Genomic DNA, 72089 nt, shown 5'->3' on the forward strand with positions numbered 1-72089 from the left:
AGCCAAAACCACAACTTTTCTTTTGTATGAAAGGCCAGTCTTAATAAATTGCCCCCTATGTGTGTAAATATTCCTATATGAGGAGCAGTGAAAACGCTGGAGTTTACAATAGAAACTAGTTTATAATGTTTGAACATTTTTTTCTATATAAATAAATGTCCCCAATTCAGAATCATCCTCCTGTGATCACCCAGAATCCTTCTCCCGTTCATCGTCACTGTGAGGCCTCATTTACACGAGCGTATTATACGCGCGTGCGACGCGCGTGCTTTTCACGCGTGTCGTACACACCTATAATAGTCTATGGGGCTGTTTAGACGATGCGTGAATTTTGCGCTGCGTGAGTGCGTTGCGTAAAACTCACGACATGTTCTATAATCGTGCGTTTTTCACGCATCACGCACCCATTGAAGTCAATGGGTGCGTGAAAACCACGCATGCCGCACGGAAGCACTTCCGTGCGAACTGCGTGATTCGCGCAAGAGCTGTCAAAAGGATGAATGTAAACAGAAAAGCACCACGTGCTTTTCTGTTTACAAACATCCAAACGGAGTGTCAAATTAGAGATGAGCGCACCGAACTTCACCGGGTTCGGCCGAACTCGTTTTGACCGAACCCGGCAAAAAATGTTCGGGTACGCGACGTCAGGAGACAGTCACTGCCCACGGTGCTGAAAGACTTAAACTGTTTCAGCACCATGGACAGTGACTTTCGATCACAATATACATATACGTGTAAAAAAAAACAGAAGTTCGGACTTACCGATAAGTCCCGGCTTCTTCCTCCAGTCCGACCTCCCGGGATGACAATTAAGTCCAAGTGACAGCTGCAGCCAATCACAGGCCAAGCACAGGCTGCAGCCAATCACAGGCTGCAGCGGTCTCATGGACTGCCGCGTCATCCTGGGAGGTGGGGCCGGATGACAAGAGAGGGACGCGTCACCAAGGCAACGGCCGGGAGACCGGACTGGAGGAAGCAGGCAGTTCATGGTAAGTTTGAAAGTCTTTTTTGATTCACAGGTTGGTGTATATTGTGATCGGCATTCACTGTCGAGGGTGCTGAAAGAGTTACTGCCGATCAGTTAGCTCTTTCAGCACCTTGGACAGTGACGGGCGTCGACTAGCCTCATCTCTATGATGGCGGCTGCGCGAAAATCACGCAGCCGCGCATCATACACGGATGACACACGGAGCTGTCAATTGCCTTTTGCGCACGCAAAACGCAGCGTTTTTTGCGCGCGCAAAACGCACACGCTCGTGTAAATCAGGCCTGAATCGTGATGAAATGATCTCGTTCTCTCTGGATTTCTTCATTTGCTGATGACAATTCTGCTCATTTTATATTTATCTGTTGTTTGGAGACCTGTGACAAGATAAAACTTATGTTCTAATGTCACCTCATTTATGAGTTTCTTGAGATTTGTTTGCTACCAGATTGTAGCACATTAACAATAAAGCATCTGTTACTAGTGAGGATCACAGTGGCGGCCTCTTGTATGTGTCATTTGGATATGGAAATTTATTTATATGCTTTTTAGAATCCAAAACAGAAATAATGTAACCAAAACATCTAACAACGAAGAAACAGTGAGGTCACACTGAGTCTTTTTACAGGTTTTTTGACGCAGAAACCGCTAAAAAGGCCTCCCATTGCGGGAAAAAGAAGGGACATGCTCTATCTTCAGGCGTTTACGTCTCTGACCTCCCAATTGACATCAATGGGAGGCAGAGAAAGCGTATTTCGCTGCGTTTTATGCCCGCGGCGCTCAATGGCCGTGGACAAAAAATGCTGCGAAAATCGGCGTGCAGGCAGAGCAAAATCTGCCACAAAATTCCAAACTGAATTTTGAGGCAGATTTTCTTCCTGCAAAAAACGGTGTGAACCCAGCCTAATAAAGTCATATCACTATATCCTACACAGAGTATTTCCCAAGCCTCAGAAACCAGATCTGCACCTGAATCCGCAACGACTAATCCGCAGCATTTTACTTCACATTTTAGGCAAAGGCGCAACGGAATCTGCAACGCAGATTATGTGCGGCATTGATGCGGACAGTATCTGCAGAATTCTGCCACGTCTGATCATGCCCTTAGGGCATGTTCACACGTGGCGGAATTGCTGTGGAGTTCCGCTGCGGACAGTCCGCACTTGAAATCCGCAGCAGACAGTCTTTCCACACCTTTTTATTTATCTTCGTGCAGACGTTGCAGACAACTCCGCTGCGGACCATAGGCTGCGGTACAGAATTTTAGTGTCCACAGCATACACTGGCTGTTGCGGACTTGATGCGTACTTGTGCTGTAATTTCTCCATTGACTTCAATAGAGTTGCAAAATTACGCAATGAAATCCACAGATGTTATGTGTTTTGCGTTGCGGATTGCTTTCGCGGACAGGATATTTCATCATTCTGGCTGGACCTATGTTTTTCGAGGTCTATAGCCAGACTGAGATGGAATGTAGAGCAGGATGTACTCTTCACCTGAATCTGCAACGACTAATCCGCAGCATTTTACTTCACATTTTAGGCAAAGGCGCAACGAAAGATAATGCCACAGTGGTTTCTGTAGATAGTGACACACACACACACACTCACACACACACACACACACACACACACACACACACACACACACACACACACACCCTATAGATAGTGCCACACACACACCCCTGTAGAGAGCTCCATTGGGGCTCCCCCTAAGAGTGGAATCCCAAGCCAGAGCGTCGCCAACGCTTAGGCCCAGGATTCCTCTGCTGGAGGAGCCCCTAACATCACTGTCCATAGGCAGTGACGTCAGGGGATCACCCTGGATCGGATTGTGATCTCAGGGGCAACGTTAGAGCCTGAGTCCCAGAGCAAAGCTCTAGTATAGGCTCTGCTCCGGAACTCTGGGGAAGCCCCTGACATTACTGTCCATATATGGACATTGATGTCAGGGGCAACCCCAGAGCCACACTCTGCCTGGTTCTCCAGCTCTGCTCCTGACATCACTGTCCATATATGGACAGTGATGTCATGGGCAACCCCAGACCCGGAGTCCCGGGCAGAGTGCTACTAGCGCTCTGCCTGGGACTTCATCTCTGCTCCTGACATCACCTGTCAGGGGCTTCTCCAGCCAGAGTCCCGGAGCGGAGCCACTTCTGGCACTCTGACTGGGGCTCCAGCTCCGCTCCTGACATCACTGTCCATATATGGACAATGATGTCAGGGGCTTCCTCAGAGCAGGAGTGCCGGAGCAGAGGGCTAGTATAAACTCTGTTTTGTCTCTCTGGCTCGGGGGAAGCCCCTGACATATATGGACAGTGACGCCAGGGGCTTCGTCATTTGCCGGCGCACTCCTCGTTCGACCTGCTCTCTTCTCTCCCAAGGGAGCCTCGGTGCCCCCCGGGCCGCATGTTTGAGACCCCTGGTCTAAGAGCACCCTAACACCAGGATTACACATGCAGTTTTTGTCTCAGTTTTTTTTAGCCAAACACAGTACTGAACACAAAAGAAAGGTAATGCATAAGTCTTTTCTTTATATCTTTACTTCTTTTTAGATTTACATCTGGCTTTGGCTAAATAAAACTGCACCAAAAACTGCATCCAAACTGCATGTGTGATCCTGGCCTAAGGCTAGAATCAAATACTTATTTATGCAGTTTTTGTTGCAGTATTTGGTGCAGTTTTTTTTAGATAAACACAGTGGATACATAAGAAAAAATAAGTACTGTATGTAGTTCTTTACTTTTCCTCCCTTTTGGATCCACTCCTGGCTTTGGCTGAAAAAACGGCACCAAAATCTGCGTGTGTCATTCCAGACTAAGACCAGACATGAAATGACGACAAAAAAAGCCTTTTCTAAAGTTAGTTTAAATTCTATAATAAAATATAAGAGTATCTACATATACATTGCTTTGATCTTTGCCATATTTGTAGCATTTTGGGGATCAGTGGCATTTTTATTACATGCTCTATGTATGGCTTTATTATTTTTATATTTTTCTGGGGGGGGGGGGGGCATTTTTCTTCCTAGGCTTCTTTATAGAACTTTAAGAAATCCAGGAAAAACGCCTGTACAAAATAAAAAACGTCACGTAAAAACGCCATGCAACTGCTGTTTTTACATACGCTTTTTCATGCAGTTAAAAATGTCAGATAACAAGCCTGTGTGAAGGAGGCGTTAGGCTTTCAGTCCGATATTCAAAAATATATTTGGCTAATTCACACCATTTCTGTTGGGTACTGTTGGTGTATATGCCAGGAAAATCTGCCAACGTGACAATCGACGGGTGTCTTTTTGGCATACGTTGCCCATTATATGTTGGGACCCTGCGGCCCAGTTGAATGCACTTTTCAATACAACATTATACAAAAAGAAAAACCGGTCCCGACTAGCTTAATCAATAAACGTGGTGTGCACCTCACCTAATCCAGGTAAAAAACAAGCTGGTTTATAAAGGAATTATTTTTCATGGTTTTTATAGAATTTTTCCCATATTAAAACAATCCATCATGTCATGATGATTTTATTTAATTCCAAAAATGTTTTGCTGAATTATTTTTCGCTTATATAAATTGTGCTGTTTCCGACAGCAGAGAGGCTATTGACCAAAAATAATCTATTGCTGTATCTGTTACTTGAATGAGAAGCGCCGTCTCTTAAGCGTATCAATACAGTCTACCCCAGCTGTTAACAATTCTCTGATTGCAATAAAATCCTGATGCCTCTAAATACTTGATGAAGATTTCATTCTAAATAATATGTGTCATAAAATATGTATGCGACAACAGATTTGAAACTTAGTTACTAAGTGTCCACCAGATGGAACGGGATTTCAGACTTTGTGTAATTAGCTTTGTGTTATTTTTGTAAAATAAAATGTTTGGCTCCTCAGCTGAGTGATATAACAGTTCTGTAAATAAATGGTGTGAACCTGACTCATGATGATGTCCTACTAAACAAAAAGCTAAGAGAAATCGTAAATCACTGGAAGATATCCACTTATGTACTGTATTACCCTCAGTATGATCAATGGGGGGCCACTATACCCCATGTCGAGATTACATCAAGAGACAAATTATTCAATACATTCACAAGAGCCCCTGTAAAAGTAAGTTGAATGTTTTTATCATATCAGAACAATACTAAGTCGTGATGAACTGGATATATTAGAAGAGAATCTTCTTTACAACCATCTTTCTCCCAGTGTCGCATGTACCCTTTATTTATTTTATAATTTTTTGGGGGAAGAGGGTGTTGGGTTTATTGGTTCTGGGCCCACACTGAATTTGAAGAACTTAGTTGTTCAAGAGAGGGACTGGGACTTCTATGCTCCACCAGACATCCGCAAAGAAGTTGCCCTCTAAAGTACTCACATAGCTCAATTTTATTTAAAAAAAACCAAAAACCTCAAGATACCAACTATAGTTTGTTCCAACAAGTTTGTTCTACATCTTATTCACAGAGAAGGGTCGAGGGTGTACTGGAGGTACGGAGAAGATATATGCACAATGTTCTACATCTGGTAATGTCACCTCTCTCTGATACAACTTTCTCAGACGCGCCATTGCCTTGTGGCACTATACACAAGGGGGGGGGGGTTGTGTGGCACTATACACAAAGGGGAGCTGTGTGGCACTATACACAAGGGGGAGCTGTGTGGCACTATACACATGGGGGAACTGTATGGCACTATTTACAAGGGGGAGGCTGTGGCTCTATCTATAGGGCTGAGTGTGGCGCAATCTACAGGCGTCTGTGTGCTGTACTTTCTACTAGGGGGGGGCTGTGAGCACTGTATACAAGGGAGTGGGGCTGTGTGGCACTATATACAGTGGGAGCCGTACAGCGCTATATACAGTGGGGGCTTTATGGCGATATCTACAGGGGGCTGTATGGCACTATCTACAAGGGGGAGGTGGGGGCGCTATCTACAAATGGGGTGTTACACTGTCTATAGGCTGGGCTATATAGCACTGTCTACAGGGGGGCTGTATGGCACATTCTACAGGGGGCACTATTTGTAAGGCGGGCTGCTTGTGGCACCCGGGGGGGGCCCGGTCAAGAGTTTGCTATGGGGCCCAATCTTTCCTAGTTACGCCCCTGGGAGAAATCATTATAAAGTTATATGATAAATATATTCCACTCTATGTGACTGTGATTTTATTCCAGTAATTTACACTGCAGCTGTCCTAAAATGTATCCTAACAACATGGCTGCTGATTAATATTCATGAGGGGCTCCGCTCCTATAATCCAGAATTCTGCAGCTGATTGGTTGATCATGTGACCTCTCATTCTCCACTGAGCTGCAATGAATCTGACTGGTCAGAGCCCTCACTTAAGCTCTAGTCTTTAGACTCATTCAGACACAAGTGGACCATTTAGACTCATTCAAGTCAAAGTGAAAGTTACTGAAAAATAACACAAAGAAACACTAAAAAAAGTAAAAGATATAATTCTCCACAAAGAAATATATCATTAACTAATAATGATTACACCCTGGCCTACACCATTGGTGACAGATACACCTTTTAAACTTTTGCCTTAGCACACTATCCTATACCTCATATTCTAATGATACCATATTAAAAATGAATTTTATAGTAATTACAAACTTATCTACACTAGTAAAATACTCCATTATGTGCAATAAATTATTACAATATAAACAAACTGTAAAGAAAATGCAAAAGATGAAAATGGTATCCAACCCTGTTTGCCTGGTGCTAAATAATCACACCTGTATGGTTTAGTCAGTCTGGATTCCAACCAGGAGCCCCACCAATATTGGACTGGAATCAAAAGAGTACTATATAACCATCTGCAGAGAGGGTCCTAGGACATGTGTAATAATAACAACCACCTTGATTTAAAGAAGGTCAGCCTTAAGTGTAAGCCAGGTGAAAAAGCCTTGATGGCTTAAAGGGATTTCCCACCATATCGCTACAACATGCCATCACTTACTGATCAATGGGAGACCGACTACTGGGACCCCATGACTCTTGGAATGAGTGACAGAGCAACACTCCCGGCCATTCGCTGTGCAGGAGAAAAGGCAAAGGAAACTCAGTCCCTATGTTCTCCAGATCAACAAGGTTTCCAGAGGTGGCACCCCCAGATCTCATAATGTTATGGCATATCCTAGTGATATGGCATAATGTTCTATGATGGGAAAACCTCTTTAATTGTATTTTTCCCTGTGATTTTACATCCCTACACCCCTGTCACTGATGAACATTTACGAGCCCTTGCTAACCCCCATTTATTTTGGAGTCAATTTTACACTGGCCCTTCAGAGTATCAGAGGTTCCTCTAGTTGGTCTGGGCTCTGACACAATAATGAGCCCCAAAGGTTCAACAGAAGACAGACCTATGAGGAGCTGACCATGAAGCCAATCACTTGCCACTAGAATCCATTTCTTATGGGTTGTTTCACAAATAACCTGATGATAACGGATATGTTCTGTATGTACAATGATGACAACAAAGATTACAATGTCAATAAAAGTGGACATGATATTTTTTGTATAGATGAAATGTGCACCATCAGAATCATCTTCTCTGGTGGTCACATGGAGCCCCTATTGAAGTCTTCCAGAGTAACAAGTGATGGTACCCAAAACAGGTACTGAAAAAATACATCGGAAAGCGGAGTTCCATTTTTTCAACAAGGCATGTGGACGGAACAAACAACCGCTCCCTACTTATTGTAGGTGGAGAACCTCCACTGTATGCCAGACCATGAAACTACTTTATAGCCTAAAACAACTAGGGCTCCATAAAATAAAAACACATAACGTGTAAGTAACTACTGAGCTACTTATATGGGCCATTACTAAAGTAGAATAGCAAAATGGTTAGAACATGTATTCACTGTCATTACATCAGTGGTAATGATATCTTCTCTTCAGAATTACTTTTTTTTAACCATAAATCTGAGGATATTAAAAAGCTTTCGGGGCCCCTTTATGGAAAAATAATGAGGCCATAAATCCATGGCTTACGTCATGTCACATGTCAAGAACTGTTGCTACATAGGGTAAGTTGCATGATCAGGGAATTTGTATCTCCTTAGCCGTCATGGATCTGCATGTTATAATGAGATCACCATTCTGGAACTTCGTGCCTCTTGCTCTTGTTTGACTCTAAAGGCCTTAAATGTAACGATTGTAAAAAATCTTCTTAAAGTGTATTTCCACCTTTGCAACCATTGTTTTATTGCCACAATGCATTTGAATAAAAATTGATTCAAAATATCCTACCGTCTTGTGTCTACAGCTATGCAGATCTATGCATCTCCATGGTTACAGTGTACCAACAAACCCTGTGTAGCCTGATCCTGCAGTTATACCCCATTACAACTTTCCCATACTTCTTGCTGGCCAACCAAATGTAAATTAGCAAGAAGTAGAGGACAGATGGAAGGTTTATTGCAGAATCGAACTACACAGGGTTTGTAGTGTGTAACAATGGAAACACATAGGTCTGCATGGGATAGTTGGAGATTTTTAATCAAGGCCATTAAACCCTTGGCGACATGCAACTTAACTGTATGTTACAGTCGCAAAGAGGGAGTATGGAGCAGGCTTATGGCCGGGATCAGAAATAACTCACATTCCGGTTGTTTACCACTTAGATGCCGCGGTCAATAGGGTCTAAGCCATTAGAAAGAGGGGACGACCCACTCAGTGTTCATTGGCCCCCCCTGCGATGTGATTGCGGGGAGTCGATGGTTGTCATGACAGTCTATTAACCATGAATGCCCCCAGGTCTGCTATATTTGTGCTCCTATAAATTTGCTCCTTAACCCCTTCGTGCACCACGACATAATAGCACGTCCTGGTGCGAGGGGTGATGTATGGAGCGGGCTCACGCGCTGAGCTTGCTCCATATGCTGCGGGTGTCAGCTGTGTATTACAGCTGACACACGGAATTAACGGTCAGGAACAGCGGTCGCTCTTTCCTGGCCGTTTAACCCCTTGAAAAGAGCGGGGCAGTCCTCTGACAGCTCATCGGCGCTCAGGGGGTGCCGATGCTTGTCATGGCAGCCCAGGGTCCGAATGGAGGCCCCCAGGACTGCCTTCACTCTGCCTCTGTTAAGCTGCGCCTCTGGTAAGGCTTAACAGAATGGGAACTCAGCACTACAAGGTATTATGCAATAAGTGATATTTTATTTCACATATAGCGAAGAGTAGTAATCCAAAAATAGGTTTAACGTTTCGGTCTCTACATTCGAGCTTCTTCAGACACTACAAAATTAATATACACAGAAATCAAGAACGTAAGATCAAATCCACAAATATATACATATATGCATTCAATATTAGGCTTAGGTGGAGATAAATCGAAGTTCACATACTGGTATACAGTAGTTTATAGCTAGATCTGTTTTACAATGTATGGATCATTTTGAAGAATACAGAGTACAAAATGCGTTTATGGGAGAGGAAGACACGGAGAGAGTAACTGTGATATGACATTGGTACAGAGCACACATTGAAATGGTTACTAGTAATAAAACGATGAGATTTAAGAAAAAAACGGAGTTGTATATCCTACAATATGGTAGTACATTAGCCTGTGTACTGACTGTACACAGGCAGTTGTTAGGGCATACCTCAGTATGCCCGAACAACAGGAAATAAAGTCAGACAGCCCTGGGGTCCTCCAGTGGAATCACGGCATTCTAGGGGTTAACGGCGGAAAGAAGAGTTTTCTCTTCTCACCGCCTATAGAGCGGGGCTGCGGCTGTGTGTTACAGCTGCTGCCCCGCTCATCGTGCCGCGTGGACAATGGCTGTAAAACAGGATGAGAATACTCGTCCTAATGCGCCAAGTACCCGCCGATCAGGACGAGTATTCCCGTCCTATGTCAGCAACTAGTTAAAAACGACAACTCATTCCACAAAAAACAAGCCCTCATATGGCTATGTCAATGGAAAAAAAAAAAAGTTAGAGCTTTTGGAAGGCAGGGAGGAAAACAAAACAAAAAAAGCTACGTCTACAAGGGTTTAGGGTTGCTTTATTGTTTAATACATACACATATATATATATATATATATATATATATATATATATATATATAAAATCACAAATATTATCTTGTATCCCACAACACTATTAACTAAGTTTATACTGTCTCTGATAAAATATCAAAGAAATGGAATAAGCGATGCAGAATGATGGGAACTAAGAAGGAAGGACAGAGATGAGATGATAGGAGGGCAAGTTCCCATGACTTGACTAGTGAGTTTACATAGTGGATGTGTTTACCTTACTCCTGTTAACCAAATTCAGGCCCTTGTTCCTATTTACCATGAATAAGAAGGAGGAAACTCCTGCTGCTACTCTATTGTACTTTTTAAGAAGAAATATCCTTCAGTTTATTTGCATATTGTAATTTGTCTCTAATAAGAGACATATCATGATGGGACATGAGCCCGATGACATAATAAAGTCCATTTATTTATTATCTGAATGTGGATAAACAGCTGATGACTAGCAGAAAGAAACAATGATCTGTCTAAAAGGAAGATCTATACGCTCAGGGCTGTTTATAGGGGATGGCAAGGGGGGCAATTGCCTTTGGCCCCCATTCGCCTAAGGACAGAAACCCCCAGGAACAACATAAGAGTGGAACAGAAAAACAATCGGCTCCACTGTCATTACTAGTAGTCGATAAAAGCCTCATTTACATGTAGCGCTGTGCCAGACAATACAGAGAACTGTATGGTTCTTATATGACAACTTATATGTCTCCTGCCTCGTACCGACCTCTATAATGGCGAGTGAGGGGACAATACTTGCTTGTTGTCCAGGGCCCAATATTCTATAAAACTGGCCCTATATATGCTGGGAATATGATGGAGTACATGTAATGCAGTTTGGAGTTGATCTATTTACAGTTTAGATTTTTTGCATCTTTCTCGGTTAGGGTATGTTCACACGAGGGCGTCCGTTACGGCTGAAATTACTGGGATGTTTCAGCCTGAAAACATCCCCGTAATTTCAGCCGTACCGGCATGTGCAGGCGCTTGAACGCCGCGTCTATTACGGCCGTAATTAGCGCTGCTATTCATTGGAGTCAATGAATAACGGCTCCAATTACGGCCAAAGAAGTGACAGGTCACTTCTTTGACGCGAGCGTCTATTTACGCGCCGTCATTTGACAGCGGCGCGTAAATTTACGCCTCGTGTGAACAGACAAACGTCTGCCCATTGCTTTCAATGGGCAGATGTTTATCAGCGCTATTGAGGCGCTATTTTCAGACGTAATTCGGGGCAAAAACGCCCGAATTACGTCCGTAAATAGGCCGTGTGAACATACCCTTATTCTGGACTCATGGTGGCGGGGAGACATATCTGTGCCTTCGTGCAGTTCCTTACGTCATTTGTAACAGTACCCTGTGCTTTCCTTACATATAGTACATACACTAGTCCTTCTCAATGAATTAGAATATCATCAAAAAGTTTATTTATTTCAGTAATTCCATTCAAAAAGTGAAACTCATATATTCTATAGATTGATTACACACAGAGTGAACTATTTCCAGCAGTTTTTTCTTTTAATGTTGATGATTATAGCTAACAGTTAATGACAACACAAAATTTGGTCTTTCTGAAAATTAGAATATTGGGTAAAAGTGTAAGATTGTAGACTCATGGGGTCACACTCTAATCAACACAAAACACCTGCAACGGTTTCCTAAGCCTTTAAAAGGACTGGAATGTTGCCCAGTGGTCCAAAGTCGTATTTTCTGATGAAAGTAAATTTTGTAATTTCATTTGGAAATCCAGGTCCCAGAGTCTGGAGGAAGAGTGGAGAGGCATCAATCCAAGTTGCTTGCGGTCCAGTGTGAAGTTTCCACAGTCAGTGATGGTTTGGGGGCCATGTCATCTGCTGGTGTTGGTCCACAGTTTTATATGAAGTCCAGAGTCAATGCAGCATCTACCGGGAAATTTTCTAGCACCTCATGCTTCCCTCTGCTGACAAGCTTTATGGAGATGATGATTTCATTTTCCAGCAGGACTTGGCACCTGCCCACCCTGCCAAAAGTACCAACACCTGGTGTAATAACCACAGTATCACTATTCTTGATTGGCCAGCAAACTCGCCTGACCTGAACCCCATAGAGAACCTATGCGGTATTGTCAAGAGGAAGAAGAGGGACACCAGACCCAACAATGCAGACGAGCTGAAGGCCACTATCAAAGCAACCTGGGCTTCCATAACACCTCAGCAGTGCCACAGGCTGATCGCCTCCATGCCACGCCGCATTGATAACACCTCAGCAGTGTCACAGGCTGATGACCCCCATGCCAAGCTGCATTGATGCAGTAATTCATGCAAAAGGAGCCCCGACCAAGTATTGAGTGCATATACTGTATATACTTTTCAGTAGGACAACATTTTCGTATTAAAAATCATTTTTGAAATTGGGCTTATTTAATATTCTAATTTTCTGAGATACTAAATTTGGGGTTTTCATTAACTGTTACGATAAACATCAACATTAAAAGAAAAAAATTATGGAAAAAGATCACTCTGTGTGTAATGAATCTATACAATATATGAGTTTCACTTTTTGAATTGAATTACTGAAATAAATTAACTTTTTGATGATATTCTAATTCATTGAGAAAGACTAGTATATTGACAGTTGGCTATTTGACCACCAGTGGTACCAGATTGTGTCCAGCTAACCCTAGAAAAATGATAGAAAAAATAAAAAATCGTGCAAATTAGCCCATATTGCTTTTTTTTTTTTTAACTGCAGCAGTTTTCGGCTGAACAGATAGCAAATGTTGTTCTGAGATACACGTCACTGTTAGGGTATGTTCACACGCAGTGTTTTCAGACGTAATTCGGTCATTTTACGCCTCGAATTACGCCTGAAAAAACGCCCCTAATACGCCTACAAACATCTGCCCATTGCTTTCAATGGGAATTACGATGTTCTGTTCCCACGAGCCTTTATTTTATGAGTCAATGTCAAAATACGGCGCGTAAAATGACAACTTGTCAAAAGAAGTGCAGGACAGTTCTTGGGATGTTTTTGGAGGCGTTTTTCATTGACTCCATTGAAAAACAGCTCCAGAGAAAACCTCTGAAAATCAGGAGCTGTTTTTGTCTGAAAACAGCTCTGTATTTTAAGACGTTTTTGCTCACTGCGTGTGAACATACCCTTACTTCTATATGATATATTTATACATGAACGCTGATGGTGGCCACTTGTAATCAAAGTTACATAATACCTGGGTATCAGAGCTCTATGAGGTATCTACAATATATACAGTGAAAGCTTTCCAAAAGACCACCTCTTTAAGAAGACCACCCCTTCATCTAGACCAGATTTCAGGTGACAAGTTTTCAGTTCCATCATTTGCATGCTGGCCATCTTCTTTGAGAGGACCACTCCTGTAGAAAACCATTTTCAAAGATGTTTCCTCTCATTGCAGAAGACCCTACACTGTAGAGTATACGAAGATCAATTGTTCACTGCTTGTTACACTGACCAGATTCTATATATTGTAAAAATCGTGTTGTGTAATAAGACATAGTTTCCTTCGGTGTGACACAGAGAGTTGAGAAGTTATAGAACAAGACCCCTGAGAGTGATGAAAACCTCTCTTCTAACTTACAAAAAAGTTCGAAAAGTTAAAACCAAGGTTTTCTTCCCAGTTTAGATGTTCATGGAATAAAAATGTCTCTCAAAGGCAGCACAGGAACAAGATAATTTGAAGACCACCTAGGTAGACCATAATCCCAGAGCTTTGATCTGCTTTACAAGCATGCTCTCACTTCCTAAGCATACTCCAAACGTCATAATCCTACGGGGCTTTTTGTACTGATGTATGCACGGAAAGCACTAGAGATGCCAGAGATGAAGCCCACGTCCATACATCATCAATACTTTCGATAATTACATCTAATCCATCTTATATCTATTCCATATCTCTGTATCTTCTATATTCGACCTCATCTTTAGCGGTCATAAAGGTAAAGTCTCATGTTCCTCGGCAGTGAAGGGTTACTCTTCACATTTCCTGTGTAATTCCCTCCGCTCTTGCTATGCTGTAATTACTTTCTTGATGTTAAACATTCCCAGGCTCCCATAACCTTGTAGCCTTCAAGCACTGGCCAAGTCTGTCCCAGGTGATCATGTGGGCGAGCCTCCTGTTTGTGAGGATAAAATCTCTCCTTCTTCCTGTCTAGAATGGGCTCAGAATGCTCTCTGCTGGTTTTAAGAATTTTCTAGCACTGTATATGTTAGCAGACTACAACTCGACATCCAGAAAGGAGGAAGATTCAGTCCATTTTTATGTGGTTTTATTTCCCAAAATTAATTTCCTTTACGAATAAATATGGTTATGTACTGGATTTCCTTCACCAATTCAGAGATCTTCAATGAATCATTCAATTTCCCTGTAATAAATATATATAAATTACTTGCTTAGCCGGTTGGTATATATATATATATATATATATATATATATATATATATATATATATATATATATATTAATAACCTATTTTTTCTGGCAAAGAAACGTTGGAGTCGAATAAACTTCCCACGTATAACAACATCCCATACAGATGTTATTTGAGCCTAGCACATGACAAATCCCTCGCTTCAAGTACAAGTGCGTCTAGATATGGTGAACATGGGAAAATGTCACATTGTGGAAACAATAAAACTAATCAAACAGCCTGGATTGAAACATTACTTAAAATCTAATACTGAGGCATTAAAAAAACCGAAAAGGAGTACTTCCAAAAAGCTATGTATAATCAATATCGCACAATGGTGCCGCATCAATAGCATACTATACACCGATCTCATAGTGAGATTATAATACTGGATCGATCCTACCATCTCGGATGTACAGCAGCATGTGGAGGAATTCCCTGTCGACATCTTGATAATCAAAGTTCCATAAAACGTCTCCTATGTCGGGATCTGGTACACCCCAGATTTGCCTACTATGGAGAACATACCCCCAAAAAGGGAAAACCGGTCTGGTTTCAGCCCCTAAATAACTTTGTTCTAGTTGTCCCTATGCTTTTTCTCCTTAGAGGACCAAATAAGTTGAAAGCCCATATAAAGAGAACAAAATTACAGTAACAGAAATATCCTAGGTCAAACTGGATGTATATTGTAAAGCCTACTCACACGCGTAGGCGGCATAGTCATGTGAGGTTCCAGGAGACCAAAGGATTCTTGTTGTTCAGTATTTGATTGTGTGAAATAATACACAAATGATCAACTCGTACAGTGATTTAGAAAAGTATTTGCACCCTTTCAAATGTATAAGTTCCAGGGATACAAACATCTTTAATCCACTGACTAGTATCTTAAAGAGTAAAGGCCACTTTACACTGGCCAATAAGCGGCCGGTGCAGTGAGCGCCGATCAACGAGACATTGTTGTTCGTTGCTCGTTTGCTCCTGTCACACGGAGCTATGTATGGGGACGAGCGGTCATTACTCCGATTGCTCGTCCCCATACATTATTATCATGTCGGCAGAGCATCTCCCTGTTTACAGAGGAAGATGTGCTGCCGACAAGGATAATATTTCACTTTTTTAAAACGAAACGACCAGCAGATGATCGAGCGTTTGCTCGTTCATCTGCCGATCGTTCCCCTGTTTACACAGGGCAATTATCGGCAATGAGCGTTATATTAATGCTCGTCTGCCCGATAATCATCCTGTGTAAAACCGCCTTAACTCTAGCTAAAATAGAAAACTCGAATGTCCTCATACCCCAATTATACTTATTCATGGACCTTTTTAGTGCATTACAATCAAGGGAAGCAGTAACCATACAATATGATAAAAATGGAAATCAACAATGAGGAAAAAAGAGACAGGACCCATGTCTATAGGGAGAGTTTACAACCTACAGGGTATGAGGGCAGTAACGCAATTAGCACAAATTAATATGTTTGCCCAATGGCCCAGCCCCCTGGATACACAATGGGGGGAAAATACATAAAAGCAGAGTGAAATTGCACAGTCCATAAAAAAAAGGGACGATTGGCCAATGTCTGTAATAAAAAAACAGACATGTTTGTGATATTTTTTAAGCTGGGGGTGCAGGTTATTGTGATTGTAAATATCATTTTACAGTTCACTGTTAAGGGGGTATTTCCATCGTATCATGTTAAGGCGCTGGCTAAACTTAAGTGTGAAGTCTAGGAAATCTCACCATTCCTCCCCCTAGAACCCTGGTAAGAGGGCATGGTCTTTCTTGGTCAGGTTCCCAGGTCATAGTCCCCAGAGTAGTCACTGATTAGCTGCGAAATGTCTGGAGCAGATGCAGAAATTAAGTCAGGAACAGAGCCAAAGATCAATACTGGGAGAGCAGACAATGGTGTGGACAAACCAGAGAAGAAGACAGAGATGTAACCAGGAGATATGCCAAGTGGTCATTAACCAGAAGTATGGACAACAAGGACCAGGCGACGGAACAAGATGGCAAAATCCAGACACAAAAAACAGACACAGGCTAGTAGTAAGGAGAATGTACTTTAATCCACAAAAATAGGAAAAGGAAGCAGCACTCCAGCTAAGACTTCAAGAATCCAAGTCTTAGCTGGAGTGCTGCTTCCTTTTCCTAATTTCGTTTCCATTGTGGGTATCCATCAGTCGGATTCCTGGCAGCTGGCACCCATTTTGACTCTGGAGGTCTAGTTCTGCTGTGCTGCACACATTTCCACTTTTTTGCTACTTTAATCCACAGGCAGTGGTCCAGAACGAAAACTCCCCTTAAAACTGCAGCCAGGCGTGATGTCATCAGAGTGGGCCGGTTGCCATGTAAGCCTGATTTGGCCTATAGTTATGAGCGGGAGATTGGTGCTGGATCGGGTAGAGGTAAGTAACAAGATGCTTGGCTCTTTACAAGAGAGAGCGGTGACCAGTGTGCTGTGACCACTATTAGGACACTGTCACCTATGCCTCAACATGACCAGGATAGATTTTCATCCCATTCAATGAGTGCAAATAGAGAACTTCACGAGGAGACTATATACAAAGTATATAGTAGAAAAAAATTGCACAGCTTTTCATTGTACAATTTATAACATGTATTTACTGTGACCGAAATGCCCCTTTGTACTGGCCATACACATTACATGGCTGCCAGTCAACAGTAGTCTTTTCTGGGCAAAATAATTTGGCATGTTGAAATCCAACATTCCGCTTTTCTTCCTCCAACAGCAGATTATTGGGTTGCCCAAGTAGGTAATTGGCCAAAATCATTGGCTGAAAAAGGTGGATTCTGATGACTTTAATGTAATCTGTATGGCCAGCTTTTGACTCTGTACAGTGAGAGATCAGTGGCTAGGATGGTCCCAAATCTCGGGCGGATGTAGTATATCGTGACAACATAGTGATCTTCAATGAAACAAAATGCAAGTCCTAGTCCTCATCACCAGAGCTTGCTACCTGTAGTGGGTGATGGAGATCAGAGCAGTTCCATCATGCTGCAGACTTCTTCATGTCAATTTTATCTGATGATTACTTCATCTAATTAAATAAACATTCCTCTGATGTTTCTATTAATCTAAATGCAGAATGATACACATCCTACTATATCAATTTGCATCATTAGAAATGCTATAGACCTTCCCCCCGGGATACAGCGTTTTTAGACTGTACATCTGTTCAAGCCATATAGTGAAACCCAGTGACGTTGACGGGAGTGTGGGAACATCTGTCCTGAGACCCACTGCAGTTCAACAGCTGCTTACATGTAAATGAGTAAGTGATGGGGAATATACATGTAGACTCATAGTCCATATCTGTGATAGATAGACCTGCGTTTGAGGGACTGTCATCTTTAAAAAAAACAAAAAACTTTTGAAAGGTCTAATCAGGGAACTCAGAATTAAGAGGGGTTTGCCCCATGCGAGACCCCCTCCTTTTAAGCACAGCAGAGAACTAAGTAAACAAAACACTATAGGCAAAACTGGTACATTGTGCAGGGTCTGAATGGGGCAGAGCATGACACAGGGATTATCTTTTTGGTGTTCTTTAAATTCCTGTGTCATGCTTCACATCCTCAGACCCTGTATTAGGCACAACACAGGAATATGTAGTGTACTGGCATTTCAAAGAAACGACACCTTGATATAAATGGGCACTGTGCAATGCTTCATTTCCCCTGTGGTGGCGCTGCAGGGAAGTGAAATACTCACTATCTGGTTTTCCCACAGATAACAGCTGATCGCTAGGGGTTCCCAGCAGGGGGACACTTTGTGATCTGTTTATTTTCAAGGGACACTTCTAACAAATAGGGATTGTCCAAATTGGAGAACCCATTCAAGTTCAATTCCATGTTCCAAAATAAAATCGCTTAATCAAGAAACGCATTGTTGCTTTGAAAATCGAAAGCTATTAATGAAGCAGTGTCAGTACATCAGAGATTGCAGAAACTTTACAGAACTTGGATGCTTCTTAAGTCTCGGTTCACAATGGTTTTCCAATTTTTTTGCTCTTCAACTAATCTACAATGATTGAAAAACGGATGAGTTTGTATCAGCTTTCAATCCATTCCCTGTTGATGGATATAAAAAAAAAGCCATTACATTAGCCTACATATATATTTAGCCTAATATTAGGACACTGTCACCTGTGCCTCAACATGCAGGATTGATAGTGGATAGCCCTGGTGTCCCTGCAAGGACCTTGGGCTTGTCAATCATAAAGGAATCTGTTGCTGATGACGTCACTGGGATTTCTTTTATGACGTCAAAAAATATGCAGTCCATAGGCTACAAGGTTTAGCTGTTTAAACAGCGGAGATCGGAGCTTCTTTTGATCTCTGCCATTACACGGGATGTTCAGCTGTATATGAGATGGGTACTAGCAGCCTTGTTTCAGGATCAACTTGCAAATCAAGGCGTAGGAGTGTGCCCATTTGTGGGAAGGGCATAAAGAAGCATCTCACACGGACAATTATTTATAGCTGTAATTATCTCTCCATTGGAAAATTCTTATCCAAGTGCTGCCCGTAAGAGCTTGCAATCTAAATAATAACTATCTAGACTTTATAGAAGGGAGGGTCCCCTGCTTGGGACCCCTCTATGCTAGAGCAGAGAAACGCTAACCAGCAGTTGCTCCTGCCCTGGCGTACTCGTGCTGTCTAAGTATTACAAGGATGGCAATTCATTTGATAGATCGCCATTCAAAACTACATTTCCCCTGCAGTGGCTGCAGCAGGAGAAATATTAAACTTACGGCATCATCAGCTCTTTGCCAGGGCGCTCATATTAACCCCTTAAATATGCGGCCCGTTTTCATGTCCGCCCACTGACTTTTTTCATGTCTGGAATTTGAAAGCCTTTTAAAACTTTTTTATTTTGACATAGCCATACCAGAGCTTGTTTTCTGCGGGACGAGTTATATTTTTCAATGCCAGTATTTTGGGGTGCATATAATGTATTGACAGCAATTCTACCATTGTCTTTTGGGTTTCCTTTTTAGGGCGTTCACTGTGTGGTATAAAAGTTACATTTATATAATTCTTCTGTTTTACAAAAAAAAAAAAAAATACATATCTGGTGGTAGTGGGTGAAAAGTCATTTTTATGTAACCTATAAGTACGCACTCTGCCATTTTTTAGTGTTCCCGCACCATATGCTAATGAGCATAAGAGTCATATCTTCATGGGATTACAAAACATACTAATATAGATTTAACTGACCAAAACTGCTAACAAACGTTAAGATATAAATAAATAAATGGACATGACACTGGAATGGTGGTAAAATAATTCTGGCCACAGCCTTTTATTAAAGTTACCATAAAACATTGTGTAATAAAAAAAAACATTAAAACGTATCAACCTGAATTATTAAAGTGGAGCTAAACGTTTGAGAAACCTTTGACATGCCCCCTCCCGCCCTCCCTATTTGATATATTATTTCTTGTATTTATTATCACGGCCTTTTGTCGAAACGGGTAAGTCGCTCAGCATTATGAGTGGACATATATATTATTTGTGGTAGGCTTGAGCTTATGGCCAGGTTAAAGTGTAGCTAAACGTTTGAGAAACTTCTAAAATGTCATAGTGACATGTCAGAAGTTTGGATTGGTGGGGGTCCGAGGACTGAGATTCCCATCAATCGCTAGAACGAAGCAGCTGAATGTGTGAGCGCTCAGCTGCTTAGTGTCTGTTCAGCTTTTTCCGGAAATAAACGTATCGGAGGACGGACTCAATAGAAAGTCTATGAGCCCGTACTCCGTTACATCGACTTTCCGGAAAAAGCCGAACAGACACGAAGCAGCAGAACTCTCACACGAGCAATTCAGCTGCTTCGTTCTACCAATTGGTGGGGGTCTCCGTGCTTGGACCCCCACCAATCCAAACTTCTGACATGTCACTATGACATTTTAGAAGTTTCTCAAACGTTTAGCTACACTTTAACCTGGCCATAAGCTCAAGCCTACCACAAATAATATATATGTCCACTCATAATGCTGAGCGACTTACCCGTTTCGACAAAAGGCCATGATAATAAATACAATACATAATATATCAAATAGGGAGGACGGGTGCGGGCAGCAAACACTTCTTCCAGGAATATGCCAGATGGTCTGCCAAGACCACCGCATATTCCTGGTTTATATCTACACTAACTAGTCACCTGACCACACCTATTCCCCCAATCCCTGACTGTTACTAAGGCCCTAAACTGCCCTCACTGTCACATAGGCCACATCACCGGGCAGACTAGTCTGTCCTGATACTGTCGGGAAAAAATACCCGCCAAACTTATGTATGTATAACCCAGGGATGACTGTAATCCCATGTAGATCCCCCCACAAGGGTCCGGGTTCTTTCTTTCCTCAAGTCTTTCTGAGTTTACCCTGTCTCCTTACTTTTGATTGACAGCTCCTCACCTCCCCCCAGCACACACGAAATCCCACGCTTGCGCATCGATGTCCTGTTCTGGTGCGCGCGTATAACGGGACACCATAGCATAGAAACTAGATTTGAGGCCCGGACAAAGAAGGGAAGGCTGTCGGACCATACACGACGGGCGCATGTGCCATTTCGGATGCGATTTTGGCATTCAGGTTGGGCCAGTTTTCGGCGGTGGGTGGGCATAAGAAATGGAATGAATGAGACTGCCGGATTATTACCATCAAAAGTGCATGAAATGATTGCAAACGTTATTTACGGTCCGAGGATTTTAGGAGGGGGGATAACGGCAATGAACTTTTGAAGGGGTTTTCTGTCACGAACTTTATAATATCGAATTTCTACACAGAGATACAAGAGCCTGACATTACAGGTGGCACTACTGAGGGACTCTGACGACAACAGCTCTGCCTTCAGTCGCATGATCCTATTCAAGATTATTTCTCCATCTTTTTATCATATATACTCCACAATCTTGTGATCTGTAAAACGAAGACGTCTTCTGGTTAGAACTTTTAGGATTTTCTCAGCTATGGACATTTCACTGGACACACCTGGAACATAAGAGATAAACAAAGAAACAGAATTGGTTCCTAAAACTACAGATAACGTTTTGTAGCTATTTACTTGTCCACGTCACAGCAAATGCCCCCCAAACCTTCCACCTTTGTAAGGCCCCATGCACACGAACGTGCTTTTGCGACTGCAATTCCCCCGAAAATCCACAGGAGAATTGCGGCCCCATTCATTCCTATGGGCCCATGCACGTGACCGTGGTTTTCACGTTCCGTGCATGGCCCAGGAGCCTGGACCGCAGAAAGAACGGACATGTCTTATTATGCCCGTGTTCTGTGGTCCAGGCTCATAGGAAATAATGTCCGCGATTTGCGGGTGGCCCATGGGTGACACGCCGCGGCCGGCCGACCCGAAAATCACGGCCGTGCACATGGCTACGGTCATGTGCATGAGGCCTTACTCTGCCATTAAAGCAGTTTTTCGTTGCTGTCTTTTCTTATCTCAGATGTGGACGATCATGAAGATAGAGGTGTCACAGTCACAACCTCCCTATGATGCATCAATATTCAAAAGAGACACTTCAGAAAATCATCGATACTCAAATCTGCCGAGACATGTACAGAGATTTATCTACAATATGTACATTAATCTCTGGAATCTGTCGGTAGGTTTTGAGCCACCTAACCCCCGACAGGTCGTTCTGCAGCTGCGGTTTAGTGTTCCAAACATTCCAACCCAAAAAATTAAGTTTCAGAAATAGTTAATAAATTACTTATAATGTTAAGTATTATAAATATAATCAACTCACCGAGATGAGACCGGGAGTGACATTGGGCACTTGAAGCAAAGATCAGTACACTGAACACGCAGACTGAAGCGCGATGTACTGCCCTCCGCACAATGAGCTCTGCTATTCCGCTGGACTCCTCTCAGTAAGTTGTGGATTACTTTATTATTCCTGAAACATCCGTATTTGATGTGGGCAGGTTCGAAACTCTAAACCGCAGCTGCAGAACCGCATGCTGGTGATTGACAGGTTCCCCTTAAAAACCAGATAAAACTGTCTGTATAGATCAGACAGGCCTGTGTTATATAGAATATATCTCATTCTTCATGCACATCACACACACAGCTCCACTACATGCTGGCTAAATGCACACACAGCCAGAGATTACAGTCAGAATCCTGTACAGAAGAAATCTCTTTTATATATGTATATACACACACTATTCCAAAGACATAGTTCTGCTGCATGCACATTGCACACACATAGCTCTGCTGCATGCAGAATTACATATGCAAAGATCTGCTGCATACACTACACACACAGCTCTACTGCAAACACTTCACACATAGCTCTGCTGCATACACTACACACACAGCTCTACTGCATACACTACACACATAGCTCTGCTGCATACAGAATTACACATGCAAAGACCTGCTGCATACACAACACACATAGCTCTGCTGCGCACGCGCACGCGCACACACTGACCTGCTCACGTGACTATATTCCCCCTAATGTCACCACTACAGCAGCAGCACGGCCTGACTCCTCCCCGGCATGTGACTGGTCACATGATCATGACATCACCGCAGGTCCTTTACTCTGTAGGATGTAGCAGTGCTCAGCTATACAGGAGGTGTCTGTCCTGCACGGTCCTCCTGCAGAGAATATAATAACTATGCATCATGTGGAGGAGATAAGTGCGGGGAAAGCAGCATCTCCAGGTATTTACTCTTCTTCAGTGGATGTAGACGTTGTGTATGTCCTCACACCCTCACAGGGGGCATGAACTAGTACAGAGGGTCATAGATCTGTCACTACATCTGCTGCCAGTGTGATACATAGTCCTCAGGATGCAGCATCTTATATGTCAGGTGATAATGGCAGGACCAGAGGGTTCATCACTTTTATAAACATCGCAATTATCCAACCAAACGCCATTGTAAACACAAACATCGGGAGCCGCCTGTGGACGTCCCAAAAAATGGCGTCATTTGTTCCTCAATACGGTACACACTATAAGCGCCACCGTACATATAAAATATAGGACCGCGAGTAAAGGGGTTTTCCAGTTTCAATGTTAATAAAACTTAATCGTATAGTAAAAAGTTTTGCAACTTTGTAATATAGTTTTTGTGTTTCAAATCCTCATCGTTTTCTCAAGATCTGTTTGCTTTCAGTGAACGAAAAATGTCACATCCAACTGACACCGGTGCGGGGCTCGTTACAAGAGAGAGTTCTCATTTACATGCTGCGGGGCCCTTAACCTTAGGCTCTGGTCACACTTGTATTTTTCTCCATCAGGTATCGGTTTCTTCTTGACGGACAAAATAGCGTAGCTTCCTGCTCCAGTCAGTCAGTGGGATCTGTCATGGCGGCCATGATGCCAGTGTGTACAGACTTCTGAAGGTCATCCAAGGTCAATAAATTGGTAGCAATGGGTTCAAATATAAAGTTACAAAAGTCTCCAAATCCTTACCTTTATGGATGTGCCACTTTCCCCCACCTGCTGTCCTTGTCTCCCGCTGCTTCTCTTCCTTCACTAGCGCGTTGTGACGTCTCATGGTGATTGGCCGATGCCGTCACGTGATGCAAGTATATGGAGAAGTTATTTTTAATCCCACTGCTACCAATTTATTAAGGAGGACTCTCCTGACATGTCTGTTCTAGTAAATAATTGTTTTTACTATAACAGCCCTGGAGAAGCCCCTGACATCACTGTCCATATTTTAATAGTGATATCAAGAGCGTTACACGTTGGAGTCCCGGGCCAGAGCATCGGAGGCGCGCTGGCTGGGGACTCTAGACACATGGCGACCCTATATCCCCTGCAACTACAAGAACCTAATAGCAGCCGGAGTTCCCAGCTGCTGTCTCTGCCCGGGAAAGCGACATGTGGTAGTGTCAGTGATGTAACTTCCCCAGGCAGAGATGGCGTCGGGGACTCTTACAAAGTCGGGGACTCGTAAAAAGTCTTGTGGGGGATGGGGCGGTCAGAGCGGCCTCTGCTGTGTTGGGAAGCTCCATCGATAACTGTCTATACATGGACCGTTACGTCACTGGAGCTTACTGACGCATATTCTTAACGGAGGCCTGTGATGAATGCCATACAGTGGCATCCATCACCCGTAGGCCCTTCGTTAAAAAACATACTGCACAGTGGGATGGAAAAGAGTGGTCTAATCCGCTATTCCACCCTTTAGAAAAAAAAAAAAGTGTACCTGTCCGAAGACCAAAATGAAATGTCACAAATTTTCCATTCCCATCAGATGTGGGGAGAGGGGGGGGGGGGATTGGACCGGTTGGAGGCTGAGAAATGTCTTCAGATACAAATGAATAGAGGTATGGTCATATCTGTCAGCCGCAATATGTCTTCTCCGACAGTTACTGCATGTTATTGGCCAACTTTAGAATTATTTATATCCCTTTTTTTTTTTTTCGGGATGTGACTGCTCCGGCGACAAAAATGTATTCGCAACCCTCTAATTGGGCTCAATCCAGTATTTTATGAGACCCCAAATTGGCCATTCTTAGTGAATCGATAGACCGTGTTTTCTTAGATCACAGCGGGAATGTTAATAAAATTCTTAGGGCTGTCTTCTTAAGAATCTCCATAATACAGTGTGAATTAATTTTTGTACTTTTGATCATATAATTAAAATGTAAATTTTTACTGAATATTGATGTGTTTAGCTTGCAGCGCCCATATGTTGAAGTTTCAGACATCTGTGTTTGCTTGGCATGTGAAGCCTTGGTGAGCTGCTTACAGGAGTCATTATTCCTATAATATTACTGAACTTTTTTGTAAAAAGGCTTAAATAACAAAATCAAAACGAGTCACTGTTGACTTCTGGTAAAAAAATTATTTGCGAAACCTCCTTGTGCAATATCGAGCCCTTCTGACTTTAAGGAACTTCAGAAACTTATCTCCCCCCCCCCCCCCCACCATGGACACGTTCTTGCCTTGATCGTCATGTGTATTCTGACAGTATTTGGCTATCTTTCGTATAACTCTTCTGTTATTACATCATTTTATTTTCTATGATCTATCTGCCCACTGAGCCACCTGTGTCACTCTCCAGGTCCAATGTAAGATTGTGCGGAAGATCAGAGGTAAATTGATACTTTAAAGTACATGAACAGAGCGCTGCCACAACATGGCTTACACCCATGAATCCTTAAAGAGCTAAGTTCAGTTATTTCTGTACTCCTATTTAAATTTGTAAGTAGAGTGACACATTAACGACCTGTTCACATCTGCGTGCTGCTCCGTCAGAGGATCAGATAGACGAAAATGCAGGAAGCACCGGTTCCGTCGAACGACGGAGACAAACGGCACTCGATGGAACCCATTGACTTTAGTAGTATCCGTCAGGGTGTCCATGGATTTACCGGAGACCATATTGTTTTTTGGTATTTTCGGCTGGATCTGCGACGGAGGCCTCTAACAGAGCCCCCAGTGCAATAATGAACTGGCCTTAACTTGGTTTGGGCCATATCCTTATTTAGCCAATCAAGAAACCAGTAGTGTTAGTAGTACCGAGCCAACATACATCTACCACTATTTGTTATTTTGTATAAAGAGAGCTAAAGAATTCATCTACAAAGAACATCTGTGACCATCCACTGCTAAGGGGAGTGGCGAAGAAAATGGGACACATTGTTGTGCTACCCTGTGTATTTTATTAAAATTATGTATTTTATATTTTACAGATGAGTCAAAGATCCCCCATGGACCTACTGGGACTATGCACTGCAGGAAGACTGTTCCCCACACAACTCACTTTAGAACTATTGCACCAAAAGTATCGCCAAAGATAGTTTCTCCCTATTTGTCATCCGGTTATCCTCCTTCTCTGTCTGATGCCGCTATACCTCGAGCTAAACCTTTGGTTATTAACACTCAGAACTACACTTTGATGAAGGTAGCTGGTCATGATGGCACTTTCTCCCTTGTAGCTTTACCACAAGTCACTTCACCAATGGGTGGATCTGTGATACAAACCACAGGTATACCCTTGCAAGAAAATCTCAAATTACCAATTCCAAGATACCAACCTGCTCGAAGCAAAAAGTTCTTCAACAAGAAAACAAAGGGTGCATGTAAGCCACAAACAGAAAAGTCTAATGTGCCGATAAGTCAAGATGGACCTTCTGAGTCTCCTACAAAATTAGAACCTAAGCCCGAAAAAGCAAATCCTTTGATGGTAGTAGAAGAGACTGGTTTCGAAAGTCAACATTTCCCAGCAGCTGGAGCAGAAGTTTGTGAAATTAATAACTCCACAATTCCATTTATGGAAAGGAGTCTGACCCCATCGTTCTGCACGGGAAGCCCTGTGAAGCCCAATGCTGATATTGAGAAGACCATTAGTTCATTAGATGGTGCGTCACTAGTTCGATATGAAAGCACTAAAGTGGTCGATTCTACAAACTCATTAACAGTCCTCTCTCCGGTTGTTTTTGGCAGTCCACTTCATCTTCTCCAATCTGCTCCTAAGGGAAAATTGCCCATTTTGCCCTATTCAAAAATAAAAAAAACGATTGGGTTGGAAACGAATGTCCTTAAGCCAAGTGTAGGTCAAACTGGAGTACAGATAGCCCCAAGCGAAGTCCAAATTACTTCTCCTTTTGTAAATGTCTCCACTCTGGACAGCCCGTGTCAACCAATTTTATCTTCCCATTTAGGGAACTTGAACAAGCAAAATTGTGGTTTTGGAAAGAAACAAAGGAAGAAACGAAAATCTTACAGTGAGATATTGGGCTACCAATCAAAAATGAGACTTATTGGAAGCAAGCTCATCATGTGCAAGGATAAATGCAAAGCTCAGGTTGATATGACTGGTAAAAATGAAACGTCATTGAAGAAATATCGAAATATAATGCCAAAGCCAATGGGGGAGATTCAGAGTTGGGCATCATTTACCCCTAACCCTCCGTTTTACACAAATATGGCAGAATGTCATCTTAGAAATCGGTTTGGTAACAGACTTCACAGATGGAGGCAGCAAGGAGATCATTTCTTATTGACTCAAAAAAGCACAGCAAAAGCGTTCCATAAGTGTCATGTATGTGACCATAGCTTTCAGTTTAAGCATCACTTACAAGATCACCTGAACAGTCACACTAACAAGAGACCCTACCACTGTCGTCTATGTCGGAAGGCCTACGTGCACTCGGGTAGTCTCAGCACACATATGAAGCTTCACCACAGTGAGAGCCGCCTCAAGAAGCTAATGTGCTGCGAGTTCTGTGCCAAGGTCTTTGGACACATTCGAGTTTATTTTGGTCACCTAAAAGAAGTACATAAAGTTATTATAAGCACAGAATCTTCAAGTAAACCAGAGAAAAAATATCTGAGTGTCAAAGTGAAGCCCGAAGATAATATATTACTTCATAGGTGAGTGTTCATTTATTTAATCACAAGCAAACAAAAAGTTTTCCAAGAGAGAGAGCTTTCTCCATACTGTTTCCAAATCTGTAATGCTTAAAGAGGACCTGTCACTAGGTCATAAAAGATGAACTGGTTAACTGACCTGAATAGCGCTGCCTCCCTAAAATCAGTGCTGTTTCACAAAAAAAATTTCTTGTGGACCCACTTTCTAGAGATATGGCCCCCTGTTGTGTTTGCTCCCTTTATGCTAATTTGCTATGGTTAGCCAACAAGGCGTGAAGTACCCTCAAGCTGCTGCTCGCTTATCGGTCAGCATCAGAGGCAAGGGAGCTAGCTCCACCCCGGTAGCTAACTACAGCAAATTAGCATATAGGTAGCCAACACAAGAGTGGGCCGTATCTCTGCAACAGTGGTGACCAGAAAAAAACAGCGCTGGAAGCAGCGAGACAGTGCGAGTCAGGTCAGTAAACCAGTTAAATTTATATAAGCTAGTCACATGTTCTCTTTAAAGCGGATCTGTCAGATATTTATGCTGCCCTGTCTAAGTAGTGACAGACGCTGATTTCAGGGGTCTGTCACTTAGTAATGTTTGGGAGAACATACACTTTATAGTTGCGGTGTGCATCCGGCAATGCAGTGCTGTGAGTTCAGTGATGTGCACGCTTCCCCTGTCTTCCAGCCGCTAATTGCCACATTTCTCCTTATTGGGCTAGATTCACACGAGCGTAGCCGTTTTTCACGTTTGTGCTTCACCGCTGCGGGACGCGTTATCCCGCATCCTCCATAGACTAGAGCCTATAGAGGGATGCGTGATGCGTAAAAAAATAGGACATGTCCTATTTGTTTCACAGGCCCTTCACACGCTCCGTTTAAACAACGGCCGTGTGAACGGCCCCATTGAATTACATAGGTCCGTGTGGCGGCTGTTGTTTCAACGGCCATCACACGGTCGTATTCAACGCTCGTGTGAATAAGGCCTTACTGTGCATAGTCCTCTGACAGTCCTCTGTGAAGGGGTTTTCCCAGCGTATAATTTTTTTTTTTTTTATGTTGGCCAGCTCTGTTTTTATTTTGCTAGGCCTGGCACTGGGAAGGGATTACAATATAAACGACTACAGTTCCTATGATTCCTCTGCCCGGAATTGCTTCTATTTACTACTGCCTGCGTGCACCTCTATTACAAGGTGTAAGGGAGGGCTGTAATTACTCACTGTTTGCTACTGAGACACAGCTCTGCTGTTCTGCTGCTAGACTTTGTACTATCTGCTGCCCAGCATGTGAAACACGATACCTCCAGACATATGGAGGGAGGGGGAAAGCAGGGAGCAGTGGAGATAAGACATTTGATGTATTACGTTCTGTACTACAGGAAAAGATAACCATGTGTTCAGTGTACAGGACTCCATCCAAGCAGGAGATAAACCCTATGAGCATGGTCATGTGACTGCACGTGAGACTGGCTTACAGAGACATTTCAGCTACAGACAGTACTTCTGTACACAATTTCTATATATCATAAAACCCTCTTTAAAAAAATATGTATACTTTTGCAAACAATATTTAGTTTTTTCTTGCTTCAATGCATCTCAAAACCCCCCAAAGAAGTGACTCCTGTATAGAGGTAGCCAAACGCTTCATTCAAGTCTATAGGAGATACTGAAAAAGCTTAGTAAGCTATCAGACATTTATTACATATCCTGTAGATAATCTGAAATATCAAAAACGCTCTCAGAATGCTGAACAGCAGACAGTATTGCATTATGGGAGCACAACTTACAGCTGTTTTGGTCTCTGTTAGTAAATTGTTAAAGGGTAAGTAAACTTTTAAAAAACGTTTGACGTGTTATAATGACATGTCAGAAGTTTTGATCGGTAAATCAAAGGGGCAGAAATGCTCAGGAGAGCGCTGTGCCACTTCGTTTCTGATAGTATAGAAATAGTATTTACAGTGTTGCTCATCCTTTGGGGGCACATATGTAAAAATAAACTGTTTAAAACTGAACATATGATTTAAAGTGATTGTCTGATTTATAAAACCCAATTTCAAATGAGTTAGTAGGGAGGAGTTCCCCCTTCGGGACCCTCATCTATTAGCCATAGTAGAGAACGGTTATAAAGAGTGTTCATCTCCATAGTAGATTGTGTAATACTTCATTTCTCCTCTGGTGGCGCTGCAGGGAAATTGAGCGCTTGCTGCCAAGTTCCCTCTCCGATAACAGCTGAACGCAACAGTTGTCACCCTGTGGTCATCTTTTTGTCAGGGGACCCTTCTAAAAGGAAAGGATTGTCCAAAGCGGACAACCCCTTTTTGAAGAGCTGTCTGGAAGTTTTTTTTTCCAATGTAACTCTAAGGCTGGGTTCACACGACCTATTTTCAGACGTAAACGAGGCGTATTATGCCTCGTTTTACGTCTGAAAATAGGGCTACAATACGTCGGCAAACATCTGCCCATTCATTTGAATGGGTTTGCCGACGTACTGTGCCGACGACCTGTCATTTACGCGTCATCGTTTGACAGCTGTCAAACGACGACGCGTAAAAATACAGCCTCGTCAAAAGAAGTGCAGGACACTTATATACATTATATGCAGGACACTTATATACATTATATGCAGGACACTTATATACATTATATGCAGGACACTTATATACATTATATGCAGGACACTTATATACATTATATGCAGGACACTTATATACATTACATGCAGGACACTTATATACATTATATGCAGGACACTTATATACATTATATGCAGGACACTTATATACATTATATGCAGGACACTTATATACATTATATGCAGGACACTTATATACATTATATGCAGGACACTTATATACATTACATGCAGGACACTTATATACATTATATGCAGGACACTTATATACATTATATGCAGGACACTTATATACATTATATGCAGGACACTTATATACATTACATGCAGGACACTTATATATATTATATGCAGGACACTTATATACATTATATGCAGGACACTTATATACATTATATGCAGGACACTTATATACATTATATGCGGGACACTTATATACATTATATGCAGGACACTTATATACATTATATGCAGGAATTTATATACATTATATGCAGGACACTTCTATACATTATATGCGGGACACTTATATACATTATATGCAGGACACTTATATACATTATATGCAGGACACTTATATACATTATATGCAGGACACTTATATACATTATATGCCGGACACTTATATACATTATATGCAGGACACTTATATACATTATATGCAGGACACTTATATACATTATATGCAGGACACTTATATACATTATATGCGGGACACTTCTATACATTATATGCAGGACACTTATATACATTATATGCAGGACACTTATATATATTATATGCAGGACACTTATATACATTATATGCAGGACACTTATATACATTATATGCAGGACACTTATATACATTATATGCAGGACACTTATATACATTACATGCGGGACACTTATATACATTATATGCGGGACACTTCTATACATTATATGCAGGACACTTCTATACATTATATGCAGGACACTTATATACATTATATGCAGGACACTTATATACATTACATGCAGGACACTTATATACATTATATGCAGGACACTTATATACATTATATGCGGGACACTTATATACATTATATGCGGGACACTTATATACATTATATGCAGGACACTTATATACATTATATGCAGGACACTTATATACATTATATGCAGGACACTTATATACATTATATGCAGGACACTTATATACATTATATGCAGGACACTTATATACATTATATGCAGGACACTTATATACATTATATGCAGGACACTTCTTTCAGACGTAATTTGAACTCAATGAAGAGCAGCTCAAAATTTAGGGCTGTCAGAGAAGCCTCGCAAAATGCGAGGAGCAGCATTTATGACTGAAACGACGCAGCTGTTTTCTCCTGAAAACAGTCTGTCTTTTCAGCCGTAAAAGCCTCTCATCGTGTGCACATACCCTTACAATAATTCCCATAAATCTGGCAAATTATTGTTTTGCTTTAAAGTTATTGCTACATTTTTTGTAATCTGACAAAATTTTCCAGACCTTGTCTGAAATAAATATATTAATGGCCCTGACCCAGACTATAAGTTATGCAAGTTTAATCCTGGAAAGGGAATAAACAATAACAAAACTATATTTAGACAGTGATTATTCACATAAAATACATTATAAAACGAAAAAATTTGCTTCTTAGTTTGGAATTTATTTGTATGTGAATCAAAGTGTATAGAAAAAAGCATATATGAAAAAAGATAAAAATAAAATATGTACTAAAAAAAAAATGCACAGCTCACCCCTGATCACATTCCAGTCATGAAGCCTACTATGGAGCAGTATGCAATGTAACATAATGGAGGAACAGAGATCCCAGTCAAGATATCAACTAGACTGCTTGGGCCCATTACTTTAACCCCTTAACAACCACTCGCTGTCTTTTGACGGTGGGCAGTGCAGGTCTACAGCGACGTCTTTTGGCGTCACTGTAGAAAAGGCATATGAGCTCCTGTGAACGCTCATTCTCTAAGCAGGAGCTGTAACTAATAGCTCCTGAACTTAGAGCAGCCTCCTGAATACAGCTGGGATCGGAAGCCATTCCGACCCTAGCTGTTTAACCCTTAGAGTGCCGCTATCCGTGACCACAGCACGATCAAAGGGGACTCCCCTGTTCAATCGTTATCGGAGACTGGGGGAACTAGCCTGTTCAGTATGCATTATGTCAGGGCACACTATGTGCTCCCTAACAGCAGCCTGTGTCGTAGTGACACACTGTAATGTATTCGCATAGAGGAGTACCCTAATACATTATATGTAAAAAATAAAGTTGTAAATAGTTATCCCTTCATGGGTTTAAAAAAAAAAAAAAAAAAGGAACAAAACTGAAAAACTATTTTTTTGCCGATACATGGAATCTAAAAAAAAACCTACACATATTGGGTTTCTACATGATTTTAATAACCGGAAGAATTATTTTAACCGGTAAATTAGCGTGAAATGTGAACGGGATAAAAAATAAACAAAGAAAACATTTACGAAATCGCTTTTTCCTATATTTACGGCACAAAAATAAATGATATAAGTTACACAGTTAATTTGTTCTACCCCCAAATCGCGCAGAATAAAAATACACCTCTCCCGCATTAAACAAGGCCTCATATAGAGACGTCAATGCAAAAAAAGTTATGGCTGCTGAAATGCAGATACAAAAACATTTAGCTGGTCATTAAGGTCTTTTCAGGCCCGGTCATTAAGGGGTTAAATGGGCATTCTGGTTTCAGCAAATAAAGCTAATTTATTGTATAATAAAAAGGTATACAATTCTCCAATATACTTTCTGTGTCCCTGTTTTGAATGTTTCTACTTGCAATCATTGATTGGGAACTGTTGAGCTGTCTACGTGGCATTTGGTCGCCCTTAAGCCGCTGTACAATTGTGGCTTGCCGGCAACGTCAGTCAGACTTTTTGCTATGGTTGTAAAGTCACCTGCAGCCTTGTGTTACATGGGGAAACGTTGAGTCTGCAGTTATGCTGCGAATTTAGAACAATTTTATTGCAACTCACAGGAGACAAAGTTCCATTGTAGCCCTAGGTTTATTACTAACTTCCAGAGGATAAAAATCTTTCCCGGTCATGTAATGTTCACACAGCTGCAGGGCTTGTTACAGTACGGTTATCGGAGCTGTGACTGTATTGGTCCATGCACCTGTGTGATCATCACATGACCAGGATAGATTTTATTCCTATGAAAGTATACAATGAAGATTTCTACTAAATACCCGTAAACCGAGATCTTGAAAACCCTGAGGAATTGGTACGGTAAGTACAATGCGTTTAGAAAGTCTTCAAACCCTTTACATTTTGTCACATTTTATGTTGAGGACTTGTGCTGAAATAAAAAAAATTAACTTTTTCCACATCATTCTGCGCAAAATACCCCATAATGACAACGTGAAAACAGAATGTTAGTAATCTTCTCTAATTTATTGAAATAAAGAACTAAAATATTGCATTGACTGAAGTATTAAGACCCTTTACTTAGTTGAAGCCCCTTTGGCAGTGATAACGGCCTCCAGTCTTCTTGGATATGATGCCACAAGTTTTGCACACCTGGATTTGGGGATTTTCTGCCATTCTTCTCTGCAAATCTTCTCAAGCTCTGTCAGGTTGGATGGGGACCGTCAGTGGACAGCCATTTTCAGGTCTCTCCAGAGATGTTCGATTGGGTTCAAGTCAGAGCTCTGGCTGGGCCACTTAAACTTATAAACAAAATCGGGACACAGAGTACAGATTTGACAATATCTTTTAAGCGGTGCACTTTCCATCATCGTTTGAAATTACAGATTTAATTAGATTTATATTTTTTTTTAACATGGGGGCCTATGTGTGACGGATGCCACTGTATGGCATCCATCACAGATATAAGTTAAATACATACCTTGGGGAGCTTTTCCAGGGCCAGTAACTCTAGGAAGACCATCAGGGCGTGCTCAGCCTGGGGATTTTGGCCCTGGGGAAGTCTCTGATGTCTTGTCCATATAGGGACCGTGATAGTGGCTCCTTCAGTCCATAGTTTGAAGCCCCTAACATCACTGTCCATATATGGACGGTGACGTCAGGAGCTTTAAGATGCCGGAATCCCTGGCCAAAGCATCGAATGGTCTTTCAGGCATGTCCATATATTGACAGTGACGTCAGGGTCTCCCTTCTGTAGCGGAATCCCCAGCCAGAGCGTTGGTGACGCTCTGCTCGTGGATTTCGTTTTTTTTTTTATTCTCCTAATATCACTGTCCACATATGGTCGGTGACGTCAAGGGCTTTCCCAAGACAGGAGTCTCTGGCCAGAGTGCTGTTTGGATGCTCTGGCCGGGGACACCATAGTTGAAAACCCCTGACATCACTGTCCATATATGGACAGTGACATCAGGGGCTTCCCTGGGCTCAGAACTTAAATATCGCTGTGCCCGGGGAGTTTGGGCGATGTATTCCACTGTATGCCTATACAGTGGGATACGTTGCTGCTTTCAGTCGGAGGTATATGTTGGGTCTCCTCCCGATGAATACCTCCGACGGAAGCAAAAAACCGTGATGGGAACAGGACATAAATAGTGGTGTTACAAAGAAGCTCGAGGAGTTATTAGTTTGCATTGTGAATTTAAATGAGGTGACTATAGGCACTATGATCACCTATTGGTTTTCTTTACAGAAATAAAAACATCAGTAATGAGGAGGATTCCACTCCCGGACCAACAGATTCGATCCAACTGCAGATCAAATGTGGACGTTGTCCTTTCATAGCTCCTACTTTTTCAGATATGAAGCTCCATTTGTTTGGTGTACATGGAGATAAATCTCAAGAAGTTTTGCCAGATGGAGTCTTGGAAAGCAGACAAGGTGCCCAAGAGGAAGTGGTCAAGCAAGCCACCCATCACTGGAAGTTACTGAATGAAAGACGTAATGGGGGTAAAGTCAACTGCTTTGATGAGGTGCCAGGTGGTACAAGTAGACTGAAGGAGCCTGGTATTACTTCTGACACCGCTCCTTCTGAACTTGCTGCAAGTGAGTCTACTCCATCAGTGGATGGGCAGGACAACCCAAGTATGAATCTATCATCTGAGATGTTCTCGGAAATCAAATTATACTGCGGAAATCATTTCAACTGCCTGCTGTGTACAGAAGTTTGTGAAAGTCAGGAGGAACTCTTTGACCATTGGAAGAAGAAGCACAACTGTGAGAATCCCCTGGTGCTTTGGACAGCCTTCAATTCATTGCCTAAGAATGATCAAGAAATCACTTAAAAAGTCTTTTACTTAGTTTGCGACGTTAAAATTGAAATCGCATCATTTTCAGCACTTATCTTTATTCAACTTGCCCCTGACTTTAGTTTTATGTGTCTTGTTTTATGTGGATTTTATATGTTGTGAGTTTTGATTTATAACTTCTCTTATGAGACATGGTGACATATTCGACTTTAGATTGTAATAAGATGGCACTTGAGCAGGGACGTAAACGGAATCTCAAGAACTAATATTTTTCAGATTTATATACAGACATAATATAGAAGGGCCCCATAGTATAACTCGGAATGGGCAACATCTCACATTGAGCTCGCCACCAAATGTACTATTTATTAAAGTCCACCATAATGTAAGAACAAATCTTTACAGGCTGCTTTCCATCACGCAGCCATAGAGTTACAGGACATAATTTTGGCTGCATGCAACCACCACTAGGGGGAACTAACTGTACATATATTTATACAGCCAGTATGGACTTTCAATGGAAGCTATGTGAACCTGTATATGGTAAACTCCCCCCTAGTGGTGTCTGCAGGCAAACACTGACTGTGTGAAGGGAAGGGGGAACACATCTGTAAAGGCATTTATAGTCTTTGTCATATGTAGACCTAAAAAAAAATTACAAAAATGGGGTTGGGTACAATAGTTTCGGTTGTAGAATCTCTTCTAGTATTGAGGAACTTATGAAACCTCAAAAACCACTGACATGAATAGAAATTACCTCCATGTTACCTCCAACAGTAATTCTTCAGATGCAATTTACCTTGAGATCTGTTTCACCCTAGTCCATAAAATCTTATTTTTATAATGTATGGTATGTTTTGGTTTCTGCGCTGAATACTCCAGCAAGTGTGGATATTGGTGAAAGTGTTTTTTGCACTGGTAAATGTTAATATTTTAATATTCAATATCTTAGAATGAGCCTCACTGTCATTAAAGTCATAGGGGGAATTTATCAACTTTTCTACACCAGTTTTGTGGCGTAAAAAATTCACAAATGGCACAAAAGTCGCAGTTTTACTGGAACAATTGCGACTATTGTGCCGTTTTTATCGCTCACTGCACTTTTTTTTTTAAAAAGGGCATAGCTTAGTGGGAGGAGTAGGACCTCTGGTGGGCAACACATTTATGCCAGATAGTGGCAAATATGATAACTCATATCTATGCCAGCGCAGAGCTAGCGTAGATTTGACATTGACGCACAGGCGGCCAATGATGCACCTAATTTATTAAGAGGCGTTCCTTACGTTTTGCCATTTTTTTGTTGATGTTGCCGAAGAAGTAGAAGTATCTTGCAGTGCCTTTATTAATTTAGACCGGAATGTTTATAGTGTTCTCCGGCAGAGCTCCAAATATCCACCATAGACACATTAATTAAAGAATAAAATTCTGGCTGCATGCAGCCACCACTAGGGGGAGCTTAGGACCTTACTGCATACTGTTTTATCAAACAGCATGCAGTATACAGAAAGCTCCTAAGCCCCACCTAGTGGTGGCTGAAGATAGTCATGATTTTATCATTCAACTTTATGGCTATGCATGGGATTTGGAGCGCTTTACCAGAAAAATAGTGCTCTAACCCCTATAAAGATATAGTAAGCGATTGATCAGCACAAAATTTTGGACCTATTTCGATGAAATAAGACTGGAGTTATCATTAGGTATCCGAGGTAAATAAAACTAAATCTCTGTATAAATAAAAAGTTCTACAACTTTCTAAAACATATACACTGATTTAACCTTTTATTAACCTAAAAGCGGAAAACCCCTTTAATTTATTCTCCATCTACCTGTCTGTCACTCTCTACGTTTTATTAAAGCAGTGGCACATGCGGAAGTTTGCATAATAGTGGAGTAAGTATCTCAGCCATTATCGCAATATTTTACTCATAATATAGTATGGATGTCATGGCTTGTAAGTGCCTTTAAAAAAATATTAAAAAAAATATTCAGGAATAGATAGGTAAAAGATTCTTCATTTACCAGTCCTACATTATTTTGTCATTTTGGTTAGTGAATAACTAAACCTTTTTTATCCCACGTTGTGTTGGTTGAACATTTTCTGTCTATGTAGAGTAAGAATGAGAATCTCTTCCTTTTCTGACGGTAAGTGAATGTATCATTCCAATGGGATTTCCATGACCAGCGTGTCAACCTCCAGCAGGAAATTTCCAAGTAGAACTATCCCAGTGGAGTATTAGGATTTGCATTTTATATTACTGTAATATAATCTATATGTGTGATGGTTTTTGTTGAGTGTGAATTTTGTAACCGTTCTTGTCATATAATTTTTTTTTTAAATTGACCAATCAATGCCGGTTTGCGTTTTCTCACATCCATCTATGACCTGTCAGAAGACCATTTTTGCTGGATCTCTCCCTTTAAGGGCATGTTCATACATCCTTTTTCAGTCTGTGTTTTATCTACAGGGGGACGGATCCCAGCAGAGGAAAATAGGTATTATTGAGTTCCTCTCCCTTTATAAATTTTGGTCGGTGTCCCATTTTTTTCAAAATTTGTAGTTCTTAAAGTAGGATTAAAGTATATGTTCACTGTTGACCACTATTTTACATATACATTTAATCTACATAAAAAGTTGAGTCCCCTTTTAAAAGTATTGCACTATTTAACTCGTACTGATCCTGACTAATACCCTACATTGTAACCTAAACCTTAAAGTGCATGTCCATCTTTGCAACCATTTTTTTTATGACTTTAAAGTTAAAATAAAAAAATGAAGCAGTTTAGCAAATAGTCTTGATTAAAAATATTCTACCGTTTTGTGTATACAGCTACTATGCAGAAGTATGTGTCTCCGTTTTTGTGCAGTCTGATCCTGCAATCATGTGTTACTCCATTCCTTCTACCCCATTCTACTGTCTGTATGTTAGCAGAAAATAAGAGGTCATATGGAAGTAACACGTGACTGCAGGATCAGACTACACAGGGTTTGTTTGTAGTCTGTTACCGTAGAGACACATAGGTCCGTGTTTGAGCTGTATACATGCAATAATAGGATATTTTTAATCAAGACTATTTGAAAAGTTGCTTCACTTTTTATTTGTGATGCATTAGAGCAATAAAAGATGGTTTCAAAGGTGGACGTACCCTTTAATTTTTTGTTTTTACATTTAAAATAAATTACAGATGGCTTTACTAGATCAGTCCTGCTTTCTACAGCCTTTAGCAACATGTGCAGTAGGAAATCAAGAGTCTAAAATACTTATCACAGCTGGGCTCATTGACCAAGCAAGATATAAATAGAATTACCGGCCTACTGTTATTTTAGGTGTATAATTGAAAATCAAAACTAGTTAGAGGGACAGAGGGCTGTGTCTGCAAACAGCATAATTCTAGCCTCATGCTGGGGATTGGGACATAGCCAAGTCCTGAATTAGTCTGATGTTTAATTTATGGACCTACGTACCTGCAAACTGATGTGGGAAAGATGGGGATCTTTGGGTGTCATACTGAATAATCCACAGTATTGTCCGCTGTTGGAGATGGAGAAAACCATCTGTGGTACACAGCCCAAAAATAAAACCAAAAATTTATAAGCTACATTCCCAAGAATAAGCCGCCACTTATGGTTTAGAAGTAATGGTTTCATACAAATAGTTACTATTCACTATTTCCCCATAGATTGGGCATAACAAGGGAACACCTCTGGGATTGGCAGGAGAAGAACATGGAGATTTTGGGGAAAATGAAGTTGGATGAATGCTTGGAGCAAGGCCCTCCATGTGGTTTAAAAAAAAACACTTTCCCAAATCTTTTATTAATGTTTTATGAACTCCTCTAATACAATTGTCCATATACTTTAAAGTCGGCTGAATAGACATATTTGATTAAAAATGTCCAATCATTTGTAACCCCCAGGAGATAAGCATTGCCAGAGGTGGCAGCGTCTCTCCCTATTGCAATAATAAACATGCACGCTCTGCTGATCCAATCCTGCATACTTATAGGGTAGTTGGGTCGTTTCAGCATAAGATTTTAATTATGTTTTCAAGTTGCATTAAACTGGAATGGATTTCATTATCTTTTTCTTGCCAAAGTTTACACATTACATGAATGTTTTCCTGCCTTCTCCTGATGGCACCTGCTCCCATTTTTGTTAAGAAATATAAGGTCCTCACACAGAATGTTTGTCTGACTGTGTGAATGCAGTCTTAGATTTATCTCTAAAGTCACGTTTCAAGTTGAACATAATGTAAAATAATAACTTTAATATATGTTATAACTTTAGTTTGCTCAAAAGTTACATTTCTCTGAACAGTAAGAGTTGAATGAATGAAAAGTTCCATCTCCAGTGCCTTACACATGGTGGTGGTTGGTAATCCACTGACCGTTCAGCTATCTTAGAGGTTTTGGCTAGGGCTGCATGTCAGACTTTGCTGGTTCTTACCAAAGTGACATTATCTGTCAATATCCACTGCATTGGACATTGGGAAAACATTGGGATAACCCACCACTTGAGCATGTCCCAGACACAACCTTCAGATCTACATCTGCCAGTTTCGTCTATGCCACAGCCAAGTATTTTACTTGATCGTCTAGCCCAACTAATAGCGCCAAGCCACATGTGATGCGACAGTTTGCAACTATCACCTGAATGTTACCTGTGCAGATCTAGTCTGTAGCCAACATGCAGGAAAGACCTGAATATTCTATTGATTTATTTTGTTCACTAAAATTGTTGCCTTAAAGACTAACTAGATATCTGATAGTAAACTACTTTGCTTAAATAAGTTGTAAGAGATTAGAAAAACATAGCTGTTTCCATCTTATCCATGGACTATGTCAAGTATTTCAGCTCATTTGAGGCTGAGATGCAATATCAGACAGAGCCCATGAACAAGCGTGGCACTGTTTCTGGAAGAAAGCAGCCACGTTTTTCTAAGCCCACACAACCCCTTTTAGAATGTATTATTTTATTATAGCTGTGCTGTACTTGTCTTTCCTATCTCATGGTGACTGACCACGCTTGTGAACATGCTGGCTTTGCACAAGTATTATATATGACCAGTGTTTGCCGAGGTACTTGTATATGTGGCTTAAAGAAGACATTAATAAGTCATTGTTTAGAACGGGTGATACAATGTTCTTGTTTATGTTTAATTTTTGTTAAAGTTATATCAATATGTATATTTCAATATACTAATGTGGAAGCTATTTTGTTTTTATGAGATGTATCAAATTTGTTGTTTGTGACTCTTTGTTGTCAACAACTTAAGATATTAAAAATATTTTGACATTGAGGAGAATTTTGTGCTTGTTTGTGCCAGTCCTCTATAGATGTTTCTTTGAGACATACAATCAACATCGTACATAAAACATTAATGAAGGATTTAAAGAAATAAAAATTCTAAGAATATTTTGCATTAGTTTTATTAAAAAGTAAGTTTATAGTCTGAACGCTGGTGAATTTGTAGTCAAGGCATGCTTTTACAGTTCAGATTGTTGCTATTACAACACATAATACTAGATCAAGTACAATTAAGTGTTGAAAAGCTGCATTTATTTTAGCTTTTCAAAAAAAAAAAGAAAGCATACATTCATATGAACTCATTTACATAATGAAGTAGTGTTGGATTAGAAGCTTTAACCGTGTTATTGATAATGAGCAACATGAAAACCAAAGAAATAAGTGGAAACTGCTAATTAAACTCTCCAAGAAAAGCAAAAGAGGCAAGCAAAGCGCAGGATGTGAAAAGAAGCTGTTACATCGCTGCAAAGAAATACCTGTCAGACTAGTCAAAGTTTCTTAGGTTGATTGTCTGATACAAAAAAAAAGGCGACTATTGATATCAAATCATGGCTGACAGCAGGCAATAAGAGCTATTATTATGTTTCCCTCCTCCAGGCTATCTAAAATGTCCAAACTGTGCACCTACAGAATAAAGATAATACTAGTCCTGTACTGTATGGTGAAAAGACGAATGATGACCAAATAAGAGGAAGATGCTGCTCAAGATCTTTGGCTTTTTGTAATATATGGTCCAAAGATGGACAATGACCAAACTAGAGGAAGAAACTGAGCTACTTTTGTATAAAGGAACCAACGAAGAACTAGAGGAGCTGTACAACCAGCTGGATAGTATGGTGTGCAGCAACAAGATCGATGGAAAGTCAGAAATAAAGGCCAACCAATGAAGTAATGGTGTGGACAAGATCAAAAATCAACCTCAAGAGGCTTGGAATCATGGGTTGTGGAAGAAGAGCTAGGAATGGGAAACCCAGAGCGCTTCTTTATAGCTAACCTGGACATCATCTGATCGATGTGGATCCAGCTTTAAAACCTTCAGAAGAAGCAGTTAGCCATACATTCCCCCTGCACTGCCTGCTGCAGGCGTAATGTAGTATTACATACCAACCATTCAAATGAATGACTGATCGTGTACTAGACGGACGGCTGAATTCGCCACAGTAAAAGATGCTCTTTGTTAGCGGCTCTCTGCTCTGGCTAATAGATGGAAGCATATAACGTCCTTATTCTCTAATATGACATAAAGAAAGGGGTTATCTTCATAAGATGAACCCTTGAATTTGCGGGCGACAATATTTATTTGTTTCCCCTCATCTTTTCCCTGCTATTGTTTTTTTGCATCAGGTATTTGCCTTTTTTGATATTCTGTATAGTGAAGTCCCAAACATCTTGTGAATAATAAATGATTATAAATAATGTGTACCCAATGCATTGACCTACACGTAACAAGGTATTTTTACAATGACCCCCTGGAGTCAAAGTCTGGTGTGTGCCAACTGCAACCGTTATCTTTCCATGTTGAGAGAAATGTTTTGTCAATTTGCATTATTTTGTTCTCAACAAATATACTTACGTTAAAGCTGAGTTTCCATAGCTACAAATAACAGGTAACGTGAAAACACAATAAACAATTTATGCTGATGTTAGTTTTTCTGTAAACTATTCGGACAACAAAAATGCCCCTTGATTCTTCCTTTACGTAATAAGTAATCAAAATAATAACTAGTTTCTAGTGTAAGAAAACTACTACTGTAGATACTGTATTTCATTTTGAAGAAAAGGGGTTGTCCAAGACTAGAAAAAAGGGTCTGCTGGTTTTGCAGTCCTATTTACCATACCATTTTAAGGTTTCTCCAACTCCCAATAGACAATGCAGCCAAGACAGCCATCATATGGCAAAGTTCCTAGGGGCCTGTATTACAGATCAGTAAGCACTTTGTGTGCAACCGTAAAGTGTCTCCTTATGAGACCGTATTCTCCGCTAAAAGCAATTCTTCTAGGGAAAACTTACCTCTGTAACACAGTATGTGATAGAACCTTCATATCAAATCAAAGGCATACAAAGTAACAATATGGACATAGTCATTCCTATGGTGTTATGTACTTAACTCGCCGCGCTCTTACACTGTCGCTTTACGCCAGCCACCACTGGTCAGTGGTGGGACTAGTGGAGATGCTGCTGCGATACACATGGTTGCCTAGTCCATCTGTGCACTCTGTAAAATAAGCCAATCCGAGCACTTGGTTGGTGTGACCGATTCAGGAGGTCTGGTATTCTGGCCAATAGATAGCTAAGAGCTGTATTTGAATCTGTGGCACGCTGTTTCCGTAACTCCTATAGTAGTGAATAGCAGTTACGGAAGCAGCGTAGCATGCGAGCTACGCTGTTTCCGTCACTACCATTCAGTTCTATAGGGCTCTGAGCTCTAAGCCCCATAGAACTGAGTGGTAGTTACGGAAACCGTGTAGCTCAGCGAGCTACGCTGTTTTCTACTTCATCGTCGGGAATCAGACGCATCCATTGTAACACACAGCGGTAGAACGGGGTTTAGGGGGCCCCATTTTCCTGATGTGGGACCTGCATCTATCTGACATTAATAGCAGGCAGGATTATCCAGGCGAGCACCTCCAGTGATAGATATCGCTGTGTATCAGCCTCATGCTGATAGGTCAGTGTCCGAGGCTCAGTGGTAGCTCTGCCCATTGTAAATCGCTGGCGGCCAAACCCACTTGGCTAGCCAGCGGCTCATATTCATATTAATCGCTAAATAAAGAGGGCAATAGCTCAGCAACGGGGGGACCCCCAAGTACGGGACAGACAGCACTGGACTCTTAGACCCAGCGGCGATTAGGTGAGACTAATAACTCACTTTGTAGGACCTAGTGACAAGTCCTCTTTAAGCAGATAAGCAAAGCCATGACGTGGCTGTCGTTTTATGACCATGTGCATTAGGGATATCTTCTGTCTTGTGAAAAAGAGACTGGGGGAGAAGATCTCCTAAATGTACTATGAAAGCAACCCAAGCAGCAGTCACTCATCATAACTATACCTATTGGTGCTATAAGGAAGCAATCAACATAAAACAGGTGATTATTGTTTCTTTTTTTTAATTTTATCGTATGTCTTTTTGTCAGGCTAATTTTTTAAGCTTCCAGAAAACCCTTTTAAAGGGGTTTTCCCATGAGAGACAATTATGACACATCCACAGGATATGTCATAAATGTCAGATAGATGCGGGTCCCACCTCTGGGACCGGCACCTATCTCTAAACCCCGTTCAGCCAGTCTGTGTTGTGGCTGAATGTGGTAAATTCTGACCATGAAAAAGGTTATATGGTCTTGAGTTACGTAAACAGCGTAGAGTTACGCTGATTCCATATAGCTGAATGGTGGTTACGGAAACAGCGTAGCTCACAAGCTGTCCATGTTATGCATGGACAAGCCAGGTCCTCCAGAGCACAAGACACTCATTGTAGACCCTCTCCGCTCAGGCTAATAGATGAATGTTCTGAATGGGGATCCACCAGAGAGGACCTGTCTGCTCTCCTGAAATGTCTGTTTAGTAAATAATTCTATTCCTCATTAAATAACAATTCTGTAGCACGTTTTCTTAGAACTCTGCATTGTGACGTTCCTCTGTTATTCCTTCTGGGAATGCTTGAATAAATTGAAAACTGGGCATTACCATTTCCATTTTCAATAGGGTGTAATCCTAAACAGTTGTTTCTGTCAGATTTTTTATTTATTTTTTACAAATTATTTTGGGACATGCCCCATTGACAACAGGATCAAAGAGCTTAATTGTACGATGTAGGCTGTTGTCACTAACCTACCTAGTCTATAGTTCACAGACCAATAGAGCAGGGCTTCTCAAACCTCATCAGTGAGGCGCCCCTAATTTGTTGTTGAGGCCCAGCTTGGGAGGTATTTTTAAAAGAAGGGATCGTAAGCTGCAGAGTCTTCTCTCTTGCTTCACCAATCACTGGTTCAGTAACATAACTGACTCCTTTTATGTATATTTTAATGTCGTTCTGGTTTCAGTAGACCAAGTAAAAGATAAAATAAGTTAAGTTTTTAATTTTGGCTTGGATTTTTCCTCTGGTTACTTTCCTGAAAGTAATGTTCAGACTGAGCGGATCAACCAGTTTCTTGAGCAGTATCTTCCAACCTATGCTAATGCTTATCAAGATAATTGGTCCAAGCTGCTACCTTGGGCTGAATTTGCCCACAAAAACCATGTCTCCGAGTCGCCTGGCAAATCTACATTCGAAACGGTCTACAGTCGAAGTCCGAATATTCCTCTTTCGATCTTTTGATATTTGTGGAAGTTTGCAATAATCGTCATTACATGTGGACAGAGGTCCACAAGAATTTAGATTCTGCTGCTGCTAAGGCCAAAAGAGGTGCTGATAAGAACCAACATCCAGGTTCCAAAATTACTATTTTGGATAAAGTCTGGCTATCCATAAAGAATATCCGACTTATAAACTTGCTTCACGTTTCATTGGTGCATTCCGCGTACTAAAAAATTAACTAAAAAGTTACATTTGCCTGAAGGTCCCGCCTTTTCTTCGGATTTCCTAAAGTTTCGATATCTCCCTTCTTTGATCTCTGGTTATGACCAGGTTAAGCAAATTATGAATTGTAAGAAGGTTTATGGGAAACTCCATTATTTAATTGAGAAGAGAACCTGGATTACTGCTCCACAGCTCGTCGAGAACTTTCATTTGAATCATCCTCTCAAGCCTCGCTTAACCCATTCTGGGAGGGGTCCTAAGAGGGTGGTACTCTTACTCACCTAGCTCAGTTCCAGCAGCACGTCTCTCAGAGCAAGCGGTTGCCCCCTCTTCTGCTCCTGTCTTTAGCCATGGACCTGCTGGATTTGGCTGCAACCCTCCTATTCTGCACTCTGTGCTACAGGCACTCCTACATGAAGTCAGTCATGGTGGCACATTTAAAGGGACTCCAGCATTCACTCCTTGCCTGCAGATATAGGTATATCGTTTGGTCTGGCTATTGTTTCTATTGCTATTTTGTGTCTGTTTTTGACTCTAATCTTGACCTTGTACTGGATTACGCTCCTGTCTCATTCTTTGGTTTTGTCGCTTGGTTCCTGTACTACTCCTGGCCTGACTCCTGATTTCGTTTTTGTCTCATTCTCCACCTTACTGCTTCCAGACTGCTAATCAATTAAATGTAAAGAAGAGGAGACTCCTTATACTCTAGCCAGCGCCAAACCGATTGTGGCTTAGAGGATCCACTTCTCTGGTGATAATCAAAGTCTTGTTCACAGAATATTTTCCAATAACAACTACTGATGGCTTACGGATGGTATTTTGGAAGCAGAATTGATAAACAGAAGACTGGTTGTTGTCAGGGCAGGCAAAAATCCCAAGGCAGAGTCAGGAAACCATCTGTGCCAAATCCAAAATAGCAAACAACAAAAACTATCCCAAATGAACAGGATTCAAAGGACCTTGTTGGTCAGGCAAGGCGTGACAGGGCTGAGCGGATCAAAGCTGATCAGCCACAGTCGGACCACCGATCAGCTTACATAGGCCTGTCCCTTTAAGATGTAGCAGAACTCGCACACAGCACTATGGAGAGGCGGTGCTGGTAAGAAAAGAAGATGGACGCCGGCCGCAAATGTATGCACAGTGTACCTCTGAATATCATTCAGCTATAACATTAAAACCACTGACAGCTGAAGTGAATAACATTGATTATCTCCTTACTATGGCGCCTGTTAAGGGGTGGGATATATTAGGCAACAAGTGAACAGTCATTTCTTGAAGTTGATGTGTTGAAAGCAGGAAAAATGGGTAGGCATAAGGATTGGAGCTACTTTGACAAGGGCCAAGTTGTGATGACTAGGTCAGAGCATCTCTAAAACAGCAGGTCTTGTGGGGTGCTCCTGGCATGCAGTGGTTAGTGCCTACCAAAATGGGTCCAAGGAAGGACAACTGGTGAACTGGGGACAGGATCATGGGCGCCCAATTGATGCACATGGGGAGTGAAGGCTAGCCTGTCTGGTCAGACCCCACAGAAGAGACACTGCAGCAAAAATTGCTGAAAAAGTTACTACAGGCTATGATAGAAAGGCGTCAGAACAGAGTACATTGCTGCACTTGAGCATCAGAACTGGACCATGGAGCATTGGAAGAAGGTGGCCTAGTGTAATAAATCACGTTTTCTTTAATATCATGTGGATGGCTGTGTACGTGTAAGTCTCTTACCTGGGGAAGAGATGGCAACGGGATTCACTATAAAAAGAAGGCTAGCCGGCAGAGTGAAGGTCTGGGCAGTGTTCTGCTGGTAAACCTGAGGTCCTGGTATTAATGTGAATGTTACTTTAGCATTTGCAACCTACAGATATTCCGTAATGGCAGTGGCCTCTTTCCACAGGATAATGCACCTTGCACTCTAAAAATTGTTCAGTAATGGTTTGAGGAACATGACGAAAAGTTCAGGTCGTTGACTTGGCCTCCAAATTTCAGAGATCTCAGTCTGATTGAGCTTCTGTGGGATGTGCTGAAAAAACAATTCTGATCCACAAAGGCCGCACATTGCAATTTACAGGACTTAAAGGATCTGCTGCTAAAATCTTGGTGCCAGATACCACAGGAAGCCTTCAGAGGTCTTGTGGACTCCATACCTTGATGGGTCAGAGCTGTTTTGGTGGCACCTACACAATATTGGGCAGGTGATTTTTAGGTTATGGGTGCACGATGTCTGTCACATAAAAAAAATTAGCATATTCCACGACATGCGGTACTACTAACCATATTACTAAGGCAACGCTTCTAGGGGAGAATATGGTAAGGAATGGAGGCACCATAAGGTTGCACACAGAATGCTGCAGCTCCATAATATCCATATGCAGCCATACAGACTTCATGTATGAGGCCTCAATTACATCAGCATGGTGCCTCTCGGCCATACATACAATAGTGCACACGTACTCGGCACTGGAGCAGTTTAGGGGTCCAGGGGCACCCACTGAGGGTGTGTAGAAAGAACATGTCATCAATGCTCTTTCTTACTGGGGTTGGTTTGGTGACAGACTACCAATAAGAATTTGTCATTTAAGGTAATATTGCTGTGAAATCATAATGAGAATTTTTTTGGGATTGTTAGAAAAATATCTTTTAATGTTCGTTGTTTACCAAAACATTTTTCAATAATGGAATATTTCTGATTCTGCCCAAATTATTTCGTTAACGGTAACTGTATGTATCGATCTGTGCTTTATTCTGCGGTTTCAAAACCTTACTAGTGGACGTTGTACTTTGTGGGTAACAAGGTGTTTTTCTATCGGCATATGAATTTGTCCTTATGCATAGACTGAAATGTCTAAATGATATGTGAAGAATATACCATGAATCAATATGTACTTAACTAAACTACAGTACGCTGTCCAAAGTTGTTTATATCAACCATTAGATATCCGCGGCATCTGCATTTTTCTGCACAACAATAAATTGTTCTAATGGAAATTGATCTTCTGGACAATAGGATTTAAGTTTGCAAATTTATCATTCGTGGAAGAGGCAAAACCATGTTAAAGTCCTGCTTAACCTAGAATGCAGAACAGCGATGCACCTTCATGATGTCACAAAAAAATGTCTAACTGCACAGGGCATCATTGAGACATCACACTAACATGGAACAAAGATTGTGTGACAGCGATGTCCCATTTTGGGACATCACTAGACAATTATATGATAGTCTGGCACAAACACTCTAAGGAATAAACTAGGGATTGTGGACAAGCTACAAGTGCCGAGATTATCCGGGCCAGTGGTGCTCCTTCAAAATTGACAGGTGATGCACCCAGTGCGACTACATAGGTCATACACCCCTAAGGTTGGCCCAGGAGATTTTACAATATAATGCTAAAGTGGCACAAAGACTAAATGCACTGTTCCCCATTGTGACATCATGGAACATTGAATGTTTGGCTCTTCTTGTGACTGGCTCAGAGACTAAATGCTCTATGCCACATTGTGACATCATCATTGACTTACACACTAATCCCAAATTGAACATGGAACTATTGAATAAAATACGAAAATGGAGCACAGAATTATAAGACAAATTCCAACTTGGCTCTCTAACTCCACAGTGACCCATTACCGTTCAATTACATACTAATATGGAAAATGAAGTGACAGTCACTAGACAAATGCCAACCTGGTACAAAAAGTAACTGTAGTATTTTCTATTGTGACCGCATCATTCTATTTCTTCCGAACATGGAACATGTGAAAGTTATTTGCCGTATTTGTGAAATCTTAAAAAAATAAAAAATGCCAAAGACTAACTGCACAGTACCACATTGTGGCATCACCATTCAATTTCATGCCAACATGGAACATAGGATGCGAGAAAACTATGTGCCCGTTGTGACATCACCATTCAGTTGCATACTAATCAGATCTGGAACAAGTGACCTTAATATGCCTCCTTTGTGAGATGCCTAAAGAAATACTAACCCAGGACAACATTAACTATAAGGTGCCCCATTGTGCCATTACCATTCAGTTTACTACCATGCAAAATAGAATACATGAAAGCGATGAGTCTCCTTTGTGAAATCTCTACACATTCAAATACTAACTTGGCATGAAGATTGAATAACTGCACAGTGCCCTATAGAGACATCAACATCCATTTGAGTACTGACACAGAATATAGACCTCACTAGACTATGAAATGCTAACTTGGCATAAGGACAGTATTCCTGTACGATACCATCGTGTGACATTATCAATCAATCAAATACTGGCAGCTGTCAGACATAATGTCAGAAAGTAGAAAACACCCCCAAGAAATGAAAACTTATCATACTAATTGAGTTCAGAATGTAGAAAAGGAACAGAAGAATGATATAAATTACCATATACTGCACTATGTTGAACCTAGAATATGGGCAACTCAGAACCCAGCACACTCTTGTGGCATCAGCGTTTTTGAATTATTTCTGCTTTTATGTAAAGAGTAAATACAAAACACTTAATACAATAATTTTACAATATTTTTAATTACCTGACCCCCCCAGTGTCTTAAAACAATCCCGAATGTCCAGCACAAAGTCCCTTATCACTTGTCCAACTTTTTAGCCAACGCAAAGCTAGCTCCAGCTGTATGTGGACCCTTGGGTGGCAGAGTTATAGTGGGCCCATTGTCTATCCCCTTTTTGGCTTGACAAGTAAAGAGCAGATTAACGCATGTCACCATGGGTCCCCCAAGCCCAGTGAACCCTGGCAGGTTAGCACGGTGACGCTAGCCCTAAGCCAATGCTCATTGTTAGGGGAAATCCATACCCAGTCATTCACGTGAGAACATTGGCGAGGTGTGTCTGCAGTACTATGGTCAGATTGGGGCATGTTCTTTGACCAATGAGAAATGCAATTGGTTAGAGAGCTGTGCGCGCTTGACATGGGACTAAGGGCAGTGGGCTCTAGTATTTAATGTGTCACAGGATTACAGTCCCCTCCACAAAGCTGGTGTATAGGAAGTGAATGGTAAAAATGTATGGAGGCAGCTGGAGGACTGGAATGACCAGTGCCGAACCTGCCATGAGGCCAGGTGAGCCGACGGCCTCGGGCGGCACCACCTACCCAAACGGGGGGGGGGGCGGCATTTTCAGCCCGGGACTGGACCGGGGGGAGGGGCCATGCAGACGCGCCGAACGTCTGTAATACTCCTCCTCCTCTCTGACGCTGTACACAGTACATGCAGCCAGAGAGGAGCAAGTAGGTAAGTGCCTGCCTTGCTGGGACCGGGACGCGAGTATACTGCAAGGGGGGGCATTTTACCTACAGCAGAGGGCTCTATGGGGCTGGAATAATCCACCCCATAGAGCCCTCACATCACTATAATGGAACGATTAGTGTGGGTGGGGGAGGGTCTGAGCGTCTGACTGTCTGACTTACTGCAGAGAGCTCTGTAGGGGGGATTCTGCCCCCACTTTAGAGCAGTCAGTCAGATGCTCAGACCCCCCTAACCTTCCAGTATAGTAACTAGTCAGGGCTCTATGGTGGGGGGATGATTCCCCCCTATAGAGCCCTCTGCTGTCAGTAAAACGACCCCCCCCCCTTGCAGTATACTCCTGGCTTTGTAGCTTTCCTGTGCTTAATTAGCGTGGGAAAGCTACAAAAAGGGCAGTGACTGGTGAGTCTCACAGTCACTCACAGTGAACACTGGATGCAGCAGCTGCGGCAGCCAGTCTGACTGTGAGTCTCTGACCAGTCACCACCCACACGCAGCAGAGAGACAGGAGAGACTAAGGCGGGATTCACACGACAGGGATTCCCGGCCGGGTGCCGGCCGTTCATAAATCGGCCGGCACCCGGCTGCATTAGGAATAATAGACCCCTATGGGGCTATTCACACGACCGATTTTTTGAAGTCTATGGGGCCGGGTAATACACGGCCATCACCGGAATGTGTCCCGAGTGATGGCCGGGTCTACCGTCGCTCGCGCACTCTCTCTCCTCCTCCTCACAGTGCAGAGTGCATGTGAGGAGGAGGATCTTTTATTGCTCGCTGTAGGAGTCGGAATCCCCAATCCCCGGCTGGGGATTGGGGATTCCGCTACAGGAGAAGTGCGTGACTACACTGTCCATATATGGACACAGCGAAGTCACGCACTTCTGCAGCGGAATCCCCGACTCTATGGCCGGTGATGCCGCTACAGGAGAAGTGAGTGACTACACTGTCCATATATGGACACAGCGAAGTCACGCACTTCTGCAGCGGAATCCCCGACTCTATGGCCGGGGATGCCGCTACAGGAGAAGTGAGTGACTACACTGTCCATATATGGACACAGCGAAGTCACGCACTTCTGCAGCGGAATCCCCGACTCTATGGCCGGGGATGCCGCTACAGGAGAAGTGAGTGACTACACTGTCCATATATGGACACAGCGAAGTCACGCACTTCTGCAGCGGAATCCCCGACTCTATGGCCGGGGATGCCGCTACAGGAGAAGTGAGTGACTACACTGTCCATATATGGACACAGCGAAGTCACGCACTTCTGCAGCGGAATCCCCGACTCTATGGCCGGGGATGCCGCTACAGGAGAAGTGAGTGACTACACTGTCCATATATGGACACAGTGACGTCACTCACTTCTGAAGCGGAATTCCCGACCTGTGGCAGGGAATTCCTCTTCAGGAGAAGTCAGTGACTACACTGTCCATATATGGACATTGAAGTCAGTGACTTCTCCTGGAAAGGGGGGGGGGGATGGGTGCAACCTACAGGGGACTGTGTGGCATCACCTACAGGGGGCAGGGTGGGTGGCATCGCCTACAGGGGGCAGGGTGGGTGGCATCACCTACAGGGGGCAGGGTGGGTGGCATCACCTACAGGGGGCAGGGTGGGTGGCATCACCTACAGGGGCAGGGTGGGTGGCATCACCTACAGGGGGCTGTGTGGTATCGCCTACAGGGGGCTGTGTGGTATCGCCTACAGGTGGCTGTGTGGCATCGCCTACAGGGGGCTGTGTGGCATCACCTACAGGGGGCTTGGTGGCATCACCTACAGGGGGCTTGGTGGCATCACCTACAGGGGGCTTGGTGGCATTACCTACAGGGGACTTGGTGGCATCACCTACAGGGGGCAGGGTGGCATCGCCTACAGGGGGCAGGGTGGGTGACATCACCTACAGGGGCAGGTTGGGTGGCATCACCTACAGGGGGCTGTGTGGCATCACCTACAGGGGGCTGTGTGGCATCGCCTACAGGGGGCTGTGTGGCATCGCCTACAGGTGGCTGTGTGGCATCGCCTACAGGGGGCTGTGTGGCATCACCTACAGGGGGCTTGGTGGCATCACCTACAGGGGGCTTGGTGGCATTACCTACAGGGGACTTGGTGGCATTACCTACAGGGGGCTGGGTGGCATCGCCTACAGGGAGCTGGGTGGCATCGCCTACAGGGGACAGGGTGGCATCGCCTGCAGGGGGCTGTGTGGCATCGCCTGCAGGGGGCTGTGTGGCATCGCCTGCAGGGGGCTGCGTGGCATCACCTACAGGGGGCTGCGTGGCATCACCTACAGAGGGCTGGGTGGCATTACCTACAGGGGGCTGGGTGGCATTACCTACCAGGGGGGCTGTGGCATTATCTACAAAGGGCTGTGTGTGGCAACAAATTTTAAATGAAATTCATCCGATTTTAAAACGGACAGGGAAAAAAACGGATTCAAATCGGGTCCAAATCGGCCGGTAAAAACGGCAACTCGGCCCGGAACGGAATCGGAACGGATGCAAAACGGATGCAAGCCGGCCGGGAAAATCGGCCAAAAACGGCCGATTTTCCCGGCCGACACTCGGACCCTGTCGTGTGAATGAGGCCTAATAGTGCCTGTCATTCAATAAACCCTCAGGCCTAATAGTGCCTGTCATTCAATAAACCCTCAAGTACTAGAGTTTCACAGGTATTGATTGAAGCTTTCTATAGTGTAGTGGTTAGCTTGTCTGCTTTACACATGAAGGTTGCTGGTTCAAATCCCAGTTGGGTGTTTTTTTTTAAATTTATTTATTTATTAATATCTTACTTGTATTGGGCTTTGTTCACACTAGCATTAATATACGTTTACCTCTCTTCCGTCAGAGGAAGAGAGGATCGATACGTTAAACGGAAAGCAACGGTTCCATTAGAATTACCATTGCTTTCAATGGTAATTCTTTTGTATCAGTTGCTTTCCGTTTGTCTCCGTTCACTAGGTTTCCGTTCTTTTGAACGGAAATAAAAGTTCTGCAGACTGCACTTTTGTTTCCTTTAAAAAAAACGGAAACTTAGTGAACGGAGACAAACGGAAAGCAACTGATACAAAAGAATTACCATTGAAAGCAATGGTAATTCTAATGGAACCGTTGCTTTCCGTTTAACGTATTGATCCTCTCTTCCTCTGACGGAAGAGAGGTAAACGTATATTAATGCTAGTGTGAAAGAAGCCTTAGGGCCTGTTCACATCAGCGTTGGCTTTCCATTCTGGGGTTCCGTTGGAGGTAACCCCGCAACGGAAAGTCAAACTGAAACCACAGCTTCCGTTTCCGTCACCATTAGCGCAGTTGACTGCGCTATTGATTTCGTCACAAAAACGGAAACCTGCCGGAATGGTGACGAACGGAAACCATTAGCAATGTTTCCGTCACCATTGATTTCAATGGTGACTGAAACGGAAGCTGTGGTTTCAGTTTGACTTTCCGTTGCGGGGTTCACCCGACGGAAACCTCCCACGGAACCCCAGAACGGAAAGCCAACGCTGATGTGAACAGGCCCTAATCCTTCCCCATAAACCTGCCCCCGCTAATTAAAATAAATATATTATATAATGTATATAGCGCTGTATCCTGTATCCGTCTGGTCAGCGGGTCCTGCAGGATCGAGCTGTTACCAATCACATCTAAGTTCATAACTTAGATGTGATCGGTAATAGGCGAGCAAATGGATTCAGGTCTCAGCGCTATATACAGCTGCTCTGTATACAGGATACAAAGCAGCTGTATCTCAAAAAGTACAAATCATTTTCAATAAAAAGTAATTAAAACTTGCACCAATCGCAGTAATAGATATCTTTATATATCATAGTGACATGTCCGAAGTTTTCATCGGTGGGGGACCGAGCACTGAGGCCCCCACCGATCGCTAAAACTAAGCAGCAGAAGTGCTCGGGTGAGCGCTGTGCCGCTTCATTTATGATCGACTTTCAGCCGAGTGAGCGGTGTACGGACTCCTAGACTTTCTATTGAGCCCGTACACTGCTCCAAGGAAAGCCAAACAGAATTGAAGCGGCACACGCTCACCCGAGCACTTCTGTTGCTTCGTTTTAGCGACTAGTGGGGGGTCTCAGTGTTCGGACCCCACTGATCAAAACTTCTGACATGTCAAAAGTTTTTTAAAAAGTTGTTACACTTTAAAGAGAATCTTTCACCTGCCCACAGATTTGCATTTGAGTGCAGCATGTAATGGTCAGGGCTGCACAAACTCTGGGGCACTTTACATTTTTTTTTCCTACCCTCTTTCCTTACTTAGATATCGGTGCCGTAATGTTTGGCGCCGATATTTAAATAACCCCATCAACTGCCAATGGGGCGGTAATTGGCAAGGGGGCGTGGAACATCGCTGTGACACTGTCCAATCAGCTACGGACAATGTCAACAGCAAGAGCTGGAGAGAGGAGAGCATGTGCGCACGCACGCTCTCACTCTTCAGCTCTCGGCAGGCAAGTACAAGACTGTGATCTCAGGTGAGAGATCAGTCTTGCGTCCTTGTCTGCACGCGCTCTCTGTCCAGCTCTTGCTCTGAAACTGTCTGTAGCTGATTGGACAGTGTCACAGTGATGTTACACGCCCCCTTGCCAATTACCTCCCCATTGACAGTTCAGGGGGTTATTTAAATATCGGGCACCAAATATTACAGCACCGATATCTAAATAACGAAGGAGGCTAGGAAAAAAATGTAAAGTGCCCCAGAGTTTGTGCAGCTCTGCCCATTACATGCTGCACTCAGCTGTACATGTATGGGGAGGTGAAAGGTTCTCTTTAACCCCTTCCCTCTTTAGCCACTTTTGACCTTCCTGACAGAGCCTCATTTTTCAAATCTGACATGTGTCACTTTATGTGGTAATAACTCCGGAATGCTTTCACCTATCCAAGCGATTCTGAGATTGTTTTCTCGTGACACATTGGACTTTAGGTTACTGGCAAAATTTGCTCGATACATTCAGTATTTAATTGTGAAAAACACCAAAAATTAGTGAAAAATTGCAAAAATTAGCATTTTTCTCAATTTAAATGTATCTGCTTGTAAGACAGGCAGTTATACCACACAAAAATGTTGCTAATTAACATCACCCATATGTCTACTTTAGATTGGCATCGTTTTTTGAACATCCTTTTATTTTTCTATGACCTCACAAGGCTTAGAACTTTAGCAGCAATTTCTCACATTTTCAAGAAAATTTCAAAAGGCTATTTTTACAGGGGCCAGTTCAGTTGTGAAGTGGTTTTGAGGTCCTTATATATTAGAAACCCCAAAAAAGTCACCCCATTTTAAAAACTTCACCCCTCAAAGTATTCAAAACAGCATTTAGAAAATGTCTTAACCCTTTACACATTTCACAGGAATTAAAGCAAAGTAGAGGTGAAATTTACAAATTTCATATTTTTCTGCAGAAATACATTTTTAATACAATTTTTTTTATAAAACAGAAGGTTTTACCAGAGAAATGCAACTCAATATTTGTTGCCCAGTTTCTGCAGTTTTAGGAAATATCCCACATGTGGCCGTAGCGTGCTACTGGACTGAAGCACCGGCCTCAGAAGCAAAGGAGCACCTAGTGGATTTTGGGGCCTTATTTTTGTTAGAATATATTTTAGGCACCATGTCAGGTTTGAAGGGCTCTTGCGGTGCCAAAACAGTCAAAATCAACCAAAAGTGACCCCATCTGGGAAACTAGACACCTCAAGGAAATTATCTAGGGGTGTAGTGAGCATTTTGACCGCACAGGTTTTTTACAGAAATTATTGGAAGTAGGCCGTGAAAATTAAAATCAACATTTCTTCAAAGAAAATGTAGGTTTAGCGATTTTTTTTCTCATTTCCACAAGGACTAAAGGAGAAAAAGCACCGCAAAATTTGTAAAGCAATTTCTCCCGAGTAAAACAATACCTCACATGTGGTAATAAACGGTTGTTTGGAGACACGGCGTGGCTGAGAAGGGAAAGAGCGCTATTTGGCTTTTGGAGTTCACATTTAGCAGGAATGGTTTGCGGAGGCCATGTCACATTTACAAAGCCCCTGAGGTGTCAAAACAGTGGAAACCCCAAACAAGTGACCCCATTTTGGAAACTATACCCCTTGAGGAAATTATCTAGGGGTATAGTGAGCATTTTGACCCCACAGGTTTTTTGCAGAAATTTTTGCAAGTAGGCTGTGAAAATGAAAATCTACATTTTTTCAAATAAAATGTAGGTTTAGCTAATTTTTTTTCATTTACACAAGGACTAAAGGAGAAAAAGCACCATAAAATTTGTAAAGAAATTTCTCCCGAGTAAAACAATACCCCACATGTGGTAATAAACGGCTGTTTGGACACACGGCGAGGCTGAGAAGGGAAAGAGCGCTATTTGGCTTTTGGAGTTCACATTTAGCAGGAATGGTTTTCGGAGGCCATGTCACATTTACAAAGCCCCTGAGGGGATAAAACAGTGGAAACCCCCCACAAGTGACCCCATTTTGGAAACTACACCCATTGAGGAAATTATCTAGGGGTATAGTGAGCGATTTGACACCACAGTTTTTTTGCAGAAATTATTGGAAGTAGGCCCTGAAAATAATAATCTACATTTTTTCAAAAAAAATCTAGGTTTAGCTAATTTTTTCTCATTTCCAGAAGGACTGAAGGAGAAAAAGCACCACAAAATGTGTAAAGCAATTTCTCCCGAGTAAAACAATACCCCACATGTGGTAATAAACGGCTGTTTAGACACACGGCAGGGCTTAGAAGGGAAAGAGCACTATTTGGCTATTTGAGATCACATTTAGCAGGAATGATTTGCGGAGGCCAGGTCACATTTGCAAAGCCCCTGAGGGGACAAAACAATGAAAACGCCCAAAAAGGGACTCCATTTAGGAAACTACACCTCTTGAGGAATGCATCTAGGGGTGTAGTGAGCATTTTGACCCCACAGATGTTTCATAGAATTTATTAGAATTAGGCAGTGAAAATAAAAACAGTCCTTTTTCTTCAATAAGACGTAGCTTTAGCGCAAATTTTTTCATTTTCTCAACAAATAAAGGAAAAAAAGAACCCAACATTTGTAAAGCTATTTCTCCCGAGTACGGCAATACCCCATATGTGGTCATAAACTGCTGTTTGGGCAAACCGCAGGGCTCAGATGGAAAGGACCGCCATTTGGAGTGCAGATGTTGCTGGATTGGTTTCTGGGCACCTGTGGGCCCAAAACAGTGGAAACCCCCCAGAAGTGACCCCATTTTGGAAACTACACCCCTCAATGCATTTACCAAGGGGTGTAGTAAGCATTTTAACCCTGCAGGTGTTTTGTAGAAATTAGGGTGCGCTCAATGTTGCAGAGTGAAAATGGGATTTTTTTCCATAGATATGCCAATATGTGGTGCCCGGCTTGTGCCACCATAACAAGACAGCCCTCTAATTATTATGCGGTGTTTCCCGGTTTTAGAAACACCCTACATGGGGCACTAATCTTTTGTCTGGACATATGACAGGGCTCAGAAGTGAAGAGTACCATGCGGAGTGGAGGCCTAATTTGGCGATTTACAAAGTATTGGTTCACAAATGCAGAGGCTCAGATGTGAAATAATAAAAAGAAACCCGTGATAAGTGACCCCCACTATGGAACTGCACCCCTCAAGGCATTTATTAAGGGGTGTAGTGAGCATTTTCAACCCACAGGTCTTTTCCATAAATGAATGCGCTGTGGATGGTGCAAATTAAAAATGTATATTTTTCCCTAGATATGCCATTCAGTGGCAAATATGTCATGCCCAGCTTATGACACTGGAGACACACCCCAAAAATTGTTAAAAGGGTTCTCCCGGGTATGTGGAAGGAATATATGTGGAAGGAAACTGCTGTTTGGGGGCGCTGCAGGGTTCAGGGCCGAGGGAGCACCATTTGGCTTTTGGAGAGCGGATTTTGCTTGGTACTATATTTGTTTGAGTATTGCTGGTGTTTTATAATGTGGGGGTACATGTAAGCGGGGCGGAGTATATAAGGGGCATAGTCAGGTGGTATAAAAAAATAAAAATAATCCATAGATGTGTGTTACGCTGTGAAGCAATCCTTTCTGCACAGGCTGGTGTCGCACTGATAAATGGTGTCATTTCTTATCCCCCTTTTGGTCCACACTCCGCGCCTTTGTAGTTTGGGGAATTTTGCTGGGAAAGTATTATCCTGGTATAATACGGGCACCGTCGCTTCCAGCGGATATGTTTGGGCTCTCCCCTTCCTGGTTCCCTAATTTTAGGTCCTTGATAAATCGCCTCTTGAAACTGAAGAAATGTTCCCCTCGGGCACAACTGCATATTTTTTTATTTCCTGACTTATTGGAGCCATAACTAATTTTATTTTTCATAGACGTAGCGGTATGAGGGCTGGTTTGTTGCGGGACGAGCTGTAGTTATTATTGGTACCATTTTGGGGTACATGCGACTTTTTGATCACCTTTTATCCTATTTTTTGGGATGCCAGGTAAAGAAAAAAACGCAATTCTGGCACAGCTTTTTTAGTTTTTTTTATACAGCGTTCACCACGCATTATAAACTACATGTTACCTTTATTCTGCGGGTCAGTACGATTCCGGCGATACCTAATTTATAGCACTTTTTTATGTTTTACAACTTTTTGCACAATAAAATTACTTTTGTAAAAAGAATGTATTTTTTCTGTCGCCAAGTTGTGAGAACCATAACTTTTTAATTTTTTTGTCGACGGACGTGTATGAGGGCTTGTTTTTTGCGGGACGAGCTATAGTTTTTATAGGTACCATTTTTGGATACGTGCGACTTTTTGATCACTTTTTATTGTAATATTTGTAGGGCAAAGTGACCAAAAAACAGAAACTCTGGTAACGTTTTTTACGGGTTTTTTTTACGCTGTTCACCGCGTGCAATAAATAATATAATATTTTGATACGTCCGGTCGTTACGGTCGTGGCGATACCAAATACATATGGTTTATTATTATTTTTCAGTAATAAAGGACTTGATAAGAGTAAAAGGGGGATTGTGTTTTATTTGATTACTTGAAACTTTTATTGTTTTCAAACTTTTATTTTTTGCACTTTTTTATACTTTTTTTACACTTTTTCTCAAGTCCCACTAGGGGACTTGAAGGTCCAACGGTCAGATTTTTTTTTTTTTCTAATACAATGCACTACCTATGTAGTGCAATGTATTAGATCTGTCAGTCATTCACTGACAGCAAGCCGTTTAGGCTTCGCCTCCCGGCGGGGCCTAAATCGGCTTCCGTAATGGCAGAGCAGGAGACCATTGTGTCTCCTGTTGCCATAACAGCAGTCGCCAGTCCCGATTGCCTGTCAGGGCTGGCGATCTGCTAGTAACCGCTACGATGCAGCAATCGCTTTCGATTGCTGCATCGAAGGGGTTAATGGCAGGGATCGGAGCTAGCTCCGGTTCCTGCCGTTACAGGTGGATGTCAGCTGTACAGTACAGCTGACCTCCACCGCTGATGACGCCGGATCAGCTCCTGACCCGGCGCCATCTTGCCGGCAGCTACGGAAGCCGATCAGGCTCCGCCGCCGGGCGGATCTTGACCGGCTTCGGTGCTAGGCAGACCGGGAGGCCAGTATTAGGCCTCCGGTTGCCATTGCAGCCACCGGAACCCCGGCAATTTCATTGCTGGGGCTCCGATGAGCTGCAAACACCTTAAGTGCAGCGATCGCGTTTGAGCGCTGCACTTAAGGGGTTAATGGCGGGGATCGAAGATAATTTCGGTCCCCGCCGTTACAGTCGGATGTCAGCTGTAAGATACAGCTGAGATCCGACGATGATGGCACCGACTCAGCTTCTGAGCCGGTGCCAAACGTTTGACGTACATGTACGGCATTTTGAGGGAAGTCAATGCTTTCCATGACGTACATGTACGTCAAATGTCGGGAAGGGGTTAAAAGAAAGGTGTTATAATTATTTTTTTTTTATTTGATATGTTTTATTTTATGGGCCTAATTTTTCTTATTATTTTAATATGTTCCCGAAGGTAGCTATTTATTCATATATCTGTGGGGGCAGCCAACTTTATTTTTATTTTTCATACTGCTAATTTTTGTTTTGTAGGTTCCGCTGGACCATTTGGACTACGTCGTAGATTCGTTGGACTACTTCGCTGATGTAAGCTTTTTTTCTTTTTTTTTTTTTAATAAAATGGTTAAAGTGGATTGTGTGGAAGAGTTGTCACTTCAATAAAATACATTTCTTTATGTCTCTGTTTTTTAATACTTCATTACCGCCTTAGTAATGGCTGCTGTCTGATCGAGAGCGTCCATTACTAAGAAGGGGCATAGTGTTAGCCAGTAATAAGGCTATCACTAACCCCTATTATTACCCCGGTACCCACCGCCACCAGGAGTACCGGGAAGAGCTGGGTACGATCCAGCACCCGACCGTCTGAAGAGAAGGGCACTTGGGTGGCCGCAGGCTGGTACTATCAGGCTAGGAAGGGACAAAAACCATGGCCCTTCCCACCCTGGTGATGCTAGGCTGCTGCTGCTGCTGCTTTATTGTATCTGGCTGGCTATGAAAAATGGAGGGGATCTCACGTAATTTTTTTTTCAAATTTATTTTTAAAAAATGACGAGGGGTTTCCCCAATTTTTCATAACCAGCCAGATACAATAAAGCAGCTGCAGCCTAGCATCCCCAGGGTGGGAAGGGCCACTTTTTTGGCCCTTCCCAGCCTGATAATACCAGCCTGTGGCCTAACAGTCGTTTCAGATGGCCAGGTACTGAATCGTACTCGACTCTTCCCGGTATCCCTGGCGGCAGTGGGAACCGGGGTAATAATAGGGGTTAGTGATAGCCTTTTTACTGGCTAATGCTAAGCCCCTGCCTTAGTAATTGAACGCTGTCAATCAGACAGCTGCCATTACTAAGGCCATAATAAAGTATTAAAAAAAAAAAGACATAAGATTTTTTTTTTTTATTGAAATCAAAACTCCCCCATGCAACCCTCTTTCACAATTATTTTATTTTTTTAAAGTAGATCATTGAAGTAGTCCAATGAATCTACGACGTAGTCCAAATGGTCCAGCGGAACCTACCAAAAAAAAGTTAGCAGTATAAAATGTAAAAAAAATAATAATTTGCCACAATAGAAACCCCTGCTCCGCCGTTTGCTCTTGTAGGCCACAGCCTGGTTTAGGCCTGAGGCCTACAAGAGATCGGGAGCACGCTGATGACGTCAACTGCCCGGCACGATGACGTCACTGCATCATGCCATCCACGCCGGGCCACTGAACTTGGTTAAAAATCAAAAATCAATAAAAGTCAATTAGGTAATAAAAAGGGGGCATAGAAGATGTTAAACCATTTTCAGTGTTAATGCTGCGTTGCTGATCTATGATACTAAAGTAACACAGTAAAAAGAGTTCTTTAAATCTTCTCTATACATTAAACAGCACTTTACAAATAAACAACAAATGTTTTCCTATTTAATTTTTTTTTATATATTGCGTGGTTGATGTGTAAAGGTAGTAATGAGAAAACTCCGATAGAATGGGGGGGGGGGGGGGGCGCCTTTTTATAGTTCGCCTCAGGCAGCAGAGGGGCTAGGTTCACCCCTGGGAATGACAAAACAAATATAGGCAAATTTATATTAAAAACAGCTAAAGTACTTTAGCTGAAACACCGGCTTTCGCCGTGGATGACCTTGTGCATCCATACATTACACTAATGTGTAAAGCTTCACTTTTTATATGGTGTAACTGCAGGGAAAATGTGCATCTTATCTGTCAGTTCTTCCATTGATATCAGCTGATCAGCAGCGGGACCTCTCACAATGAAGTAGTCTCTATTGGGCCTACAGAGTGAATTATAAAGGTTTTCTTTCCAAAATAGACAACCCTTAAAATTCATTGGCAGGTTGCACCACGTTTAGCAATAACAATTGGAGCCACCAACTTCTTTTTATATCATCTCCCTTGAAGAATTTTTCGTCCGCTTCATGTGCATCATTTGAGGTTTTGTCCTAAGCATCTCTATTTGGTGTGAGGCCCCATGCACACGACCATGAAAAAACTCTGTAATTGCGGACCGTATTACGCCCGGGTCTATTGGCCGCGGACACCTTTCCGTACTGCTACGGATAGGTGTCCGTGCTGTAGAGCCGGGTCGGGAATTATGGCGCATGTCCTACTTTTTGTTTTTTACGGGCCGCGCTCCCAAACTTTGTATGGAAACACGGCATGAAAATGCTGGCCCGCGGCCGGCCGTGCTCGCAATCGCGGGCCGTGATTACGGGCACAGCAGTGTGCATGATGCCTAAGTCTGATCTTTGACTAGAGCAATCATTCGTGTTTCCTCTCAGCCATGCAGATGTAGACCTGCCCATATGGTTTGGATCATCATCTCGCAATTGGATCATCGTAACGCAATTACACTTCCATACATTCTCCTTAACAATTTTGCGGTTTAGTGTTTTTTCTTTTTTTTTAACCCCCTGCCGCCACTTGTCATATTTTGCAGAGACATTTGTAAGTAAGTCCCTGCAAACTGCTGGTAATATATAGTCCTGTGTTCACATGAGCACATCTAGTGTTTGACAGGTGCCCTACTGCAGTAACGGAGAAGGTTTGGAGAAGCCTGGTGCCTAAGTAAGGTCCTCTGGGTTGTCCTGTGAGGTTACCTGTTCGGGCCGACCTCTTATCATTGTTAAAGAAAGATATTAATAATATACTATTATATTTCAAGAGAAAATGATAGACTATCGTTAGGATACAATATTTTGTGAAGAAACATAAAGTGAAGCAGAGATACATCCGACTGACCCCATTTTGAAATCAGACCAAGGTATAAAATCCCACATTGCTGTCATCTTCCTACTCACTTGAATGTAAGTACATCCCATCTAGAGTCTAGAGAATTTGCCAGGTTTGACTTTCATGGGAGATTTCTTACAACAGAAGGTCAATATCTGAAGTAGAAATAAAACCGTTGTGTTGCTGTTTTTAAGCTATTCCATTATGGTTTGGTTTGCTGGATCTAACTCTTTTCCCAAGTGTCAGTTCTCTTGCAGTCTGCAGCAGGTTTTCCTCCTCAATTTTCTGCTGTGGTTTTTTTTCCTTTAACTTTACAATCCTCCTGAGCATATTGAGCAGTTGCATCCCCACATAGAATTGTGTATTTTAGTGAAAAATTTCAATTTCAATCTTTTCAGGCCAGAGAACATTATTCACTTCATTTTCAAAGTCTCGTTGCTGAGATGTGATTTTTATTTTTTTTATAGCGCTGGCTTCTTTATATCCATTCGGCCATAAAGCTAGCACTGGTGAATCACCATTCAACTTCGTTAGAGTTGTTATGGGTCAATTGACCTCCCTTACTGCTGCCCTCCTTGCACAGTCACTGTGGTGGTCTTCTCTTTGCAGATTTACAACACATTTTTTATATTTATTTAAAGACCCACTTAACTGTTCTTCAAGGAAAATTAGGTGACTTGGACTTTTTTTATTGCATCTATCATCGTAAAAAAAATTAATAACCTTGTCACAGTTTTTAGTATTTTTTTGTCTTTGTGATTTTGTTTTTGCTGTGAAAGTGACTCATCCATGGTTGAACCTTCCACATACAGGTGTTTTTTTTATATTTTGTTTTTCTGGCAAATTATGCTGAGCTCAGCAAGATGACAAGGAACCACAACTGTTTCGCAGCACATGACCATGGACAAAATTGTATCCGCTGGAAGTAAACTATGAATGTTACTACGGAATAACAACAAGCAGAGATTTTGAAAACCGGGAGAAATTAATATAGAAAGTATATTGTAAAATTGTAAAATAGCTTTTAATTATACAAAAAAAAACAACACATTAATTTGTGGAAACTGGACAATTCCTTTAGGGTATGTGCACACGATAGCAGGCATTTACGTCTGAAAAGCTGCCTCGTTTCAGTCGTAAATGCTCCTCCTCGCATTTTGCGAGGCTTCTCTGACAGCCGTAAATTTTGAGCTCAAATTACGTCTGAAAGAAGTGTCCTGCGCTTCTTTTGACGAGGCTGTATTTTTACGCGTCGTCGTTTGACAGCTGTCAAACGACGACGCGTAAATGACAGGTCGTCTGCACAGTACGTTGGCAAACCCATTCAAATGAATGGGCAGATGTTTGCCGACGTATTGTATGCATAATACGCCTCGTTTACGCCTGAAAATAGGTCGTGCGAACCCAGCCTTAGCGTTTGATGGTCATTATAAACTGCAGGACATGTTCTGGGAAGTCTTACAGATAAGGAGACATCAAACCCTCCCTTCTATTCCCATTGTGTACTCATAGTAGCTGCTGGGAGTTGCACTGGATGGACTCTCTACTGCCCTGTTTGCCAACCAGAATGGCGTAATTTTTGTTCAAGCAAAAGTTTGGGTAACAATCGCTCTGCATGCCACATCTATGGGCACCACAGCCGTTAGTGTAGTGATGAATGTTGCCGATGTATAAAATACGCCATGACTGCGTTTCGAAAGCCAGATGCTCTTTATTAAGCATTCAGATATAGTGTGATATTCCAGACGCTTCAAAGCCTTCGGAGCACCCCTCCTGCAGTGACATTATTGCCTATCTCTCGGTGATCAAGAGCTTAATTAATTAAGCATTAATTAGCTATTTACTTAACCATTTGTGAAACAATATATGAGCCAAAAACAAATCTGACTGTGATAGTGCAGCGATTGTAAGGACGCTATGAACTTCTTTAGTGACAATAATGACAATGTTGGTTTTATCATTGCCCTAGATTCTACATTTTTCTTATCCTTACTAGTGATTAATATTAACTGTTCACGTTAAGGTGTAAATCTTTTTAAAGGGATTCTCCCATCATCATTTTTTAGTTACATTTTACCCAGTTATCAGTTGATCGCCACAGGTCTGGCTTCTGGACCCATATATTTTTCCTTGCGAGGCCGCTGATCACCAGCCCGGCTTTAATCAAAATAAGATCATGAGATGTAGTGTAACATGCCAGACACTGAAATGCCTGGCCAATCATGTAATACATGGACGGGCCGGGTCTCCAAGAGAGAGAGATACCTTTTGATAGCGGCTCTCGGTCCTGGTGTCGCAATAGAGGAATCAGAGGTTGCATTTCTACTTGGGTCTATGTACCTAGTTGTTCCACCGGATGCCTATATAACTGGTGTGATATATGAGATTTGTTTAATAGATTTAGCAAATCATTTATCTACATAAGAAATTAATTCTAAGGAGCTTTTTTCAGCCACCAGTCGATATATCATGTACACAGGAAAGAGAGTTTTCTTTCTGCTGTGAATTGTGTATCTGAAACAAGCAATTGCAGTATAAAGTTCTCTCCGTGATGTGAATTCTGTGCTTTTCTTCCCCTCCGTTTATAACCGCATGTTATTTCATAGAAAAGTAAAACCATGTGATATTCCTCACATGCTTCCAACTTTAAATTACAGGATATTAAAATCAGCCTGGAAAATGCAAAATTCAGGATAAGTTCGCAGATCAGATGTCATCGGCTGTACTCTGATAACCACCACTATACCTGACCGGGAATGAGTGTAGGTTTTCTGCAGCTGCTGTCGTACATGGAAGGTCCCAGGCGGACGCAGCTTTTGAATTATTTTCAGCCTTGTGGTACAAAGGTAATGACCCCATTTAGATGACTACATGGCGCTTCAGACATTTATCCTACGGAGGATCTAACCCATTTTGGCAAAAATGAATGAAAGAAGCGCCAATAAATCCCAATCATAAAAGCCTAAAAACAAAACCCAATTCCAGTCCCTAGAGAGTAGGAGAGGTGGGTCCGTAGGATATACCATTACTTTTTGATTGGTGTGTGTCTGATCTCCAGGATCCCCAAATTCCCAAACCGATCCTGAAAATGAAGGAGCCAAAGCAGTTGTTTAGCGCTGCGTCCCCTTCACTCTTTACCCTGCACAGAGGTGCTCCCGGACACCTTCTGTGCAGGGAATGGCAAGACAGATCTAATCAAGTAAATGGGGCCGTGCTGCAGCGAGCGCTACTGTGCGGGAAAAACTTTGAAGGGGACGCAGCACAATAGCAGCGCTTCAGTCCCTGCAATTTCAGGATTGGTGCGTATCCCAGAAGTCAAACCCTCACCGATCATACAATGATGATCACTTTCTGTGTTGGGAATAAGCCTATTAACTTCTGGGCAAGACTGTTCTGCTAAGTAAAATTGTTGAGTTTGCTTTCAGCAAGAATATAAAAAGACATTATTAGAAAACCTTCATCATTTTTTCACAATATGAAAAGAAAAATATGTAATTACATTTTTTTTTTTAAAAACTTGCATTTCTGTTAAAAACAGCCAATGACAATTATACAGTATGAGAGGTATAGACAAAAAATACTAGACTTTAGGGCATGACCACACGTGGCGGATTTCCGCATCAATGCCGCACAGAATCTGCGTTGCAGATTCTGCTGCGGATCTGCACAAAATGTGCAGTAAATTGATGCGGACTAGCTGCTGCGGACTGCGGGAAAAGTGCTTCCCTTCTCCCTATCAGTGCAGGATAGAGAGAAGGGACAGCACTTTCCCTAGTGAAAGTAAACGAATTTCATACTTACCGGCCGTTGTCTTGGTGACGCGTCCCTCTTTCGGCATCCAGCCCGACCTCCCTGGATGACGCGCCAGTCCATGTGACCGCTGCAGCCTGTGCTTGGCCTGTGATTGGCTGCAGCCGTCACTTAGACTGAAACGTCATCCTGGGAGGCCGGACTGGAGACAGAAGCAGGGAGTTCTCGGTAAGTATGAACTTATATTTTTTTACAGGTTGCTGTATATTGTGATCGGTAGTCACTGTCCAGGGTGCAGAAACAGTTACTGCCGATCGCTTAACTCTTTCAGCACCCTGGACAGTGACTATTTACAGACGTCTCCTAGCAACGCTCCCGTCATTACGGGAGCCCCATTGACTTCCTCAGTCTGGCTGTAGACCTAGAAATACACAGGTCCAGCCAGAATGAAGAAATGTCAAGTTAAAAAAGCAAGACGCATCCGCAGCACACATAACATGTGCATGACAGCTGCGGACTTCATTGCGGAACTTAGAATCTCCATTGAAGTCAATGGAGAAATTCCGCCATGAGTCCGCCACTGCTCCGCAACAGACAGAGCATGCTGCGGACACCAAATTCCGCTCCGCAGCCTATGCTCCGCAGCGGAATGTTACGCATCGTCTAAACGAACACTTCTAAATAGAAGTGGAAGTCAATGCAGAAACGGCTCCGCTGCGGATTAACGCTGCGGAGTGTCCGCAGCGGAATTTAAGTGAAATTCCGCCACGTGTGAACCCAGCCTTATGAGCCAATCAAAGGACTGCGGAACCCAGTTTGGCTTTTGTGAATGGCGACAAATTTGCGGTAACATTTGTGACTTTTCTTGTCGCTGGCCAAATTTGAAAAGTGGTGAGAAAAGTGGGTGTGGTCTCCAAAGAGACTTTGTTTATATGGCGCAAATCTTGATGCGTCCTTTGATGCGTCCATTTTTTTGTCTGACTGTAAAAATGCACCAAATTTATTAAGAGGTGTGCACCTTTCAATAAATTTGGCACAAATCGCTCCAACAAGCTTGTTTACTTAGACTGGCGTAAGATACGCCAGTCTTAGACAGTATCACGACATGGTCCACATTTACTGACCGTAGATTGGTCCACACCTGCCTATTTTGGACAGCTCTGGTTACTAGTCATCCTAACCCTTGGGTGTAGACCAGTCCTGAATCTGAGCGACCTGTAAAGACTCTTGGGGTATGTTCACACGGCAGCGTCCGATACGGCTGAAATTACGGAGCTGTTTTCAGGAGAAAACCGCTCCGGAATTTCAGACGTAATGGCATGTGCAGGCGTTTGTCGCAGCGTCCATTACGGACGTAATTGGAGCTGTTTTTCCATTGTGTCAATGGAAAACGGCTCCAATTACGTCTCAAGAAGTGACAGGCACTTCTTTGACGCGGGTGTCTTTTTTACGCGCCGTCTTATGACAGCGGCGCGTAAAAAAAATGACCGTCGGCACAGAACATCGTTTGCCGGCGCATTGGAGCCGTATTTTCAGACGTAATTCGAGGTTAAAACGCCCGAATTACGTCCGGAAATAGGGTGTGTGAACCCAGCCTTGCAGTTACTAAAACCCATTGTTCACATGACTTCATACCTTCAGCAATGTTGGTAAATAAATTTTACTTTAGACATAATTTGATTTAGGCCGGATTCACACGTCAAACGTCCGTTTTTCATGTCCGAGTTGCATCCGTGCTCTGCGCTGCAGCATGCGATATCACGCATCCCCCATAGACTAGAGTATATGGAGGAATGCGTGAAGCGTGAAAAAATAGGACGGCCCCATTACATTATATAGGTCCATGTGTGACGGCCGTTGTATTACATGTTTATGTGAATAAGGCCTTAAAATGTTAGATCTTTGCTGTTTGTTAGATACAGTGTTGTACTGTAAAGTAAGGATTAAATGACCACAGATGAGTCCTTCCTTACCTTTCCTCATATCCTGAGATGTGTGGCGCGAAATGACCAGCTTTGAATAAAAAACATGATGATTTTGTGATACTGTGTCTCGAGATGTCTATGCTATATGTGCAGTGGTTTAGCTATAGGGGTCACAGTTGCAACCGGGGCATCTAAGCCAGGGGGCCCCCAGACCCCGCTTACCACACTGTGCATTGTGCAGACCCAGCGACGTGACGTCCGCCGAGGGGGCCAAGAGAGGAGGATTGCAGAGCAGAATTTGTGCAGCCTCTCCTGACTCTCAGAAAGTGCAGACGGGGAGGGGAGTGACGCTTGCCCAGGTCATGACCAGGTGAACGTCACTGAGTCCGTCCCGTCTCTGACTCCGCCACCACTTTCTGGGAGTCAGGAGAGCCCGCCCACGTCCTGCCCAAGTTCCTCAAAGCTCTGGGGGGGGGGGGGGATTATAAGATTTCTGTCTGCTGGGGCACCGTATCTAAGACTACATGATAGGCTTAGATACAAGGCCCAGATTACTGTCTAAGCCTAACATGTGGTAGGCTTAGCTACAGGGCCCAGCAGACAGTACCACACATAAGTTCTGTATCTAAGCCTATCATGTGCTAGGCTTAGATACAGGGCCCAGCGGACAGTATCACACATGGTGTGAAACGGTTTGCTGGGCCCTGTGCCTAAGCCTACCTAGTGGTAGGCTTAGATACAGGGTCCAGCAGGCTGTATCACACATGGGCCCTGTATCTAAGCCTACCATGTGTCATATGTCCGCTGGGTCCTGTATCTAAGCCTACCATGTGTGATACTGTCCGCTGGGTCCTGTATCTAAGCCTACCATGTGTGATACTGTCCGCTGGGTCCTGTATCTAATCCTATCATGTGTGATACTGTCTTCTGAGCATCTGTATTTAATCCTATCCATAGCTATAGGGGTTGTAGTGCTATAGATATGATATCTCCTATATATACTGTATATATATATATATATATATACACATATGCCATACTGTATATATGGAACATATGTCTTGCGGCTATTGCCCCGGACGTTTTAAGACCTTAGCAATGCCCCTGGCTGCCAGTGCTGCATCGATGGGTCACTTAGGAGAACCAGCAATGCAACTAAAAGCTGCGGGCCATTGGCCACGAAGAGAAGTTGGGGGGGGGGGGGGGGGCATGAGCCTTTAGCTACACTCCTGTATATGTGTCTATGTGTGACCCCCTCAGTGGTTGTGATATGAATTGCAGCCTCAAGGGTTTTGCTAGCATGTTGCGATATTGTATTCAATTTGTTTCATGACAAATTAGAGTCCTAAAGCAAATTCAGCAGAGGTAGGGTGGACGCATCTTTACTATTAGGCCGTGTAGTACTTGGCTATGCCACGAGTCTTTTACAACAATGAACACATGGACATTTTTATGTGAATTATGGAATGAGGCCCAGGCCTTGGGGAATATAGTTGAGGGATTCTTCTCATTCCTCTGATTCTATATTTTTTTGTCACTTGTACAACTCACATGTCAGTAGGTCTTTATTTTCCTTTGTCCATATCCACTGCTTGTTCTCTAAACATCTGCGCTTCAAACCAGTATTTACAGGAGATATGAAATAAACGACAGAAATAATGTGACAATCCGCTGCATGGTTTTCTTCTTTTTTTTGCGTGGTCCAGACCTAACAGTGATCTGTAAAAGCAAAACACTGACTCCGCACAGATTGTTTCCCAGCGTCTTGCAAATGAAATGCTACTTGAGAAAATAATGTACGTCATAAATATTACCATTAATATGACAAGTTGGCCTGTCAACATCCAAAGAAATCTAGATGGCAAATTGTATCTAAGAAACGCTGACCCAGTAATACACATAGTGAACGCTCGTACGTATTGTAAAGTCCCGCAGATTATCATTGGCAGTGTCTGTGAATAAATATTATAAATCCCATAAACAATGGACTATGTCAATGATATTCTGCTGGGTTACAATATGTACAAGCATTAGCTATTTGTATTATTTTATTGTGACACTTTTGCACTGTTTTGACACATTATTTATAATGTATTAATAAAATAATGATTTAGAATTAACCAGTGAGGGTATTAATACCATGTTGTACACTGCCCCAGACAGAGGACTGAAACGTTGCTGCATGGGTAAATAAATACATCCTTTTTCTCTTCACTAAATTATTTTGAGATTTATGTACATTGTCCTTGTACTGTGACATCAGGTGCATTTTTCATGTGCTGTTACATTATCCCTTTGCTCTGACATCACTTTGTGTATTGTGTCTGTACTGTAACATCTTTGTGTGCATTGTCTTTGTACTATGACATGTACATTATTCCACTACTGTGACATCAATGTTTACATGAGTCTGAGCTATAACTTTGGTGAGGGAATTATCCCTGTGCTATGACATCACATGTGCCTTATCTCTAAACTGTGACATCACTGTGTGCATTACCCCTGCATTACCTTATTAGGAATTCTGAGTTAGTAGAGGAGATTATTCAGGAGACTGTTTTGGCGAGAGTGGAGACAGTTACAAAGAGTGTCTCCCGCCCTGGAGAACCTCTCCGGTCCTGCTTTACACAGACAAACCTTTGATTTAAATGGACACCCTGTAATACTTAATTTCTCCAGTGGTAGCACTGCAGGGAAATTTAACACTTACTGCCAGGTTTCCCCACAAATTACAGATGATCGCTGTGTGTGCCAGCAGAGGACAATTTGTGACCTGCTTATTGTCAAGGAACCCTTCTAATAAGTAGGGATTGTTCAAAGTGAACAACTCCTTTTAGGCCAAAAATGGGCTCGCCTTAAACTAGCCATCTGACCTATAGGTCTT

General features: G+C 42.3%; 1 protein-coding gene across 1 annotated transcript; it reads left to right on the plus strand.

Annotated features, from left to right (window-relative positions):
- Positions 1 to 23068: 23068 nt before the first annotated feature.
- Positions 23069 to 37964, plus strand: ZNF438 (zinc finger protein 438). Its single transcript, XM_075827487.1, has 3 exons — positions 23069 to 23167; positions 26157 to 27840; positions 35120 to 37964. The coding sequence occupies exons 1-3, from the start codon at positions 23122 to 23124 to the stop codon at positions 35709 to 35711; spliced, it is 2322 nt and encodes a 773-aa protein (XP_075683602.1). The 5' UTR covers positions 23069 to 23121; the 3' UTR covers positions 35712 to 37964.
- Positions 37965 to 72089: the final 34125 nt, after the last annotated feature.

Source organism: Rhinoderma darwinii, chromosome 5 (assembly GCF_050947455.1).
Source record: "Rhinoderma darwinii isolate aRhiDar2 chromosome 5, aRhiDar2.hap1, whole genome shotgun sequence".
Lineage (NCBI taxonomy): Eukaryota > Metazoa > Chordata > Amphibia > Anura > Rhinodermatidae > Rhinoderma > Rhinoderma darwinii.

Coding starts and splice junctions, on each gene's coding strand:
- ZNF438 (XM_075827487.1), top strand. CDS start 23,122: ATGCATCATGTGGAGGAGATAAGTGCGGGGAAAGCAGCATCTCCAG. Junction 23,168..26,156: donor GGGGAAAGCAGCATCTCCAG/GTATTTACTCTT, acceptor TATATTTTACAG/ATGAGTCAAAGATCCCCCAT. Junction 27,841..35,119: donor GATAATATATTACTTCATAG/GTGAGTGTTCAT, acceptor TTTTCTTTACAG/AAATAAAAACATCAGTAATG.